This window comes from Liolophura sinensis, chromosome 6 (assembly GCF_032854445.1).
Source record: "Liolophura sinensis isolate JHLJ2023 chromosome 6, CUHK_Ljap_v2, whole genome shotgun sequence".
Classification (NCBI taxonomy): domain Eukaryota; kingdom Metazoa; phylum Mollusca; class Polyplacophora; order Chitonida; family Chitonidae; genus Liolophura; species Liolophura sinensis.
Window position 1 is genome coordinate 41,701,313 of NC_088300.1, and position 72,089 is coordinate 41,773,401.

Genomic DNA, 72,089 nt, shown 5'->3' on the forward strand with positions numbered 1-72,089 from the left:
AAATTCCTCCGCACTGCTTCGTGTGCTTGTGTAAGCAGAGAATCAAGACAAAACATTCGCACTGATTTGAGGCATAATTTTGTACTTTTTTTTCAATTTTCCTTTTATGGGATAACCGGTATCTCGAGCTCGTGACCCTGTAGTATCAAATTTATTAAACTCCAGTCAAAAATTTCTTTTGTTTTTCACCAGAGGTTCGAAACAAACGAAATTTTTAACTCTCGTTTTATACATTTCGTGCTACTCGTTGGAGATCCTCTATTTATCGTCTTAGACGAAATTAGTTTGTGTGTTGTCATTTCTGACGTTTTTTGACTGCTAAAAATCTTGTGAATTCTTTAAATAATCCTTTAGAGAGAGGATTGACAGATATCTATTGACTTCCCAGCTCCCGTTATTTGAACTGTCTGTTTTTGGTGTTATCTTATTTTAATCTGCTACGATGTCTTATGTCTGTATGTCTTAAATTCTAGTTCTCAACAGCTCGCCCATGACTTGAAACGATATTTCATAAAAGCTGCCATCAACGGCGCGTCGATAACGCGACATTTTGGTGTGGGGTTATTGAATGAATGAGTGAATGAATGAATCTGGCAATATTACATGATATCGTGGCAATGGAGTTACTGAAGTTAAGAATCTAATTATGATCGCAAGGTATGTCAATATATATGTTGAGAATGATATTAAACGTACACTTAACGTCGTTTAACCGGTATAGCTGCTCAGTTAAGAGTTCACAGCTATACCTTCATTTATAACTATGCAGCCAAACACTACAAAATTTCCTATGATATTCACTTTCATTTATTTCGATCCTGTTTAATCCCGAATAACTGTTCAATGAAATCATTGACCCCCCAGCGGGCCCTATGAATTATAGTCAAGTTGAGGAACATTGACATTTGTATTATACCAAAAATATTATTATAAAATAATTCGACTTGAATAGTTACCATGAATAGTTTTATCTTTCTGACACATTTTTGTCTATTATTACGATGGATTATGCGGAGACGTCCGGCTCTTTACTATTAGTTTTATTTTCTGGAGAACCTGTAGCCATTCCATCAACGCAGGTTTCATGATCTGTAGAGGAGTTCATTTATTCAATTAAACCAGTGGAGTCTTGTTCAGCTAAGGTCATTTAGGAATAAATAGCTGATTACTGTTTTCTACAAATACTGTAATGTCAGTAGTTGTCCATATTTTTATCGCAATCAGTTTTATTTACGTGGTTATTAAGACATCTGTCGTTGATCTCGGAGCTTCCACTGATTAAATTAAAACCTGCTTCTATGAATGGGATAGGCCTTGTCCAAAATTCTACCACATAACCACTAACCTCGAGGAGAGAGTGAACTGTCGTTATTGATATCAACATTCTGAATTTATTTGTAGAGTTCTGGTCAAATGTGAACGCTAGTGGTCCTGGGTTTCAATGCCAATGCCGTGACACTGTAAGAAAGCTGTAAATCATCAGCGACTGTTGGAAGGGCCTGTCCAATTTAGATCAGGTAGAGAACAGCATGTGGCAGAACTGTGATGTAGGTAAGATACTCCGAAAAACTGAGATGGTCCTGTTCATTAAAGAAAAATATTTTTTTTACATGGAAGAGGTCACTAAAACGTTAAGAGCTTGGTGTTCATTCCTTTATGTGGTTTCACTTACATGACGAAGGGCAGGTTTAACGTTGGAGAAAATCTGGCATGGCCGGAGTAAAACCACAGCCTCGCGGCAGGTATTAGGCCTCTACGTGGAAAACCCTCCGACATAAAGCTGTAGTTGTAGCATACAGAGACTAGAAGACTGAAACCTGCGATCTCATGGATTGAGAGCAAAACTTTAGCTGATTGAGGGAACAAACTATCCCCAATAGCTGTGTAAGAAATAAGGCAAGTGAAATGTACATGCTTTGTGCGATTTGTGTTCAGTATTGACTGAAAACAGGCATTTTCTTGCCAGCTGTAAATAACGCTGGAGGTCGTCAAATGTCAGTGTAATTTACAGCAATTGGCCTTGACACGAAAAGCGTGACAATACTGGACACCTGCAAATTAAGATACTGGACCAGTTACTATGGTAATTAAGGTGAACTGTGTTTCTTAAACTAAGACGATGGTAAATCTCTCTGTCTGACAGAAAGCATGTCTCTGTCTCCAAGGAAATAGGCTTCTGTTATCAGACTACTGAAGCTTCACTAAGGACAAGACAAGTCTGTATTCTTTATTCCACGACTGATGCGTCGTACCTTTCCCTGTAAAGATGTAACCATAAAACATATTGCAAATGATTTCTTTTATAAGCTGCACGTGACAGGGACTATTTCTTACTAAAATATCATGCGGTTTAAACTGTGAATTTTCCTGAACTGAGTAGTGATACTTTTCTGTCTGTAAATAACGTTGGAGGTCGTCAAATGTCATTGTAATTTACAGCGACTGGCTTGGCTAATAAACAGCATCTCTACTTTGAAAAGAATTCTCTAAATATACACGCGACTTGTAATAGGCCTTTAGTTGTCATGGCGGAGACTATAGATTAGGTTCCCTGATTATACATTGATCATGGGTTCCCGACTGTGCCAGAGGTGCCAAATTTTCCAGAACTGGTCAAGGCATGCAGTAAGCATACTCTACAGTCTGTTGAAATAAACATCATTTCTTCTATGAGAAGAATACTTCTCGCTCTGTATTTGGCTCAGCCCTAGACTATATATTGAGTTCGCATATTATACATTGATCATGGGTCCCCAATCTGTGCCAGAGTTGACAAAAACGCTGTGATACTTATCTGTCACTGGATACTGTCTGTGGCATTGTTTACAGACTTACATGTATATAGCATGGCCGCAGATAACTCTACCACAGAATCCAAAATCGTGTACCTATGGAGTGAGAGAGTGAGTGCTTGAGGTTTAACGTCGTATTTAACAATTTTTCAGTCATATGACGACGAAGGAGTTCTTGAGTGCCCGTACCTGCAATGTTCCTCCTTGTTGCAGGAAGGATTTCCACCGCTCTTTTATCTAGTGCTGCTTCACTGAGACGACTTACCAAAGGCAAGTAATCCGCTCGCCCACCCGAGCCCTCATACTGATACGGGTCAACCAGTCGTTGCACTACCCCCTTTACTGCTGAAGCTCAAATTACAAATTGCTCTTTTTTAAGATCTTAGGTGTGACCCGACACAGGATTGACCCTGGAACTACCGCCCCCGAAGCGGACGCTCTACCAATTGTGCTATCGGGACCGTGTGTACCCATAGAGATTTTCTTGACTTCTCCTGAATGACTGGGACAGATGTACATCACTTTTAGCTCGTGTTATCGAATTAGATACTGATTTGCTAGAAATCTGTTACAGCAGGCAAAAAGTCTGCCTAAGTCATCTCTTTTGATAGTGTATAGAATAAATTCAAGAAACTTCCACCTGATGCTTGCTGTACATGCCGCCAAGGTTTTCCTGGTTCTGTCAGCCCAGAATACAAGGCACAATAAGAGTTTGATGTATGGTCCAGAGGTAGCTATCAACTTAAATTATTGAATCTGATTATGTTTCTTAGATAATACTAGCCGAACTGTGCTTGTGTTTCAAATAACACGCATAAGGCAGTATAAACTGTCAAAAAAGTTTATTTTATCGTGCTAGCTACCGTGTAATCGGAAAGCTTATGGTTGTCAACAGAATTGGTACATTGAAGCTCTATATAACATTCAGAATTTGCACTGACAAGTTTGAGTAACGTATGATAGAAGCCAGGGCAGAAACATTTATCTAAGTGTAGAAGCAATAACATTCTTAGAACAGACTCTATCTGCAGGCAGAGATTTACTTCAGACATACTGATGCAGAGCGCTGGTACAATCCCAGGATCCCTGATCGGCGTCTGGATGCCGGAGTCACTGAGAATCCATACATGGATAAGCGGTATCGTCCGTGCTACTTCAGCCTGATCGATTCGGTATGTACAGGGAAGTCAAACATAGATACAGTAGTGATGCCAGACTGTGTCAGGAAGTTCCAGTGGTTGAAGCAGAGATAATTGTGCTAGAGCGCCTAGCCTTGTTGTGACTCCCTCTTCGGGATACTCGCTGGTCAAGTCGCATAATGATATGTCGAGGAAGACGACTAGTCGTTGGCCAAGGAGGTGGCTTGTTTGAATATACTGGTTCTGTGGCGGTTGTAAGATGCCAGGCATCTGCAAGGTGGAATTGTCTCTTGAGTATTGCGTGAGATAGCTGTCAAAAACTTAAAATATGACAAATTCCCTTTGCGTTATACCTGTAGATTGGGGATATATCCTTACATCTCTGCCGGCATTTATGAAAATCTATCATGATTTATAATTTAGCAGAGACTAGGACGAAACACGAAAAATAGTTTGTGTTCTCATGAAAAGATATTGAAAACTGAAGGTCCTCATACACTCCAGAGGACCAGGTGTGAGTTGAAAGCTGGTGTTATCCGGCAGGTTACAAGGTGGCTTTATGTAATGAGCTTTGTCAGGTATCTTGACTATAAGGGTATGTGCTTCTCTGGTCACCATCATGCGAGTGAATGTTTGCAAGACTGGCGTTGAATCTCAGTCACAAAAAAACTGTGGCACCTATGCCGAATCTGAAAGCCATGCAGAATTGCGGTTCTTGTGGTAAAGGTAACCATCTCTGTTAATCTTTGACTTTTGACTTTTGGTAAATGGATTGCAATTATTTACTTTGTAACAGTTGACGAAGTATTGATATTGCATTAAAATATGTTAGTCTGGACATAAAACCGCGATGACATAAAATACTGCATTTTTTATAAGTTTCTTCTATGATTATTTTATGATCGTTCAGGAATATCCTGTAATGGCTTTCAACTGATGAGAACTGTTGTGATTGGTGTCGTTCCGAATGTTTTTAGATTAGAAGAGAATGGAAGAAAAGAGAATGGAAGTAAAATATGTTGAAGAAGTGAGTGTGAGTTGACGAAATCGTGGTGAAAGATGGAGAGGAAGACTGACCTATGGTCACGGCAACTGTTTTCACTGGTGAGATTTTTCATCGTTCATATGCTCAAAATTGTCTACTGCCAAGACTTATCAAAAATAACGTGTGTACAGGCGAGGCACTCGCACTTGTTTTCAATCAAAATGCTTGCTTAAACACTTTACACTCAGTTCCGATCATCATTACCCATAAAATCAGCAAGCGATGAACATATAGTTCACGTGGTACTACTGTGGTGGGAGTTGTCGAGGTGTCAAATGCTTTTGGACGTAAACAAAAGGTATCCTTGGTGATGGTGGACAGCCAAATTCCTGATGGTGGAAAACTGTTGTTGAATTGTGACAGTGACTTTTAGGGAACCCTGATATGGGAAACAAATGCGTACCTCAAGTCATTCTGTTCAGAAATCCAGACAAGTACACGTAAGAACAGATCTTAGGTGATTATCCTCAAATATCCTGCCGGACACGTAAGAACAGATCTGAAGGTATTATCCTCAAGTTCACGTAAAGACAACCTCAGCCAAGTTGTAATAGCGAAGAGAAATCCAAATTATCTGGGTAGACTCGAGACACGGTACTTTAAAACCATCCTATAGGAATGAGTCTCCATCAGCAGACTGGCTTGTTTCTGGTGAACTTATTGTTGGTAACACGTTTAGGCAATAAGCACAGGTCGTTCTGTTGCAAAGGTAATTTCCATAGCCAAAATCCTTTATCACAATAAGTCTGTTCTCATGACGACATCCATTCGCTTAAGCGACCAAGGCCGTAATGGACTGCTGGGTCAATTCCAGGGGACATATACACCTACATCTTCACTAAAAGTTATCATCGGACATGTACACCTACACTATAAGTTATCATCGGACATGTGCACCTAACACTAAAAGTTATCATCGGACATGTACACCTACACACACACAATAAAACTTGCCATCGGGTATGCACACTAGAACTTATCATCGGACGTGTACACCTACATGTACACCTACACTGGAGAAGATCATCGCATTTGTTCTCATCTACACTAGACGGTACCATCGCTCGTGTTCACATACAATTACCATTGACTTTAAGACGTTAATGTCCTCGGCTAAAACTTATATAATTATAATCCTGAGACGGAAGTTTTATTGAGAACAAGACAAACCATTATTCTTTACCACCTCTGTCGCGTCACACCTGCCATCATCACTACAGTGAAGTCTGATCACACGATCTACTGCCCCAAACGTCAGAAAAGTGAAGGAATCAGCTGGGTCGTTTATACAGAAAGGGAATTTATACTTACTGTCTTGGAATACATGCAGATCGTAATAAATTTTACTCGATCAATGATGTCATCTTGAATTGGTGATATTTACATCAGACCATACAAAGGTAGGAAATTCTTTTGAATTTGCTAACATAAATTTACCGACAATAATTACTTACGAACAAATATATAATGCTTTACGAAGCCTCTGTTTCTGATCATTTTGAATGAAAAAATGATTACTGGTGAAACTGAAGTGATTATCTCTTGTTCGCTGAGCATGATTGGTAATATTCTCATTTGACCGATTAAGTGATGATGATCAGTGATTGGAAGGAGGCTTATATCCCTATTTGATTGGCCAAGTTATGATCGTTAAACATTGTAAGAAGACTAGTGATCTTTTCTGATTGGCCAAATAGTCAAACATTGTCGATTGTTCGCCGGAGACAATAATTGCTCATGGAGCCGTGTGCCCAATCTCACTTTCGTTGAAGATGGCCTATTTTCCGCTAATGTAATGTGGATATCTGTTCACAACACATTTGAAAATTTGTCTTGTAATTAATTTTCTTCCTCCTGTAAAACTGACCGACATCTTATTAATGAAAAAGAACCGCTTCGGTGGTCTAATGGTTAGAGCCTCCGCTTCGAAGTCGGGGACACAACCCCAGATCAAATCCAGGTCGAGTCATAAAGTCTTTATGACTTTTTGGCTTTTTAATCAAGATTTTAAAAATAGTGCTTGTCGCTGCCTCGCTTTGCACTGAGCGCTGAAGGGTTAGAACAAGGAAACAGGTCTGGTTGACTCAGTGTAAATATAATGTGACTTGGTGGAGTGTTATGTCTGATGTCTTCGGCATGATACTTCAGTGGCGGCTGCACTTCGGCTTCATGGACTCACCTTGGCACAAGAAGACACAATATATGTACACACATCTATTGACTCCTCGTAGTCGTATGACTGTAACATTGTTAAGTACGACGTTAAACCCTAAGCATGCATACATATAAATGGAAAGTAATAATCTTAAAAAAAAAATAAATATATAAATAAATATCTGGAATACATAAATGTTTTGCAGACGTATGTTATACAATACATTGTTTGCTCTTAGCTATCGTGATGTTCACACACTTTGTACTAGGATGATACGTTGTTGAGCTTCTGAAACAATGTTGGAAACACAAGTACGGATATGCTTGACTATGTAAACAGTGGGCGACTGCCAAAGACATGGTGTTTTATCATGTACTGTATGAATTCTATAAACCGTAAGTTACGTTTGTTCATTTTCTGGTGCCCGGATTAGAAGCCAAAGTAAGACTATGATATATTATTCAAGAGTAGCTATCAATATCGATTACAGAAACCGAATTTCTTTAATTTTGAGAATATTAGTAAAAGGAGCTTTTGTTCGACATGTTTCCTTGTAATTACACGCACAGTGTAATATACAAACTGACACAACAAATACACGTACGGTGATTTTCAAAAAGCTATCTTTTGCTATTCTTTTGTCTCGCCGGCCTAGCAAATAACGTTCACAAAATGACACCCGTTTCCAGGTTCTGTGGAATGGGAAAAAGCCTCAGAAAAAACCTGTAGCTGTGCGGTGATGAATGAAGCCCAGAGCTCTGGGTTCGCTCATTAAGCATGACTGGCGGAGGTGACATCCCCGAGTGGCATTTTAGCAGCTGAAAAAAGGAGGATATATCAATAAATCTCTGCCTGCATTGGGCATTTATGGAAATCTGTCATACTTTATAGTTTATCAGAGGCTATGAAAAAACATGAAAACTAATTGGCGCTCTCCTGAACAGATATCAAAAGACTGGCAAAATGATGACATGTCAAATGTCCTCATACACAAAAGACACTACCAGTGCGGTCGTTGCGAGTTCAAGTCCAGCCCATGCTGGCTTCCTCTCCGATCGTACGTATGAGTGAAATATTCTTGAGTACGGTGTGAAACAACAATCATATAAATAAATCACAACAGACATTCCAAGGTGTGATTTCAAAACGTAAGGTCCCGCTAGTTGGCAGGCGACTGGTTTGTAAGGTACCAAGACTGTTTCTGGAGGCTTTGGAGGGCGGGGGGGGGGGGGGGGGGGGGGGGGGGAGCTAGTTTCTAGTGAACTTCAAGTCAATGAACAATTGTGAAAACGGATTTAAACGTCAATCAAATAAATAAGTAAGTAAATCACAAAACTGGCGGCACATCTGCCCAAGCTAAAAACCAGTTTCGCGCGTTGGCAGAATAGATGCCGTAAAGGTAACCAGAGGATTTATTCTTTGATTTTTTACTTGTAGGTTGATAAGGCTAAGTTGTTCTGTGGGCGCTGAAAAATTTAAGCGGCAAACAATCCCTTTATGCTTTATTAAAAATGTCTTAAAGTCTGTCGAAAAAACCTCGATGACATAAACTGCTGCAGTTGTTAAAAATTTCTTCTGCTTTTACGTGATTGTTTAGAAAATTCCAGTAGTGGTTTTCCACTGGGATGAACTGTTTGGTTATCTTTGGTGTCATAGTGAACATTTTAGGATTAGAAGAGAGTGGAAATATTAAAAGTGAGATATGTTGAAGAAGTGCGTGTGAATTGAAGAAATCGTGGTGAAAGATGGAGAGGAAGGCTGGCCTTTGGTCAAGGTAACTTTTGTCACTGGTATTGCTTCCATGAAAGGTGATTATTCATCATGCTCGAAAATGCCAACTGCCGTAACTTATCAATGATAACGTGTATATAAACGAGGAACTCGTACCTTGCCCAGTAAGGTTTGTCTGGTGAGTAGTCATCGCTGTAAAGACGAGGGAATTGAACATTGACCACAGAGATAAATTATGCTCTCAAGGAAGACCCATCCTTAAAATGTTTTACATTCAACTCTCGATCAAACATCAAGAATAAGAGCAACAACTGATGAGCATATGATTCATGTGGTACAAGTGTGGTGCGAGTCGTGAAACAAAAGTATCCTTGGTGACGATGGACAATAAAATTTCAGATCCTAGAAGACTGCCGGTGGATTTTGCCAGTAACTGTTAGGGACCCATGATATCTGAAATTGATCTGGGCGTACCTCTGGTCATTCTTTTCAGGAATCCTGTCAAGAACAAGTAAGGGCAGATGTTAGGTGATTATCCTCAGATATCGTGTCGACATGTATAAGGTGAGGACCAAAGTGATTGTCCTCAAGTACACAACCTCAATCAAGTTGTAATCGCAAAGCGGTACCCAAGTTAGCTCGGTAGACTAGGGGCCCGGGATTTTAACACCATACCTGTAGGAATGAGTCTCCCTCTGTCAACTGGTGCGTTCCTGGTGAGCTTATTGTTGTTAGCATGTTTAGGCAAAGAGTATAGGTCGTTCTGGTGCAATGTTAATTTCCAATGCCAACCGTGTATCAATAAAGTCACCACTCACGTGGACAGCCATTCCGTCCGAGGAAGCTGGCTAAGCCCTCCCAGTCAGCTACGCCAGGTCTGGGTTACTGTTGTATATTTGGGATGCGGGTAAGTAGCGTCAGTCACTCTTTACACTCTTTCTCGGTGTAGCTGTTTCTATCGACATTGTGGATAATTTATAAGGAGTATTTTCCAACATATTCTGAGCTGTATTCAACCAAATAAAAATTTTGTTATATCATTTCTGAGATTTCCCTAGTACTAAATATCTGGTATGATTGATTTCAATTAAGGTTAAGACAGAGAAATGGCATAATTATCTTGCCCCCTCTGATGCTGTCGTTCGGTGTTTGAAACGCTCAAGACTTTTTATCTCAATTTGCTTCAATGATATGAACGGGTTGAGGATAACGCGTCTGTTTGATAATAACACCAGATTTGATTATAAATGTTTTACTATACAGGGATAGGGTTATTGCGTTATGATCTGAACTGTGATAAATATCATGACTTGACGCGTGCCTCTTCACAATCTGTCAATATCTGTGCTGGTCTTGGCGTTTAAGCACCTTTTCCGTACCTGTATAAATTCGCCAAGGCAGAGGTTCGGGAGTCTGGCTAGAGCATAGTGTCACAAGAGTGCCTTCCGTATTTAGCACAATTGCAGTTTCGCTCTCCAATGGTATTTACTTTCATTGTATTTTAATTCTATTTAATGCCGGGTGGGGGTTGAGTGTAGCCCCGTGAGTTATAGTCAAGTTGAGCAACATTGTTATTGCATTATATCATAAATATTAGTATAAAATAATTTGCTTTCTACCTGAATAGTTTAAATTGATGATTTTTTAAGGTATTTTTGTCGGTGAATATTACAGATGTTGTGGAGAGAGCTGAATGTACCCGTTTTTTTGTTAGAACGTTTTACCACTTTAAATGCAGGCTACCTGACCTCTAGAAGAATTTATGGTTCTGTTAGATACATGGGGCCTTGTTTACCTGATGTCGTTTAAATGTATGAGTAAAAACATGGTTAACGTTCTCTAAGAGTACCGCACGATGTCTGCAGTCGTTTCTACTCTCGGAAAACTTCCTGAAACCTGCTAAAAGATTTTGATTGTTTCGAAGCATACTTGGTTGTCACTAATGCATTTGCATAGTTATCAGGACGCCTGTCCTTCAACTCATATATTTACTATCTACGCAAATTAAATCAAAATCAAATTGAACTCGTTTCTATGAAACAGGCAACTCACAAGGGGAGTGAACTTCTGTTAGTGATATCAACAATCAAAGTTGATTAGGAAAGTTCAGTTATGTACTCTAGGTATTAGGTTGTCCCAAACACGTCCTGTGTCTTAAGGGAAATGGAAACTTCTCCGTCTCATGTAGACGAGAATGGTCCTGATTTTCAATGCCACTGTCTTGACACTGCAACAAAGCTGTAACTCACCAGCGATAGTCAGTAGAGGGAAATCCAATTTAAAGCTGGAATGAGAGAGAACAACAGAAGTGCGCCGTAGGCCATATTCACTGGCCACGAAAGTTGACGAAGACGTCAATCATTCGGTCAGATAGGCGACTTTTGGGAAAGTTTTCAGCACAAAGCAAATCCGATACACACGGGTTGGTCATCTTCATTAAACGGTCGTTATCAAAGACTAACAATATTCAATGAGTCATCTCCAAGGTGGTTATAATCTCACAAACACTCCTAAATAAAAACATTACATTGTTAATTGCCTCTAAAACGGATCTTCGCACATGTACACTTACAGTGGCACGATTCATCGCACATGTACACCTACACTAGCCCGGTTCATCGCACATGTACACCTACACCAACTCGGTTCATCGCACTTGTACACGTACACTAGCAAGGTTCATCGCACATGTACATCTACACTAGCCCGGTTCATCGCACATGTACACCTACACCAACTCGGTTCATCGCACTTGTACACGTACACTAGCAACGTTCATCTCACAGGTACATCTACACTAACACGTTTCATCGCACATGTACACCTACACTAGCCAGGTTCAACATACATGTCCAGTTCACTAGCATGTTTCATCGCACATGTACACTTACACTAGCATGGTTCATCCCACATGTACACCTACACTAGCACGGATCATCGCACATGTACACCTACACTAGAAAGGTTTATCGCACATGTACACCTACACTACCGCGGATCATCGCACATGTACACCTACTCTTGCACGGCTCATCGCACACATACACCTACACTAGCACGGTTCATCTTACACATACACCTACACTAGCAACGTTCACCGAACCTGTACACCTGCACTATCACGGTTAATCACACATATACACCTAAACTGGAAAAGATCATCGCACGTGTACACCTACACTAGCATGGTTCATCGCACACATACTCCTACACTAGCACGATTAATCGCACATGTACACCTAAACTGGAACAGATCACCGCTTATGTACACATAGACTAGCACGGTTCATTGCACAGGTACACGTGTACTAACACGATTCATCCCACATGTACACCTACACTAATATGACTCATTGCACATGTACACCTACATACACTAACACGGTTCATAGCACATGTACACGTGCACTAACACGGTTCATCGCACATGTAAACCGACACTAGCACGGTTCATTGCTCATGTACACGTACAGTAACACAGTTCAACGCATATGAACACGTACACTAACACGGTTCATCGCACATGTACACCGACACTAGCACGATTCATTGCTCATTTACAGGTACAGTAACACGGTTCAACGCACATGTACACTTACACTAACACGGTTCATCGCACATTTACACGTACACTAACACGGTTCATAACACGTGTTATTCTACACTAGAACAGATTTTCGCTCATGTACACCCACGTTAGAACAGATCATTGCACATGTACGCTTACACTAGATTGAACCACACATGTGTGCCGTATCGGTTATCTGCAACGAACCATTGCACATTTTGAATCATGAAAAATATATCGAAAGAAGAAGAGAAGATTTAGAAGAGAAGAAAGTCGAAGTTTAGAGGCCGTACAAACAGAAATCCCTCACGCATATTGATAATACTTTTTAACTTAGAAAAGGATACAAAAACGTTAGCTGTCTTGTGCTTATTTCTTGATGTGATTATCATTGAACTGTGTTGTTGTGAACATTACATTTTTGTGACGACGGACAGGTTTATGACTGAAGCCTCATCGGTGGAAAATGAAGCTTTAGCGGTTTGAGCGAGCGAGCTATCCCTATATCGGTGAAAGTTCAACCAAAAGGTACAAGGTGGGCGTGGTTTGTGTTGAGTAGTGAGTGAATACTGGCCACTTGGTAACACTGAAACCTTTCAAATGTCATTACAAGTTACGAGATCTCAACGATTGGTCTTGACACCAAGAGCATAACGATACTGGACATATTAAGATACGAGACCAGTTACTATGATAATTAAAGTCGACTATGTTTATTACACAAAGACGGTGACGGTAAACCTGTCTAATCAGGCACAGAAACCATATCTGTGTCTCTAAGGGAACAAGTTTTCCTTAACCACGACTGATACGTCACGCATCTCTTATAAAGATACAACTGTAAAAAAGTTGGAAATAAGCTATATTGTTGTAAGCTACATATACATTTTATTTATTTGCTTACTTCGTTGTTGTTTTACGGCGTACCTAAGAATATTGCACTCATACGACGGCGGGCAGCATTATGGTGGGAGGAAACTGTGCAGAAACCGGGTGAAATGCACGGCAGGTTGCTGACAGACCCTTCCACGTTCGGCGAGGAAGGCTGCATGAGCTAGACACAGCGTTGTTAGCTACAAGTACAATGATAATGTATATAAATGTAAATTGGCGGTTTATCGTGCACCGTACAATGGAGAACTGATCAGGACATTCAATAAGCAAACATTTCAGTCTCTTGTAATAGATAACATCTCTAATTTGAGGAGAATACCCTAAACATACAGGCGCAGTGTAGGTCTAATTAGCTTAGCGCAGACTATAAATTATGTTGACTCATTATACATTGACCATGCATACCAACTGTGCCAGAGATACCAAAACATTTAGAATACCTATTTGCCACAACTATTGTCTGTGGCATGTTTTTCAGATTTACATAAATCTAGCATGGACACGTGACCTATTATTCTATCGCAGAATCCAAAATCGTGTACATCTGGAGATCTCCCTAGGAATTTGTGCTAAATGGCTTGGACCAGATATGACTCACATTTAGCTCGTGTTATCGAATTAGATAGTGATTTGCTGGCAGTCTATTCCAGCAGGCACAAAGCGTGCTTAGGTCATCCTTTTATAATGTATAGAATAAATTCAAATGAGAAACCTACAGTTGTTGATTGCTGTGCATGTCGCCAAGGTTTTCCTCGTTCTGCCAGCTAAGAATACACAATAGGGCATTGGTATAGGGTCCAGCGGTAGCTATATACGAAGTACGATAATAGAAACCAAATATTTTTTCACTCAATATTACCCGAGCTGTGCTTCTGTTTCACATAAAAGGCAGTATAAATTGGCAAAAAAGTTTATTTTATCGTGCAAGCTACCTTGTAATCAGATTGCTTGTGGCGGTCAACGCAATGGGTACATGCAAGCTCTATGTGACATTTGTACTGACAAATATGAGTAAAGTATGTTAGAAGCCAGGCCAGAAGCATTTATCTAAGTGTGGAAGCAATAACATTCTTTGAACAGACTCGTCGTAAAAAGCTATCTGCAGGCAGAGATTAACTTCAGACATACTGATGCAGAGCGCTGGTACAATCCCAGGATCCCTGATCGGCGTCTGGAGGCCGGAGTCACTGGGAATCCATATATGGATAAGCGGTATCGTCCGTGCTACTTCAGCCTGATGGATTCGTTATGTACAGGGAAGTCAAACATAGATACAGTAGTGATGCCAGAATGTGTCAAGACGGTTCCAGTGGTTGAAGCAGAGATAATTGTGCTAGAGCTCTTCGCCTTGTTGTGAACCCTTTTCTCCCGGTCAAGCAGACTTTTGAGAGATCGTATGTTCGAATCTAACTTTTTACTGACCCCAAGGCGGCTTTAAGATTGAAGCTTGGTCAGGTATGTGCAATATGCGGTCATCTCCTGAGCAATGGAACATCTTACGAATAGATTTACTATAATATATTTAAGCTTATCTGACATATAGCTTGACAAAATACCAAGAAATATGAAAATAGAATTTCCTCATTTCACCGGCTGCATTAACTCTCTTTGATGAGCACTAAGAAAACATGTGCAATGATAGGAATCGATCTCGTGGTCTTTTTCGACAGAGGTATTTGTATTTCATATTCAAGTAAGTTGATGCACATCTCACCTGTGCATCGAAGTGGGATGATTTAATATCTAGTTGCAAGGGGTGCTTTTTGTGTTACACCCGTAGCTCTGTAAGTCTTTCCACATTGCCTGTGATCAGACGGATAGCCTTCTTATAGGTTCTAGTAAGTGGTAATACCAGTTTTTTGAAATAAATGAAGATGACGTCATATGAAACATAACCAAAGATTATTTCTGCAACAGACTGGATAACTAGTATGTGTATATTGTTTGCAAAGTGAGTCCAATGTTCCTTGGAAATTCACTTCACCTGTAAACAGTACGGAAATATTGTTGTGAGTGGTAATGGGAAATATTAATGGGACACGCCAACTCTTTGTTCTTTTCTCTAATACGTTACTCTGTTTCTGAACAATTGTGCACGTTAAGTAATAAGTAACTGGCAATGAATGCAAGCTTCCATGGTGTGTTTTTACTCACACTGATTTGTGTACGAGACATATGTTTCCGATTAAAGTTGTAACTCCAAGACTTTTATCAATCTGCCTAGTATGTAGAGTGAAGAAAAAAATTATGTTTTCTGAAGTCTCATGTGATATTCAACTAGCGTCAGACTGCGCAAACGATCGCATGTTGGAAGAAATTCTCTGATCATTGAATAAAAGGTTGCGTCAGGCGAAGATCTAATTTAGTTCCCTTGAGGGGGAGTTATGATGTACTGAATAAATTCTATAAAGCGCAAGCTGTTTTTGTTCGGTGTTATATCCTCAATGCGTTTTTTTGTTTGTTTGGTGCACTCGAATTAGAAGACATCATTAAACTGTCATGTGCTATTCAACAATCGCCATCAATTAAGATTACAGAAACCGATTATCTTTTATTGCCCGAATATTACTAGATCTGAGCTTGTGTTTCGATATCTTTCCATGTAATTACACGCTAACGATATTATAGGGAACTATAGGTGACACTAATTATACACTGAATGTTACAAAGCTATCTGATACTATCCTTTGTCTCACTGGCTTCGCGGACAGCGTCTCACAAAATGACACCCGTTTCCAGGTTCTGTGGATGGGAGAAAGTCTAAGGAAAACCTGTAGCTGTTCGATGATGAATGAAGACCAGAGCTCTGTGTTCGCCCATTAGGCATGACTGGCTGAGGTGACATCCCCGAGTGGCATTTTAGCAGCTGAAAAACAGGGGAAATATCAATAAATCTCTGCCTACATCGGACATTTATGGAAATCTATCATACTTTATAGTTATCAGAGACTTGGAAAGACTGGAAAGAAAACACGAAAAATAGTCAGTGCTCTCATGGAAAGATTTTTAAGACTAGCAAAATTATGATCGTTCAAAGGTCTTCAAACACTCCAGTCACCCAAAGGTCTGAGTTCAAAAAGTGAGGTCCATCTAGTTAGAAGCCAACTTTATGTAAGGAAGCTAGGTACCTAGACTGTGTGCTACTATGTTCCCCATCAAGCCACTGAATATTAAATCTCGGTCAACTAAATAAATATATTACAAAATGTACACAAGGTCTGTCGAAGCTACAAACCAGTTTCGTACAATGGCAGAATTCGTGTGGTAAAGGTAACCATCGAATTTTTACTCATGCTAATTTGATAATTTGATTACACTAATTTGTTTTGTAGATGCTGAACAATTTAAGCGGGGAGCGAAATCTTTATATTGCATTAAACGGTCTTCAGGTCTGGCACAAAACCACTATAGCATACACTGCTGCAGTTCTTAAAAATTTCTACTATTTTTTCTGGTGTCCTGCAGTGATTTTCCACTGATAAGAACTGTTTAGCGTCAGGGCGAATGTTTTGATATTAGAAGAGAGTGGAAATATTAAAAGTAAGATATGTTAAAGAGATGCATGTGGGTTGAAGAAATCGTGGTGAAAGATGGAGAGGAGTGAGTGAGTGCTTGGGGTTGAAAGATGGAGAGGAAGACTTTTATCAATAGTATTGACATCAGAGAATATACCTAGCACTGGATATATTCTCTGTCATTATCACAATTTTCCGGGTTCCGTGTGATTGTTCATCATTCACCGTGGTCTAAAATGTCTACTGCTGGGACTTCTCAATGATAACATGTGTATAGACGAGGAACTCGTACCTTGTCCAGTGAGGCACGCTGTATAGACGCGGTAATCGCACATTACATCAAGAGGCAAGCCTTGTTTTCAATCTAGACGTTTGCTTGAAATTCTTTACACTCATTTTAAACGAGAGTATCATTGTTGATGGCGAATGGTTAAATTTCAGATTGTGGAAATCTGCTGGTGGATTATGACAGTGACTTTTAAGGGCCTCAGTCTGAAACTCAGATTTCGAGAATTCATATGTCATTCCATTCAAGAATCCTGTCATGTACACGTAAGGACACGTGAGTAGAGTAGTCTTCTAACGTCCTGTCAGCGACACGTAAGGACACGTGAGTAGAGTAGTCTTCTAACGTCCTGTCAGCGACACGTAAGGACAAATCTTAGGTCATTCTCCTCTAACATACCGTCTGGTATACGTAAGGAGAGGTCTTAAGTGATTATCCTCGAGTAAGTAAGTATACGTAAGGACAGATCTTATTTTCTCGGCAAAGGTGTAATAGCGAACAGGTACCCAAATTAGCGCGCTAGATCCGAGGCACGACATTTTAAAATCATTCTTCTACAAATGGATGTTCTGGTGCAAAAGGCAATTTCCATGGCCAGCCCTGTATCACAATAAATCGGTTCTCATGTGGAGAGCCATTCGATGAAGCGACTACGGCCGTAATGAACTGGAGGCCAATTCCAGGGAGCTGGCTCCTTCTGTTACATTGTACCGCTAATCGGCCACAGGAGCGGATCTGCTATTGTAAGTATTTATGTTTTACTTAAAGGATACTTGAAACGCTTTGGTTTTATTTCTTAATATGCAGATTATCATGTGCAATAACAAATTAAGCTTGGGGGATAAAATTGGCTTCAAAGAACAGTTTTTTAAGGCTTCAGAAGGCATTATGGAACTTAAGCAGCTTGCAGCGGGGACGTCAACGATGATCACTGCTTAAAAAGAACTCTGTCAGGGACATATCGCAGGGGTCTGGCCGAGTGAGAGCGGGGGTGTGGGGAACAGGCTGAATGGGGCGGGCGTCCCTATGCGGAGGAGGCGCTAACCTGGCCCGAAGAAGCCATGCAGTATTTGTGTACATGTCATCTTGCCCACGACACGGTTCACCGGGCTCGAAGCACTTCGGTGGTGTTCACCGAGTTTGGAGTAAGATCAACGATAACGTAATTTTTGAAAAAAATCCGACCGTTGACGGAAAATATGCATAATATAGAGGGGGTAATTAGCAGGTCTAAAATTACCTGCAAAATGATTTTTTTTTTACAAAAATGCCGCGGCATAATTTTCTTCATTTGGCATAGAAACAATCTTTGTTTTATAGTTCATTTTCATATAACATTTTTAAAAAAACGTTTACCTAATCCGACTAGAAGTCCGCTAAGCTCTCCCATTCAGGGCCAGGGTTACCTCGTAAATTAGGGATTCGTGTAAGTAGAGTGAACCAATCCCCCTTTCTCGATCTTTTCCTATCGACGCAATCGTCAATTTATAAGGTGTATTTTCCAATTTTTGTCGCCTGACGAAATCAAATTTTATTTTGTCAATTTTGACATTTCTTTAGTAGTAAATATTTTGTACGAATCCTTTAAAGAGCTGTTAAGAGAGGGGACTGGCACAATTCTATTGCCTTTCATATCGTTGTCATTTACTATTTGAGACGCCCCTGACTTTTCATCTCAACAACTACGACTACTGAAGCGCCAACAACTTAAAGTTGAGATATCAACAGATCGGCCATGACAAGAATCAATGCAGCGATGAATGGGATGATGATTAGGCGTTTGTTTGCCGATAAAGCCAAATCTGATAATAAATGTTTTATTATACGGGGATAGGGTTATTGAGTTATCGATGACGTGTGCCTCTTCAGAATTTCTCAATATCTATGTTGGTAGTGGCATTGTCCCTTAATAAACCCTCTTTCTTACCTGTATAGGTTCGCCGAGGCAGAGGTTCTCAATACTCCACATGGTTTCACACAAGTGCACAGGAATGCCTTCAGTATTTAACAACATTCCTGCCAAATAGCAGACACTTTCCAACTTCTATTTATTTTAATCCTATTTAATCCCGGAGTGAAGCCGTGGATCTCCCAGTGGGCCCCGGGAATTATAGTTAAGTTAAGCAGCATTGCCATTTGTATTACAGAAGGTTAAAATCAGCCTTTTGAGTTTCTTTTATCTATGTCAAACTGTTATAATGTTTATTATTACAAAACACTTTGCTCTTGCACATTGCAGCTGGAAATGTATTTAACGTATTCTTTTTGTTAATATCATGAATTATGTGGAGGCATCTGATTATATTAGATTTTCGGTAGATACTTCTGTCACCCCATCACCTCTAGAGTAATCTGTTATTCTGTTAAATAAATGGGTTTTTGTTTAGCCGAGGTCACATAATGTATAAATAAGAATTTGATTAGCTGTCTGTAAGAGTTTTGCAGTGTTTGCAGACGTCCGTTTCCTTAGGTAGATTTCATAAAGCTTTCGCTAAGAACATTATTTAACTAGAACCTGCGATAGGATTTTTATTCTTTCGAAGCATGTTTGGTTGTCATCAGTGTATTTGCGTGGTGATCCAGGGGGTATATTCTTGAACTCGGGGCTTTCATTGACAAAATTTCGTTAAATCAAAATATTATATTATATCTAAAGGGTTAGACTTTTTCGTCATTTCCACCAAATAAGCTATGCGCACTGCACAAAGACATTGCACTTCTGTTACTGATATTAACGTTTAAAGTTCATTTGAAGAGTTCTAGCCAGTAATCCAGGTATCTGTCTCGACTTTGTTGTGCCATAGGGGTGATGTAAACGTTGTCTTGAAGATCTCCGTCTCCGGTTGTGATATAACTCTGTGTGGACGCGAATGGTCCTGATTTTCAATGCCACTGTCTTGACACTATAACAAAGCTATAACTCATCAGCGACTGTCAGTGGAGGGAAATCCAATTTAGATGAGGAATGACTGAGAAGCACATGTGGCAGCACTGCGCTGTAGGATATATTCAATGCCCACACGGGTTGACGAAGATGTCAGCCATTCGACCATGTAGACGACTTTTGGGAAAGCTTACAACACAAAGCTAGTCCGAAAGCTACACGGATTCATACAGTTTGAACAGCGTTTTTTTTTCTCGTTTGTACTCAAATAAACCTAAAAAAAATATTACAGTCAATCCTTAAATAAATGCACACATATGTAAATTCCAATGTTCAGGCATCTATAATCAAAGAGTCCAAACTCGCGGAAGTCATTATCGATGACCCCTCTATCCACCACGTGAAATCCCTGTTCAGTAGTTAATACATGTATGTCAAGTTTTATCGTATAGATCGGCCGCTTTGGGTAAAACATGCATATCGTAACAATGTGTTCTGTATGCAGTAGCCAAGTTTATCTGTGTTTGTGAATAATTTTGATAATGAAGATGAATCCTCGTGTTTTTTTGCCCCAAACGTTATTATTGCTTTCTTATCAGACAACCCATGTCACTCGTACATTGAATTGGTAATATCCCTACTGCACTGGGACTTCGATCATGGGGAGAGCGTATGCACTGACTTGTCTTTGGCTCAAAATCGCTATACTTGTAGATCCGAGACCACAGTTTCACTGAGAGGATACAGTTGGGACTCAATGTGTTCTTTCCGTGCATTCATAAAGGAACTGTTAATTATGTCGAAACGTGTGTCTTTGCGACTACGCCACCCAGTCTGCAGAACTGGTGAAGTCCCAGCTGGAACCATTATTGTCACATTGAGCCAAAGATGATGTGACTTTTCACTGACAGTATCAGTCTTTACACCCCAGGGTATAGGCCTACATTTTAAACAGCATCCAGTCACTACATTGGACAGTTTCAAGTGACAATCAGTTGATTCAGTTGATTTGTAAGGTAGTAAAACCTTCACCCAGTGTTCTATCATCGCAGAGGTACGCGGCTGGTTGACGCTCAGACTGCGAGACACTCATACTGAGTACATATTAACGTTACCCTCGTATTTTTGCAGCTGGATGTATAACTGTGGCGTTCTGGTTCAGTGAGACTGTCTAGCTGTGGGACGGAAGCAGACGGACACACCAAATCATGGAGCCTGCTGATAACTTGTATGAGTTGGGGTACGACAACCATACATGGAGCCTGCTCCAGGACGCGAACCCTTCATCCATGGTTAACCTGTCACACCCACAGACGACCCTGCCAACCGCCAGGGATACTCCACACCCACCTCTCTACATCCTCGTCATCACGACGGTGGTATGTGTCTTCGAATTCGTCATTGGGATTATCGGTAACTTGTTAGTGGCCGTGGTGATTTGGAAAAACAAAGACATGAGAAACTCGACAAATTTTTTTCTCCTGAACTTGAGTGTGGCGGATCTGCTGGTGATAGTCGTGTGTATGCCTTCTGCTGTCATGGAATTACATGCCCGTGATTACTGGTACCTCGGCGAATTTATGTGTAAGTAATCTCCTAATCTCATATGCCATATACCTTGAAACAGTCTGGTCCAGCTTTTCTGCATACATTAACAACTGTAATAGCGGAGAAAAATAAGTCTTCTGTCTGTGAGAAGAAACAAATTTCCTTTCTCTCTTTAACATGTAATAAGGAACGGATAAAACGTTCTATTTAAAACACGGTTTAGTATAAATCAACTATTTTTTTCATATCCAATCTTTCTGACCACATTCTGTACTTTTTATTGCATTTGTAAATTTTAAGGATAGTCTCGTAAACGAAACAGTATACCATACACCAAATAGGTCGTACGGTTTGGTTTCTCACAAGAGTAGTGCCTAAAGGCTGCAGTACATTTGTATATAACTAATTATAACCCTCATGACATGTACAAAATTGCTATTACTTTTTTTTTAAGACAACTACAATTTTACATCTTTTTCAAGTCACTTGATGTAAACTGCATTCACCCTAAATTGTCTTTTTTTCTTCATCATTTTTAATAGCTTTCTTAATTTCTGCATGTAAACTATTTGTTTCCTGTCGCGATACAAACTTTCTCACAATGCTGGACACCACTAAATGGATACTGGCACTATGGCAAACAGTTTTATAATAAACACTTCTGTTCTCAAGGAGAGTTCTTTACCGAATCGCGGTTGAGGTAGGAGTAAGGTATATTATATATCAAGCGATGGGGAAAGTGAATAATTGGATCTATTCATTTATTTATGGGGAACAGTTTTATGGGTTGTCTAAAGATACGACTGCATATGGAATCAGTGAATGTGACTTAACGTCAAAAAAGCACTTGCTGTAGAGAATTTAGTCTAGTGATTATTTGGACATATTACTTCCTTCGATCATTCCTCCGCCCCAGTCTCTTCAATCCTCTCATTATATACCCTCTTAGGGCTGTAATACGTCTCGCTTTATACTTGTCACGCAACCTACTCATTCCGAGGTGCGAGTTCTTTTATCCTAACCAGTTCGACACCTTTAGTAATGATGTCCAGTGTATCTCAAAACAGTCGATTTCAGGTCAAGCGAATTGTCTGAAATGGTTTTGGCAAGATGCGCTTTTTGTTTGGCTCTAATTCCACAGCGGCGTCTTTTGGTGAGACACAACACTACCTACAAATTACTCGAATCGCAGTGTGTGGTTCCAAGTGACTTCGAATTACATCCACAAAGAAGCCTACATGTGCTATCTCATCTGAGTACCAAAGGGTTTTATGTATGATAAGATTGTAGCTTGCAAGATTGCAAAAATGTACCCCTGATACCACGGCGAAAATTTGTTACAATATCTATCCAGCGATTTGACATCTTATCATTTAACACATGCCAAAGTTACTCAGTCGTTGTTGCCAAGTGTTAGGAACTCACCATAATTTGTATGATGAATGTTACCTCTTAAAGCGCTGAAAGAAATGTTGGATTATCTTGACGGCAACTCCCCTTCGGGTTCTATCAGCTGAACTTCAGATCTAACATGAACATTTTTCAGATGTCTCGCCCGAATGTTTATTCCATGCAGGGTATCTGAGCTCATTATAATGGCATTTAATCACTCTTTCGATTAAATTTTAAGTTGGGATTGTTTGATTAAATGTTTCGCGTCCAGCTTTTCGTGCTGAGAACGTTTCATGTTGCAGATTATCTTGACATGCGCTTAATTATTTACGGAAGTTGTGCCTGGAAAAGGGGCTTACAGTAACGTAGCTGTGATCTGGTGGGCTTATCTTGTGTGTGAAAAATGTATGGCTTTCTCTGTGTCCAGTTGTTTGCAGATAGCCCTATCGACTATCTACAAGACAAGTTGGGACGATGGACCACAACGCTTTATTGTCAAAATGAAATCAATGTGTAGGAGAGGATAGCCACCGGTTGTTGGTGTAATTTTAAATTTTATGTGATTTTTATAAATTATTATTCATCAGAGTGTGTTATACTTGTGAATAGCCTATAAATAGGAATAATGACATTATTCCGGTGGGAATTCCGGTTCTATCCCTAACAATTAAGTCTTACATTTCCCACTGACGTATGAAAAAAGCATAACATATTTCTTTCCAATAATGTTTAAATTCTTGTATGACGATATTAACGATGTGATTTTCATGTCGCATGAGAAACCGTTCATACACTCATGTCTCTTGATTAAAGCTGTCTGTACCGAAGAAAAAGTTAATTTTCAACAAAGAGAGATAGTCGTTCTGTGGAAGGAAGTTTGAACTGCTGTCGCTAATGTGTCCTCCAAAATGCGGCTTTTGTACACGGCTGTCCACTGTTACGTTTGTTTCACGTATTTCCATGTACTGTGATGTAAATTACGGATATTTATAGCCAGGAGGATTGGGAAAAAAGTTAACAATGACCTAGAAATAATCGTTTTCTGGGTGTTTATATCAATATGTAAATAAGTTTTCTAATCCGTGCCTTTTTTTTCCAAGAAAATTTTTTTTAAGCTGTTGTATATGTGTGGTGATGCGGGTGTGGTCTTGGAGGATGTACAAACTCCAGTCCACTGATATAACAAGCTAGGTCTTAATGTCTTACACTTGCTCATGTTTAAGTCAGATTCGATACTAGTGTCACAAAAAGGGCAACAATTATAAATATTTGCTGGTGGACTAAGCACACCGCCACCCACCCTTCCCGATTCCGGGGCCCTATGCATTGATTTCATATTATTGATTATTAAAAGTGATAGCAACGCAGCATTTTGAATAATTCTAGCTTACTGGTGTTTACCAAGTTGACAAGTTGAATTCACTGTATTTTTTCTACTGGCTCTGCTTAAGCCATGGTGCTAGTTGGCGCTTAGTTTGCTACTATTTAAGCATTTACCTGAACAGTTGGAACAAATCTCCAACTGGCTGAGGCTATATTTTACTGGTAACGTATAAACATTGACCAACTACCACACAATCCTCGCTGCTCTGGCTTTACTCTTTAAGCTTTAGTCTTTATATTACTTACCTTTGGCATCTTCATTACCTGGCGGCAGACAAGTGGTCATCAACGAACGTTCTGCTGCGCAAACAGTTACACGAGCATCGCAATCCGCTTACTGTCACCAATTGCGGATGTCCAAGGCCGAGAATGAACCCGTCCCTAGTTTAAACGCCATTTGCATTAGGTTACAGTACGTAGGAAGGTCTGTATGCAATCTGCGGATGGTCGTGGGTTTCCCCCGGGCTCTGCCCAGTTTCCTCTGGCCAAACAATTAAATCAAACAAATATTAGGCTACCAAAGGTCATTTTACCTTTCCACATTAGGGGACAATTTTATATATAAGCAGTGGCATTTGTATCATGTGACCTGAGCTATACAGTGAGTGGATCGTTATGCATTATTTTGGTGCAGATATGCATGCTGTAGGTAAAGGTACATTGTCACCACCGTATTGCTCGTGTGCATCTGTCCTGTTAGTATGTTGTCACCACCGCATTGATCCTGTTGATACATTGTCACCACCGAATTGCTCGTGCATATGTCCTGTTAGTATGTTGTCACCACCGTATTGCTCATGTGCATGTGTCCCGTTAGTATGTTGTTACCACCGTATGGCTTGGGCGCATCTGTCCTGTTGGTATATGGTCATCACCGTATGACACATCTATCCTGTTGATACATTGTCGCCATCGTATTGCTCGTGTGTATATGTCCTGCTGGTACATTGCTGGTGTGCATCTGTCCTGTTGGTACATTGTCACCACCGTATTGCTCATGTGCATGTGTCCCGTTAGTATGTTGTTACCACCGTATGGCTTGGACGCATCTGTCCTGTGGGTATATGGTCATCACCGGATGACACATCTATCCTGTTGATACATTGTCGCCATCGTATTGCTCGTGTGTATATGTCCTGCTGGTACATTGGGATATTATCGTCTTTGTATTGTTCATTTGCATCCATTTATCATAGTATCATGCCGCCACCGTATTGCTTTTTTGCATCTCAATATTCTGAAGGAATTATTTTAAAATGTTATTTCTTTCTCAAAGCAAGAAATTATCTGTACCTTTCTGCGATGATGCGGGTTTATTCTCTTTTACAAAATACAATTATTATGGAAAAAGTACTGTATGTGTACTGTCAACTGCATGTGGATTCATATGAACTCAAAACGTCTCATTGAAGAACTAAACGCTGAATTACACATAACGTATAAGGACTCTTCACTTGGGTTGTCAACTCTCTATAATATTATTCATCACAAAAACTTGGTTGATAATTGTTTATTTAACTGAATTTTATCATTAATTGTTTCCGTCATCGCTACATTAACGTTAAGACAATAAAGCCGTCTTCAGCGCCACTACACGCATTCATGGGATGTCTTTGTTCAATGGGTTGCATGAATTTCTCATCAGTGACATCTGTGTGAAAGGGGAAACCATATATCAAAAGAGTATTGGTATTCCAATCGGTACACTCCCAAAAACTCGCTTAGGCAAGTTAAAACTTTACCTGTTCTCGTAAGAATACGTCTATATGCGGATGTTGGTCAAGAATAATCTTTATGAAACTCGATCATTTTGCTTATCTGCCAGCTTTGAACAACATGTATATTGGAAACGCTTTTGGAGATACATAAACAACTTTGCTGGTGTTAAAAGAATCTCCAGATTCTCTAGACGTTTCCCTGTCACCCCGACTTTACGACTGAGGGATAGTTTCGATTTTGAGGATGTGAATTATGCTTATACTTAGATAACAGTAATGAAGGGTCTTGAATATATCTAGATTTACAGCATTTGTTAGATCCTGTTTTTGTGGGGGCGAATTCAATGTCACAATTCATTACTGCAGACACTAGTTTGAGAATATTCCATCAAACGCCTTCACTCTAGATCTCTTCAACTTTACAATGAGTACGGTTCTCTTGCTGGAAGTGTACCTGAAAACTATGAAATTTACAGTTGTATTTCTTGTTTAATAAATTACAAACGAGCATAGTCACGATCTGCATATGGGTTTAGTTCATTTAGCTAGACCATTCCTTGCGTCTTTCCATTATTGTTGAAAACTGCTGTCTGCTTCTCTTTGCATGAATCCGTCTTAATTTCTTACATTATACACTTTCCTAGTTACAGTCTTTTGGAATTGGTTAACGGCTCATATAAAAGTGTTTGTTTCGACTTCCCGGTTCTCGTCTGTTGACATATTCTGTCCGCCGTATTGCTTAGACGCGTTTGTTCTGTTCGTATATTGTCACCGTCTTTTTTTTTGGCGCATTTATCTTGTTTGTATATTGTCACCACCGTGACAATATGGCTTGGGCATATGGCCTGTTGGTATACTGTCACCACCGTATGGCTTGAGCGCATATGTCCTGTTGGTATACTATCACCACTGCATGGCTTGTGTCCTGTAGGGATACTGTTACCAGATACACATTTTATTATCGACGATTTGCACAAAAATGAGACGGCTACTACCACAGTACACAACTTGAATACGGATTTCAGTCATTTGCCTAAAACATACCTTGCGCTTTCACAACATCATTGAAATCTGTGGACTGCTTATCTTTGCACGATTCAGTCCTAATTTCGTACTTTATATACTTTATTAGTTCTTTGGATGTTTGTGATAGACCTCGATTTGGGAAATGGCGTTGAGATTATTGATCTGGAACGTCCATATTTGTTGGCGGCTGATATACGAATGTTTGCTTCCAAGCATAGATCCGTCAGACAGGTGACAAATGCTTTTCAAAAAGACTGACATTGTTTTGTCGTCATGAAAGCATAGACATAAATATTTCTTACGGAACTAACATTCGTCTTACTTTGTTAGAACGTATAAGAATATAAAGCCCATCCATCTTGATGGTCAACTGTAAATTTTTTGTGTTCTTCATCATACAGATGACATATACCCTTGCAGACAGAATGACAGTCTTCGCTAATCAATAAGATCAATGTTTAATAAAGAAATAATATTTATATTAATATTCTGATTTCTTCAGAAAGTGCAAAATGTCAGCCCAAGCTATCACAATTTTCCACTGTAATCATTTCTTCTAAGACTAAACCCAGCTGGCCTATCCTGAAGCCTCGGTTAGCACTTCTGAGCAACATAAGTCAATCTTCTTTCTAATGCCATATCTTTACCTCTGGTTGTACCCGACATCAAACGACTTTGACAAAAACAGTCTGCTGATATTAGCTAATTCGCTGATATTTTTAAGAGCTATTGAAAATGATAACCGCAAGCGCGAGGGGTGTTAAGAGGGAGGGGGCCATCTTAAAATATCCAAAAAAACATAGATGATCAATTAGATTTTGTGTTTGCCGATAAATTTATAGCCAGAAGTTGTCTCTCTATCATTGATCAGAAGAAGAAAGGATGATAACTTTGAAGTACGGCGTTAAACCCCAAGCAATCACAATCAATCGAACTTGAATAAAGACTTTAAGACACTTTAATGATTTTTCAGAATTTTGTAATTTTAGGATTTCTTTGTGATATATTCAGGCTGCAGGTGGTCGTGGGTTTCCCCCGGGCTCTGCCCGATTTCCTCCCATCGTAATGCTGGCTGCCATCGAATAAGTGAAAATGGCGTAAAAGACCAATCAAATCAATAAGTAATACATTCGGGCCTGGCAGATTCCCTTATAATAAACTGACGGCCAAAAGAAACTTTACGACTCCGTGAGCTAAAGAAGAAATTTAAATATCATTCAACTACCACTGAAAAGAGTATGCTTTTCCTTGCAGGTGCATGCCATAAAAAATTCTAATATGTACTTCAAATTGATAAATTATAATTGAAGTCAGGGCCAAAATCCGCTGTGGGCGACTCCATTTTGCCCAAGAACCTCTGTGTTAGGAGGAGAATTGCCGTCGGAAACCGCCGAAGTGCAGTTCGTACACCAGAACTCTTCTTCCCAGAAGGTAAGGAACAGTACGGTTGGTTTACCGCTTGACGATCGGGAAACCGGAATGTTGGACGTAGGTTCCGAGTTTACACGAACAAGCCGGCAGTTTTAACGACTCTCATTGGCTGAGAGGCAACACACCCCCAGCATAAATTACAGGGTATTAAGATGGAGGAGGCGATGGAGGAGGCGATTTATGCCAGCTTTGCCGTTTTTAGGCTTTACGTGTTTGGCGAGGAAAAATGGCAAAATTATGCAGCAGGCACCACCAGATACAAAAAGTGTGCTCATTTCAGTCTATAGTGTCATGTTTTTAGGTTTTTCTTCTCCTTTAAATTTAACCAGCCTTTTCAGCAAATTAATACCAAATTATTGCAGGAAAACATTGTGGAAACTTATTCCCATGTGCGACAAGTGTCATATACGTCCACACGAATTTGTTTTGAGACAACGAAGAAAGTTGAAAAATCACGTGACCCATGGATGGCCGCAACTGCACATGTAATAAGTGTACAAAAACCTTACACACAGTGTGTTGGACTTGCACACTGACTAAAAACCAAGTAGTGCCTCGATTGACTCTAGAACAATGCGAGAGGGCCCTGGGTATTGTATCAATGGGAGCCACCCATTCCCAAATTGCAAAGACCTGTTTAACTGTGTCAAACTTAACAGACAGACAGGGCAGACATCGGACAGGCCAAGAAAATGCAGGCCTTGGGTAACTACGCCCAGAGAAGACGGCTACCTGCGCACCTTAAACCCGAGGAACCGCTTCCTGACAGTGACGTCATCGTCAATCAATGCCTTAGGTCATCGGGTTAGTCGGCAGACCGTGTCCAGGAGACTCAGTGCTCACGGAATTAGGGCCTATCGACCATTCAGAGGGCAGTTGTTGACAATCGAACATCGTCCGCGAGAGGTTTCGATGGGCTCGAATTGTACGCCGTTGGCAGCGACGTGTTGTTTTCACGGATGACAGCCGCTTCTGCCTGTTCCGGTCCGATGGCAGACAGCGAGTTTACCGTCGAAGAGGCGAACGAACGGCTGCATCATGCGTCCAGGAGGTGGTTTGGTGGCGGCAGCGTGATGGTGTGGGATGGGATTTGTGGAGAGGAACGGACACCACTGGTCCTCATCTACGGGAACCTAACAGCTCAACGTTACGAGGATCAAATTCCACGTCCTGTTGTCCTGCCATTCCTTCAACAGCAGCCACGTGGTGTCCTGTACCAGCATGACAACGCCAGACCCCATACACCTCGAATTGTGCAGAACTTCCTGAACGCCAACGACGTCAACGTTTTCTCGTGGCCTGCACGTTCCCCAGATATGTCTCCCATAGAACACCTTTGGTATGTCATGGGTCATCGAGTAAGACAACGGCCACACCTTGCAGCCAACCGACAAGAACTGACGTTCGCTCTCCAAGATGAATGACAACGAATCCCACGTCATGTCATCAGACGACTGACTTTTTCTATGCGTCGGAGAGTTTTTGCATGCATTGAAGCAAGGTGTGGCCACACACGATATTGGTTGGTTTTGATATTGACTGATTTTAAAAATAATCAACCTTTTGTGTCACTCTGCCCAATGTTAACCAAGATGGAATGGCTATTTTCTACACCTTGTTCTGTTTGTTCACTTAAAAATGATTTGAGGGCTTATTTGTCTGTTCTTACTCAAGACTTTCAATATCTAAAGTCATTGGTCTTTTCAATATATTAAACTTCAGTCATCCTGTTTTTTGCTTTGGAAAAATAAATTGATTTGAAGTCTTTGTAAAGTTTCTTTTGGACGTCAGTTTAGTTCAGTACGTTGACGATCTGCATTTGACAGATGTCAAACTAGTACTGCTCTATTTGACTTGTGACATTTTAGATGAGTTATTTTAATTTGTGGTTTGTTTGACCTGTACAAAGGATGTAATCGAGCAAAATATAAACAGAATTTAAAGAAGATTTTTCTTTGTATACCTACCTTTATCTTGGTATTTGTGACCTTTTGAGCAAAACACGATTATTATATGAAAACGGATACGAAATAGTGATGTACCTTTTAAGAGAAGAAACTCCATTACTGCTATTGTTTTTAGGGCTTTGGTGGCAATAATGGGCCTACAGCTCTCATGTGAACCTTTGGGTCGTCTTACATGAAATTCGCTCTAAAATCGCTTGGCATCCGGAAATATATAATACACATTCAGCATGGTTTTCAGGTGAAAATCTGGTTCACATGTGTGAAACGTCGTCAGGTGTTTGCCAAATCCAGACAGTTTATTTCATTCATGAACCTAAACGTATAAGTGAAAATATTCTTAAAAAGGTGTTAAACCTCACCATTCAAGCCGTATATTATGCAAGGCTCAGAGAATTGGAACTTTCCAAGTTTTCGTGAACATTGAACGTCATTTAAATCTGACCAGATATGAAAACAAAATAATCCGCAATATAAAGTTTGACTCGCTCGAAATCATCCCCGCTCGCTCTCAAGTCCCCTGACTGTTTAAAGGTTTATTCTTATCCTCAAAAGGAACTATTCTTATCCTCAAAATATAATTCTTATCCTCAAAGGCAACTATTCTTATCCTCAAAAGCAACTATTCTTATCCTCAAAACATGAATTGCAAAATGATTCAGAAAATACTGGAACATGGATGATTATCACAAAACCCTAAACCATCATCCCCCAAGTGTGTCAATACTCACACGCATGAAGAACGTGTTTTTGTTCAAGGCCAGAAGTAGACTTCTGCACTGGGGGAATAGTTTTGGGGTATTTTCTTGAAGAAACTGGGTGACTCATCTAGAAGCCGGAAACAAACTGGATGTGAAAGTCCAGGTGTACTCAGCAATATTATACAATAACGAGCGAAGCCTGTTGATAAAATGTATGTAAATCTTTATTAATGTTATATTATAGGTTTTGGATTGCTGCCGAACAGTGCAGGTGTCCAACTGAAAGGCAGTCTTGTAGATTCCTACTCGTTCGCCGAAAGTAAGATTATTCAACCGAAAGAAAAAATAGGTGCAAGAGAAAAAACTTTGCATCATCTATCTTTTATTTTGAGGTTTTCGATTCATCACCCCAAATGCATGTTGGCGATTGTCACTTTAGCTGTCAGTGTTAACTGATGCACCAGATCTTACCCGACTGATGATCCCTTCTGAACAGACCTCGCCTGTGTAAAAAACAAAACAACAACTAGCTGGAGGTCTCGCAGTGAAATTAGCAGTTGTCCTCCATTCTTAATATGGGATGGTTGTTGCAATGCCGCGAGCCCACCGTCTTCTCTACAGGAGGCAGTGAAGGTTTTTAGGACTTGATTGTGATAAAAGAGCTTGTCATGGATGTCAATCGATTCAACAATTCAATGGAACGCCCCCCATTAGAAAAAAAATTCAAGACGATGCCACGTTGACCGATGTCATTTAACTCCATGAATGAGGTCCGATCTATCTTGGTATCTGGTACTGTTTTTGACGTTAGATTTACTCAAAGTATGAATTTACCTCTTGCATCGAGTAAAGACTGAATATCAGACATTTCGGTATAGACTGTAGCAATAAAACGAAGCAATGGAATTTGGTTCAGCTGTCATGTTACCCAAACCAATGCACGCAATACACAGAGTTGGGCGTGAAGGACAGGACTTTTCTTGAAGACATGTCCTGCTCATCCTGTTACTGTACACTTTAGCACTGTACTCTGTGGAACTGGTCTCTTCGAATGTACTGAATGGTACTGTAGTTAAACGTAACTAATGTAAGACATTAAGAATAGTTTCCAATAAATTACCTGAATTCAGACTTAGTGGCGAGGCTGGGTGAAGTTAACGTTTGTGATATTGCGTGTCAAACAACAGTTTGAAGCTCTGACAGAAATGCAAATAAATCCCATGGATTGTCACAATGTGGTAGATAATTTGGTTCAAGGTGTAAGTTTTCAGAAAGAAAGCGTGTTGATAACTGAAAGCAAGGAAAATGCTGCCATTTTTTACATCTAAAACTATTGTCTTTGATTCCAACTGACAGAGACAGTAACTTGAACGTATTTTACCGCCACCCTCAGTTTCTTTCAGATTGAGATCTATGGCGTGTAAGTGGAAATGAAGGCAAGGTGTTTGAAGTTGTAACTTCTCGGAATTCATCGTAAATCTGTCCAGTATCACCCGCTAGTGACAGTTATACAGTGTGATGTAACACCGAGGACATAAGGTCCTTGCCGGATTTGAGTTGTACTGTTGTCTAATCTGCTGACAAGCCTAACAGTTTTTTTGACCGTCTCACACAGCACCATATTTTTATCGTCCTCTCTGTCCAGTTAAATTTTTGTCAATGCTGTATTCAAAAATAGACAAACTTTGATTAGATGGTTAAGGTTAAGGCAAGGTTTTTAATTTAATTTGCCGTTGCCGACTAAACCTTAATGAAGCCTCGCACGTTGTTAATGACATTGTTTTCACGGCTGCAGATGTTAACAAGATTTTCGATGCTCTGTACTCATCGTTTGTCTTCATTAAGGTTCACTACCTTTTGCAGCCTTGGATGTAAATCTAATATTTTCCGATAGAAACTGTTGTGTTGACGTTGGCCATGATAGTGTGAATGCGGGAGTACCGGACACCTGCTACATGTATCTACCTTCCTTGAACACTTCGTACGCAAAAGTGGAGACCAGCAGACATGGTAGAGGGACTTCAAACCAAACAAAGAAATTCAGCTATACTCGCCTTTCACAGTCGATGTTCAGTTAACAAAAGCTTTCAACATTACTTTCTGACAATATTACCAAGGCATAGCCATTTAAAGATTCTAAAGCATGACGACCAAAATAATTTGTATGTAATTACGATATGGCACAGGATTTATTTTCTTATTTGATTGTTGTTGAACGCCACAATTATACCTAACAACTTAGGAGTGCATGTACATATCCAATAAATAGGGCTAAGGATGAGAATATAGGCACATGTTCACAGCGCGGGTCATTGAATGAATCCGTTACACTAAGATTCATTTCAATATATATGCCGAATTTATTTCATCAAATAAAACAGGAAATCTCTACCAAATCTTGAAATATTTAGCCAAACCGTGTGACAATTCTGATATCTATTATTTTCTATTTTCAAGTGTGGATTAAGGAGTGCCATTACTTGGCAAATCCAACACCTTTACCTCTTCACTGACAGGTAAAATTTGTGTTCATTCTTAATGCTCCTCTTCTAATTACAGTTATTTGATAACGTGCAAGAATTGTGGCCAACAGCATGTTCTACGTGTGAATTGGTCCAGAAAATCCATTGGACAGAAATATTTAGGCATTTTTTCAATCTCCAGCCATGATTGGGATCATTTCAGCATTTAGATGATAGAATTAGTATTTCATCTGAAAATGAAACAGAGGTGGATTTTGAACCTCAAAATTCGTGGCCGTGAACTATACTAGGTGGTGGTGCTGGGTTTAGTCTTTCCATATAATACTGTGATGGTAACATCAAGCCATCCACACAATTGCGGTACAACTAATCTATTAAAATGCCTTAAACACAGAACTCGTAACCACAGAAAGGGGAATTTAATAGACATAACTGTTAGCTACAATTGCCAACAATAGCCAACATAAAATATGCACTGCATTTGAAATTCCTGAAGCAAGCAGTTACAAACGTATCAAGTGACATTCCTAAATGAAATGCTCCACCCTGTGCTGTGCGTCTGTCTCACGATGTAGCATATCTTCGGCTGTATTGTCTTGTTAATACAATTGGAACCTAACCCGAGGCCTTGATTTAATTAGCCTACCAATTTTCAATGAACCAGAGTTTCGTAGCGCTGTACCCAATTATTTTAACATTCAACAGCCAGCATGCATATTCTATGAAAATATTAAACCTGTCCCTACAAAATTACTCCCATGCTATTAAGGAGGTCGATTCGCCCACATGTACTGCCGGTGGCTACAGTCGTGGATCATCGGTTTTTACGTATGACAAATGTAAACATGAATCATGACCTAAAGAATCTCTTTATGTGAGACCCTAAGCATAAAGAGCAGAGAATTGTTCTATATTGGATCGAACAAAAAATCGAAATTTCGGCGGTGCAAAGGGTACTTGTTAAGCTGCAGAGACAGTATGTCATTGTCCCATGTTCCCGAGGACAAAACTCCTGATATTGACAAAACTCTTGATATTGACATCCTCATCTGAAAGAACTATCACTTTTAAACTCTTGTACAGAGTTAAATATGTCTACAGCAACATCTGCGTATTCTGCTAGTATATACATTTTGGAAGAACTGTTTAGCAAAGTTATCTTAGGAATGACACTTAAATATTGTTTTTCGCCACACTGATATAGGACAGCTTTATTGTATTACTGAAATACACAATATATATAAGCGTCATGTACGACGGTTTCAAGAAGTTGTACAACCATTCGTTTGTTGACCACATTGCTTAGAGTTTTACAAAGAGCGTTGAGAATTAGTTCTATAATGCTATTACAAACAATTCCGGTGTCAACTGCATGTGTATCCAGGCGTCAACTCTACTTTAAAACTCAGCATCTCACTGAAGCACTAGACGCTCTAATACACGTGCCGTATAAGGACATACTTACTTGAGATTTCTCTATTCTCTATACTGCTATTCCTCACACGGATTTAATAGATAGAATTTCATCACAAATTGTTACGGTGTTTATTAAAACCGGTCACCGCTATATTAACGCCAAAGGCAACACAGCCTTCTTCAGTTTCACTACATACAGGGGTTCCCATTCATCGGATGTGTGGATGTTCATTGAATTGCTTGAATTTCTAATTACTAACATCTATGTGATATTCGAGGAAACCATACATTAGCAGTGTTTTGGTATTCCGATGGGTACAAACTGTGCTCCCCTTTTGGCGGATCTGTACCTGTTCTTATATAAATACGACTATATGCAGAAACTATTAAGGAGTAATCCTCACCAGGCCCGATTTTTCTCATTCATTAAACGATATATTGATGATCTGCTAGCTTTAAACAATCCATATATAGCAAAAGCTGTGAAAGATATTTACCCAGCTTCGCTGGACTGAAAGGAAACCATGGACTCTTCAAATGGCGCATCTTATCCGGACCTGTATTTATAAACATACTAAAACGGTTTCCTCTCCCCCGGACTTTACAAGACGGATGGTTTCAATTTTGGCGTTGTAAATTATAAAAGCTTGGACAGTAATACACCGAATAACGTCACATGTTATTACTGTAAAAACCAAGTGTGTCAAGGGTATTTCATCAAACGGCTTCACTTAAAGTTTCTTAATTTTTACAATGAGTATAATTTTCTTGTAATTAGATGTGGACAGGGCGTCCAGAACCTCTGGCGCTCTGCTTGATGACAGTGTCTTATCCCGCTAGGGGCTGCATAAGCATGCATGATTTTCACTTTGATTGTGCATTTATTAGCAGTTGTAAGCAAAGCCCGACTGTAATACCTTTATTTGTATTCGACTTGGATTATCCACGGAGTACCAGTTGAAATTTGAATTCAAATGAAATGCCTACAGAATAACGGTTGTCTTCCATGGATCACTGATCGCTTATCTGTAACAAGTTACCAGCTTTATTGGTTGTTTATATATTATTCCTTACATATTCGTCCAGGAAATGGTGTTTTGTTTGGAAAGGAGCCTGGCGATTATCAACTAGGAACGCTCATTTAGGGTTTGCGGAATTTGACGCTTAGACACTCAAAAATTGAATCCACTTATGTCATGGCGGTCTGTTGCATGCCTTGCCAGAGGTCAACCATCGACTTTTGACAAGTAACTGATGAGTTTTCCCTCATACTGGCAAATGATCCAATAACGACGTGGACCCTTTATTGTCACCAAGGCCCCTGAGAAAATAGAGTAGGAAAGTCAGAGATACTGCAGGACTGACACGTTCCATTGCAATTAAGTGACATCTGTTATCTGAAAGTGACAGAATTCTTTACAACCAGGTTGCATGGTCTGTTTACATTGTTTTTATTTAATTTATTTATAAATGTGATGACAACACATGAATTTCATTGCATTTCTTAATCATAAGCTAGAGTGCTAAGTGTCATGTAGGCTGCTGCTTGATGGCACATATTCTTTTTCCTTGAAATTGCAGATCTCTTCTTAAAAAATCTTTTTAAGAAAGGTAGTCTTGCACATTTCCTAGAAAACAGTCGTGTTTTGTTAACCTGTGATAATCTGGCTAGACATGTGCTTGCCACTTGCACTCGCTATCTGCAATGATTGACGCTGACAACTGAAAACGGTCATCGTGACATTCACTACTTAACAGATGAGGACTACCAGCCGGCTGTTTACGATGATGGGGATGCATTTAGAGTCAGTATTTCTTTTACAGTGTTCTATTCTGAATAAGCGGCGCAAAGGTTCACGAGAACCACACCACTGCGTGTTCAAGTTCAGCTCATGCTGGCTTCCTTTCTTGCCGTTTGCGGAAGGTCTGTCAACAACCTGCGTATGGTCGTAGTTTTAGCTCGGGCTCTGCCCGGTTTTCTACCACCATAATGCTGGCCGCTGTCGTGTAAGTGAAATATTCTTGAGTATGGCGTATAACATTTATTAAATAAATAAATTAATAAATAAACAACTAACTAACTAAATAAATAAATATATTGACTAATATAGTATTTACTTTGATAGCAATAACCGATAGACGACAAAGCAGACATTCGTATTCCAGCCGTCAGCCAATATGCACTTTTCTGGTCAATAATCGCAGGGCCATTTTCCACAACAACGTTCAACACAAACCACCAAAAAAACCACAAAAGTTTATAAAGTAGGAAATTTAGGGCGGCGTCATGCAAAGAAAAACTTCTAACAGTTTCATTGATATGGACACAACGAATTTCTTGCAGAATGAAATAAATCCTTATCCAAATCGTGTACGATGTCAGCTTATATTAAAAATATGTACCTCTGTGCCAAATTTATGGCAACTATTCATATATCCAACGTGGCGATCTAGTTTAACACGATGAATATACATCCCCGAGCCGGCCAAAGTTTCCGCATGTGGAATGTGCACAGTTGTAAATGCAGCATTTGTTAGACCCTACTTATTCTGTGTGACGATTTGAATTCACACGCTATAACTAAAAAACTAGTGTGTCAAGGATTTTCCATAAAACACGTTTCAACCCTTCAATTATTGTGAGTAAGTCTGAACAATGTCCAGAATCTCTGGCGCTCTGTTTCATATATGGCTTATAATTTGGATACTGATTACAAATAGGAGCCTAGAATATTCCTTGTGTCTCCCTGAATTTTGAAGACCGGTGATTGCTTGTTTTTAGTACACAATGAGTCCTAATTTGTTACTTTATGTACGTTTTTAGTTGTTTGGTAGTTTGCGTTCGAGGTTGTTTGGGAAATTATCCTTACGATGATTAGATGGAACGGCATTACCACTCACCATTGGTATGCCAATGTCAATAACAACGCCTAGATATAATGAATCTTAAGCAAAATGGCTCATTATTCTCTGCTTGTGATATATATTATAGGGTAAACTTAATCTGCTCTATAGGATGAGCTTTGTATAGTTCTCAAATCAAAGGCAGGAATACAGATTCATGCCTCAGCCACACGCTCTCTTGCACGTTCCGACTCAATTTGTCAGTAAACTTTGGCGATTGCTGATGGTATGAGGAAGAATATGGGTACGTGTGCGTTTGTGTCATTATGTGTGTGACTACACACGTTTCTGATACAGTTCGACCTGAGAATTGGGAAATAGGGGGCTGTTTCTTAACATAGTAATAACGTTTCCCAAGATTTAAATATAACAGCTACGATCACCTTAATTTGGCCAGGGACTTTTGCCACTTTTAGATACAGCTTCCTTGGACAAATTTGATTTGTTCTCATCAGCTAGTTTCTGGCTGATTGACGTACATGTACATAATAACCACTGGCCCAAGGAGGACAACTGATGACGTTGTTCTCGAGTTATCTAAAAGTTTTAAAACGTGGAAAAACCAATGTTCGATAATTTGAATGTTCGATAATTTTAATAATGTTTTTTGATTGTCGTAGTATTGTTAGTCCTTTTACTTGGTGTTTCCTTGTGGAAGACATCTTGGAGATTTTGTTACACAAATTTGAGTTTCCCTTGTTCTCGGAAACTAAGGGAATGGATTTATGAGGTGTAAACCGAATACTCAGACAGACACCATTTCATACATATACACGAAAAGCAATCGATCGCTTCGCAGGCTTGATACTACGACTGCTGACTACTAGCTCTCGGGCAATGTTTTCGAGTACATTTCAAAGGCAGTGGGCATTTGTGCATACATATAACAATTCTTGTGTAACTCATTCAACATTAAAATTGCGAGAATTATCACATTTTGGTGTGATTAAGTCGGATGAAGGGGCTTAAAAGTAATGAAAACTATTCTGATAGGTAACAAGGCCTTCTTCTGCTTATGTGTATTTATAATAGCATTTTCTTGTCATTTCAGTTAAAAATCCCGAGGTTGGGAATATCTCGGAGCATTTCGTTATACCACCGTTGCTCTTGGATTCAGATTATCAAAGCAATATGTGGCCTGTTAATACATATTGACCTGATTGACCTTTTCGTGTGTCTATCGATTGGCAAAGATCAGGGAATCCCTAACCACAAACATGTCTGACATAAGGGGCCGTTACTCTAAGGCGGTTTGCTTAAGGTTTACTGCTATCCACGTGCTGTCTTGTCGCCTTTAAAGAGATTTCCTAAAATTTTTAATATGACAGTAACCATAATTGCATCTGGAATTGCATAATTACATCGAATAATTAATGTCTAATTGCGCATAAACCGTAGCTATACTTATCGTGTTGAACAAGATCGCCACGTTGGGCATATGAACAGTTGTTACCAATGAAATACATATTTTCATTAACGATATGATTTTAACTAGCATGGTATTCGGTTCGGATACTGGTCATTTTTCCGTCATCATTGAAAATTGTTGACTGCTTCTTGTGTAAATCCGTCCTAATTGTTTTTTACTGTCTATGCTTTCTTATTTCTTTTGGTGGTTTGTGTTGAACGTCGATAAGTCTGATATTCCAATACTCAAATACAACAAATTGTACGATTTTGCAGCGCAAAAGTATTCACAAGGCGAGCAACTCACTTTGTAGGTTTACTGTTGTGGGTGAAACGTCGGCAGACGAAATGAGGCCAGTGAGAAAATTGAATTTCTTATTTAAACCTGATATGGTTGACAGCCGTTTTGAATTCATATTCATTTTTTTTTTACAGAGGTACGTTTTTTTCCAAAAAATTCATACTCCACAAAACTTTATTTTAATAAAATACTGGTAGTGGAAGCTTACATGTAATATAGTTAACCAAAACAGGACTTCATCGTCAAGAGATTACGCCTCAGCTGAGAATACTGCTTGTGGCGTATACTTTGTATAGGCGTATGTCATCATTCAGATAGATGAATGAAACTCCGAATCAAGTAAATCCACTGCTTGGTTAGGGATTCCGTCCTAATTTCGTGCTTTTTGGTGTTATTAACTATTCGGTATTATGTGTTAAACGTCTTTTTGGGAATTGACCATGCGATTATTGACTCGTAACGTCTATTTCGGTTGAAGGCTAGTATATGAATGTCAGTTTGGACGCATAGACTTAATCGTGAAACCCACTGTATACAGTAGATAGGCTTTGCTAAGTACTCGGGGGATGCCTCTCTATACAATTGGTCAGGGTACTTATTCACAACGCATAAATGACGCTCTACCAAAGACATAAATGAGTGGTCTCACGATGTCCTGCGGCCTATTTGTATATGTATATAGCAGGACCTGATGAACCTAGTCAGTAAATGTGTCCATCAATAACCGACCTTCTCCATCCGGGCTGACCTATTCGCATCAGAGACAAGTAAGCCAAGTCGTTGCCACAGTCTATTGTCTGTCCTAATCCATCCTGATTCCCCAATGGCATTTCCAAGTGGCCACCATTCATCTATAAACCCCTGAAAGTCGGGCCGCCTGGAGGAGACAGCTTCATAAACACCCAGTATGGGTTAAATCGGGTCAGGGCTAATGTTGCTTAACGCTGTACCAGAGTAAGTTCCTAGAACTTACAGACTTATCTAGCGTCGCTTGTAATTGGTTAGCGGAATTAGTTTTTTCTTGCTCGATTGGTGCTTTTGTCTTAGCACAAGTGCTGGCCGGTTAAATTACTCTCTTTGGCCCCGTATGATATTATCGGTTAACCTCGTAGCTTGGAACAACTGATGAACATGTCACATGGCAAAAGTCATTACAATGTTCGCTAAAATGCATTTGAAATATTAAAGTGAGTTCCAAATTCCCTGTCTGTAGTAAACGCTTTTAGGGTATGCTCAAACCATAGCGTCGTGTTGATTGCTGGTAATTGGTGCATAATGAGCTTTACTGTCCCTGAAGTATACATAGTGCCACAGAAACAAAAAGTTCCGAAGAAAACATAAGAGCTGCTGGTAGATTCTACACTGTTTGGCAGGATGGCAAGCTGATAAAAAACAGTTAACCATAATTATTTACCTCTTACTCGGCGCCAGGCCAATTTAAAAATCATGTATGCTTGGAAATAGAAATGACTTAATAACACAAAATTACTTTTGGTCATTTTTTCTCTGTTTTTTCCTTTTTTTTTGTTTTTGTTTTTTCTTGGTTTGCAAGAATGTCTGTGTTTGGTTTCCTGTTTGACAAAAGCTGTCTTACCATATCGCGTGACTTGAACATTAAGCTCCAAGTCGACTCGAGGTCATCTTGCAAAATTTAGACTCTAAGTGGGTATACGTATTTGGGTACAGCAAAGCATTAAGACAGAAAGCCATTTCCTTTTGAAAAGATAATAGTGTAATTTCATCTAGAGGCAGATTGTTAATGAGACTTTCTAAGTGCCACGCCGGACTGGACTGACCGGATGAGGGAATACACGGCGACACTGGATCAGATAGCTCTGGTAGTCGCCACGGCTTATCGCCAATCTCTTTTGTTCTCCCTTTCCTCCCATGTCGGAACTGGTAACCAATCTTTTACATTTGTTACGACTAATTTTACACAAAAGAGAGGATATGACTGAAAACCAAATTGGGCCACAAACATGAAGATTACAAATTTGCTCGTGTTTCCGACTTCAGGGGAACGTGAGAATTCCGGATTAGTACAGTCACTCGAGCGATTTGATTCCAATGCTGTTCAGACATGCCGGCACCCCAAAACATGTCACGGTAAAGAAACCCACTAACAGTAAAAGTTATCCCGTGGGCCAACTACCAGTTAGCAATTCATATTCATTAGTTGATGTATTGAGGCTTCGCGTTGCTTTGATAAGGTTTTGGCTAATCTTGGATCAACAGACAGGACGATCCATCTACGAACAGCTTTCAACTGTTAATGATACAACTAGACAGTAGTCTTTATTAACCAGACGGATTTTATTGACTGATTTTACTAATACCCTTCATTGGGGCGTATTGTTGCCATATGCCCAATACACAGTTTCTCCATCAGACCACATCTCGCTTTATGCTACTGTATGTTGCTTCTAATACATATCTCTGTTGTTTGGAAATATACGATAGTACCTTCTCATGTGCCTGCTTGGGAAGTTTGGCAAGATCCTTTAAGTATATTTTATGTACCTCTGTTGAAACCTCTGTCACCGATCTAGAAGAACGATACATTTATTTCGCCAGTCAACCAGATGTACCCAATCAATGTATTCTTTTACATGTGTATATTTATTGTATATTTAACTTTGATCTCAAGAATGTTTCACTAATATGACGCAGTCGAACAAACCAATCAGAGCCGGAAAGATACCAAGATATGTCAATAGCTATCCTCAGAACCCCCCACATTGCTGAGCAGGGGGAATGGGTTCGACCTCACGACCTCATCAGTGAAGATCTAGTTGACTGTAGCAAATGGAATTTTTCACCGCACAACATCATTAGTGAAGATCTAGTGTAACTACTCTTATTTTTCAACATATCACCTCATCATTGAAGATGTGAGTTCAACTCCAGCTCATGCTGGCTTCCTCTCCGGCTGTACGTGGGAAGGTCTGCCAGCAACCTGCTGATGGTCGTGGGTTTCTCCCGGACTCTGCCCGGTTTGCTCCCACAATAATGCTGGCCAACGTCATGTAAGTGAAATATTCTTGAGTACGGCGAAGAACACCAATCAAATAAATAAATAAATAAATCAACACACGACCTCATTCTTGAAGATCTACCTGGCTGTAGATACTCAGATTTTTCAACAAGCGACCTCAATGGTGAAGATCTGGTTGTTCTGTAGCTATTAAGACGCCAGGAACACTCAGCCAAAGATATACCTTTTTTCCAAATATGAAATATAGTCCAATGATTGTATGTAGTTTAATGTGCCATCGGCTTGATACAGACAAGAACTGCGTGTTTAGTTCAGAACAAGATGACAAGTTGAACACCTTTACTTAATTGTTATTTCTCAGTACATAACGTGTAGGTATTTTATGGCTTTGAGGTGACCATCCAACTGGTAGTGTCGTAAATAGGTCTATGGCCTAATGTAATAACAGTCGTTCGCTCTAGGAGTGGCAAAAATCGCATGTTAATAAAACCTATTACAAGAAGCCCATTGAAAGCAAACACAAATAAATACATAATTCTTCCAGTTTAGAACTTACATAGATCTTCCATTTTCATCAGAAAAGGTTTTTTTCTTGTTATTAGTACATTAAAATTTGTGTGAGGTGATGCTTTCTGACATAGAGTACAGGCATTGAACCAATACATCACAGACCAGATGCGACTTACAAATATATACATCAGAGCCATTACATTATATGCAGCAAATACAAAAGTTTTTATAGTTTGTGGTAACGGTTGGACAATTCGGTGTTATTCAGCCTGGAGGCTTTGTGCATATTTTGTTAGGCTTGTGAGACTGTGTTCGGGCTGGGCATGGATGGAAAGATACGTGTGACCAGGACACAAAACTGCACTCAGCCTTTAGCCACTTGCTTTAGAATGTCAGTACCAACACAAATTGAATAATTTCGAGGACTTGGTAAACATATTAAATGACATCTAGTGGTGTAAACTTGTTGTGTAAAAGTCGTAAACTTGGTCACCCCAATGTCCGAATTAAAATGGCGAACGATTGCTTCAAGTTCGCTAAAAAGGTAAAATGAAATACATGCCGCTCGGAACTTAAACCAATGTTGTTATCGTGTTCTATACCCTATTATTTTGTGAGATGAATAGAGAGCCAAGAACACAACACATTAAAAAGACCGCTTCGCCTTTTAAAAGGTGTATATGTCTTGCAGCCTTGTTGTTGTTTGTTGAGGAAGGATTGCATCATCTAGTTAGGTGTTGCAAGACAATTGCATATTAATTTTTTTAATGAAGTTTTAAGTGAATTGAGCATCTGGTGTCATTCAGTCTTTATTGAGAAGAATAATACCGGGCTTAAGTTTTGAACTGTATTTTGAACTGTCTTACGTACAGTTTGCTATTCTACAGAAAAATGCCCATTCTAATAATCGCTGTAAAATAACATTATCATCAGGGATTTAAGCTGTATATGTATTTATACACATTAACTAGTCTCAGAATTTCTCAGAATTATTGGTCAATTAATCTCACTGGAGTTACCTCCCATTCCCTTGCCAGAGGTCACGTTTCCATTTCCGCTCAATACGATTCTTATTTATTTTCTCATGATTATGTCCACTTATCATACTTTGTAATTATGATTTTTCAGGTAAACTGGTGCCTTTCTTGGAACATTCCGTGGCACACGCTTCCGCCTTGACAATCCTGGTGATCAGCTACGAGCGCTACTTCGCCATTTGTCAGCCTCTGAAGGCCCAGTACATCTGCACGGTATCCCGGACTCTGAAGCTGATTGCCGCAGTCTGGCTCATCTCACTGAGCGCCTCCGTGCCCTTCTTCACAATTGCTCTGTTCAAGGATTCTCAGTACATGAATGGCACCCCAATTAAGGTCTGTCGGCAGCCCCTTCAAACCCCTATTCGCCGGGCTTTCATCCTTATTCTGATGGTCATCTTCTTCATCATTCCCGTCGTCGTTCTGGCCGCCCTCTATGCGCTTATCAGCAAGAAGCTATTCCGGGAAGCGATCTGCCCCGAGATGCGGATGGATAAGCGGGCCATGGCCACCCTGATGGGTCGTCGTCAGGTCGTCGTCTTGCTCCTCACCGTCGTAGTACTCTTCCTCATATGTTCCCTTCCGTGGAGAGTGCTTACCACCTGGCTCGCCTTCGCCCAAAACTCCGACGTCGAAAAGCTTGGCTTCGAGGGCTACCTGGCTTTAGTGTATTTTGCCCGTGTCATGTTTTACTTTAATAGTTGTGTGAATCCTATCATCTACAACATGGTATCCACCAAGTTTAGGCGAGCCTTTAAGATGGTCCTCATGTGCCAAAAGAGAACATTACAACGTCAGGACACAGTTACCTTCTCTACTGTGACGTCATTGTCACGTCATCATTCCAGTATCCACAGCAGCTTCAGCAATTCGTCGCTGAGAACTCAAGAGGTACACGACTCGGTGAACATGTATTATGAGGTTCCTGTGCGTGTGACTTCAGGCACGAACAGCCACACAACGCAGAGAAGGGTTGATAGTGACACGGACTTCCCTGTCACACGAACACTCATGGCCATTCCGGATGAAATCGAAACGTCTTAGACAGGTGGCTATGTGAAATTCTTTCATCATACCTATTTAGACTCGTGTTTCAAGATGAAATGTACACTGTAGCTGAGTATATTTTCACATTTATTACAAAAGCTGTACACAAGCTGTACATAATGGTAATACATGCCAAATTCCAAGCCACTTCCTTCGAAACTCTGTGTCAAAGCTTGACTCATAATAGTATAGTGAATTAAATAATGAATATTACTGTATCAGTCCTTTAAGCCATGAAGATACAAAGGTGATCATCCATTATTTTCAAATATTCTTTTTCAGTTCAATTTCAGTATGGTGTATTCATGAAGCTGCTTTCCTTCCTGTGGCGAAATATTCAGCTGCGTTACATAAGTCAATCTGCTTTGCGCGTACTATATTGATTGGTAACAATGTTATAGTCTCTTTGTTTCAACTTGTCGCCTAATTTCAGCTATCTATGAAATCTATAAAATCCGTCATACTGGCTACCAAAGTTGTCTTTCGTCAGTGATATGTAACACCACCTTTCCAAATGATGACTTCATTGCCAAGGATGAAGTCATAATTATTCACAAGCAAGCCGCAAAATGGGCCAGTTTTATATCCGCATCCCAAGCGGTTGGACCAAACTCCACGCAGTAACGATGCCTACACTGTAGTCTCGCGTAATAGAGTATTCTTTTTTTTTATATAGCCGAATGTCCCAACTACCGTGAGATTATGTAGCTGAAAGAGGTAAAATAAATTTCATTTACTAAGGTTGTATTATACTAAATCTCGAAGATGATTTCACAAATGGCCGTGTCAGAAACAGGGTTTAAATTTAAGTCGATCAGAGGTTAGGTACAAGTAACTGGTGTCGCTTCTCTTCAAAGCATACTGGACTCCACAAACTGTCCAGCATGCCTTCGTTTTTTCCATAATTATGGCGTCACTGGAGGCAATGAGTTCTTTGGAGTCGAAACCAAGCGTATGAGAGCATGTGTATAGAAAACCATTCCATTTCTTCTCCTGTTTTTTTGACTGTAAGAAATTTGTTTATTTTGACTGTAAGAAATTTATTTTATTATGGTCGTCAGAAATAATGTTCCTGCTATGGGTGTCTAGTGGCAGTTTTATAGTCAATAAAGTGGACTAGATTAAAAAATTTCAGGTCTCAGTCTACGCCTTCAACCTAATATAATGACTATTTCTATTTATGTAATCGAACGAGCCTGTTGCACGCACACCAAAGGGAGTAAAACATGAGATTTATAGTCTTTGGTCGTCTTCTTTATATGTAATACCAAAACGGTGGAGGGTTATAGAATCACCGATTTATCTTCCCAGTAACGCGAACATACAACAACGCCATTGGTCATGTTCTAAAAACAGTCGTCAGTGTATTTCGTCAAATGTGAAGAATATATTTTATCCTGTGTGACATACACGTAACGTTTCCAGATTCCACTCGCCATTTTTTGGCTAAAATATTGCTTGTGTAGTGTTAAACCAGTCACTGATTCTCAGAAGGCAATTGATATACGAGTTCTCACTTTTCGCCTAGATTCCCATGTCTACTTAAGGTCAGACCCCTCTAACTTTAAACAACCAATCTCAACGCAACCTTTGTCAGAAGCATTCCTGTGGGTGCCATTACAAGGCATAGAACGACATTCGTTGGCTGGAAAGAAAATCAATTACCACATTTGAATAAACCAGTACCCAACCGTCTATGCGCTGATTGTCTCTTTCAGTTACTGGGAGGCATTATTCTGAAAGATAACTAAAACTACTGGCAAAAATTCCGGACATTATGACATTAATCACTGAAAACACTGTAGTGGTTGGCTTATGTTGTCTCAAAGCTGATAGCTGAAAACGTGTTTCCCGCTTTCAGAGAGGGTCAATAATGGTAGCAATATAATGTCTCTTTTCAAACAGAGCAAAAGAACGAAGTCCAATGCTTTCATGTCTTCACGCTAAACAGTGTAAGATTGTCCTGGGCAAACATTACAAACAAGTAAGATCATTTGTTTGGTGGACTTGGCAATTTGTAAACAGATACATTTGTGAAGTTAACTCAAAACTGTGCTAATTTCTATGCCACAATTATTTGATTTCTTTGTCAACTCTCTTACAAATGTCCTAAATTATATTATAAACTTTTTATTATGGCTTAACGCTAGTCAATAAAAAGAAAAGGTTGACTAATAACACCATACCAGGTATAAAAGAAAGGTGGCTATAAAAGTAAGGCAAGTTCTACCGTTTTCCCCAGCAGTGGAAAAGCAAACTTGATCCCATGTGTTCTCGAAGGGTCAAGGTAACATTTACATCCATACTAGTAAGCTTTCAATGTTTGATAAATAGAATTTAAATACAATTTTATAATAGTCAAAGTAATCTATTTAAGTGTACATAAAATACCGTGCAACGCTTTAAAACATGATAACCTTACATGAAGGGAAATTCAATTCCAGATAGTAACAATTACCTCCTGCTATGATTAATGCACGATTAGTGCATTTCTTGGATTTGCTCAGGCCTTAAACTGGCGAAATCTGCCTTTGCCTTGACGTTTGCCGATAAGAGAAAAAACACGACACTCCAATTTTTCACCGAACTCTTATATAGTAATTGTACATTAGAACACTACTATATATGTACCTGTGCTGTATATATACAGCACATTACATGGTCGGGAACAAAGTTTTACCGATTTTAGAGATAAAGAAGTTATTGACGGAGAAATGCTTTATTTCTAAAACCGGTGAAACTTTTGAACGATACAAGTGCACTTGCCATCGGGAGACGATTTCAATCTAGTTGCTAGGTGTCCTTTGTATTGCATGATATAACCAACTATGGATTTTTATGGTAGCTACATTGTTTTGTGGTGTATACGACAAGGTTTCAGTTCATGGTTTGAGCTTACCAAATAGCGACATTATGATGTGAACCTGGTTGATAATTGACTTGAATCATGATAATTTAGGTGGGAAAGGCTTATTGTTGCCAAGACCCGACCACACAGTTGGGGGTGTGTTGGGGATGGCGGAGTTAGGGGGAGGGTGTTATTGTCGCCAAGGTCCCACAGTGTAGTGAGGTGGGGGGGGGGATACCTTCCAAGGCCCGGTTTGAACCCTTACTGATGTGATTGAAAGGTAAGCACCTTTAACCACTAGACCAAGGCCCTCTCCCAGCGGACCGAAACATGTAATATAACCGACAAGCATTGGTACAAATATATACTGCCGTCCTTGAAAATATGACGCTAGCTTGGAAGGTTGTCAGAAACTCAGTCTGGAACAAATTTAAGGGTCATTTGAGAGAGACTAGCTAGACGTAATAAAATCACTTGTCTAACAGATTCGACTACCGAGCTACCCGGGTAAGATCCGGTAACAAACTCAACTCTGGTCTCACTCAGGTAATTTACTGCAGGTCACATTTCTCAACGTTCATTAACTATTCTTTTGCTCATCCAGCTGTCATTCCCACGTGAGCACTCCCATTTGGACGAAGAAAGGGCACTATATGTGACAACGTGAGAATTGCCAGACACGTTAAGTCATAAATACTGGTACTCTGGCACTCTGCATCACATGGTCTGGGGACCCTGGGCGTTGTAGGAAGGCATTTAGGAAGTATGACAGAGATATGTATATCATAAATAGGTATCAGTGACATAATCTGTGGAAACAAAGGCAGTAGTGGAATATCTCATTTGGTCTAGATCAATGGAGCTTACTGGGAATCCAGGACCGACCCAGACTGTATGTTGTTTACACTGGTTTTCCATTTCCCGAGAATATTTCAGTGGCATATATATCAGCGGATAAGGTCGAATGATAAAAAAAAACTGACGTTCCACCTATGCACAGTTGATGACCATTGTACATTTGGGAGCATTGGAGCTAGGTGTATAGAGCATTATTTATTTTTTTGATTGGTGTTTTACGCCGTACTTAAGAATATTTCACTTACACGACGTCGGTCAACATTAGGGTGGGAAGCAATCAGGTTAATTATCTCAGTCATGCAAGCTATATACACCACACCCTTGCGAAGGAGTATTAATTCGCGTACTACAGCTAACTAAGACGAACACACAGGCATGGGACATTACTCATCAACGCTTAAGTCATTATATTCCGTGGGATTGTACACAGGTTTAGGCAAGTCGACGAGACATTATATCGTACAAGCATTCAATGCACGTGTGAAGACACGTGGACGTAAACAAGCGTTTAATATGCCGGGGAAAAGTTTTCTCGGGAGACTGATGCCATTTCGCTCACGTGCACGTAGCATGACTTTCATGCATTGTCTGTGTGCTCGTCACGTACACTCTTCCGCTGTTGTTTCTTTTTTTTATTGATACTGGAAGTTGCATATGAACTCAATGAATAGTCTGCGAATATCCGCCAGGGGAAAATGTGGCCACGGTTTCTTACATCGGCCGTTGCATTAGGGTTGTTAGGATATGCACAATGTGGATTCTTTGTCATTTTGTTGTAAGATCAGTTAGCTTAGCGTCTGTAGCTAACGCCAAATCACTCTTCTTATTCCACTTAAAGAAATATACGATTTGCTATAAATTGTCTCTGATGTGTCCGTTAGGTCATATCTAGACGGGACATTTTTTTGTACTTCATTTGATTAGGAGATGAGTCAATCATCAGCCTTAAACACATAGATGACAGAGCACGACGTGAGACTTTGGCAAACCACATTCCATGTCGAATAACAAGACAAAATCGCACGCAAAAGTGACAAAAATAGTGCCGCCAGCGAAGGGAGGTGGCGTGCAGGAAGAATGTTGTCCGTAGGTTTCTATCAGATTCCAACATGGGACAAAGGCCATGTTTTATTCTTAGTGTCCTTCGTCAATTAAAAATGAGATACAAACGTATGCTTCATTAGGTTATTTTTGAAGTGTGCATACCTTTAAACTCGTGTTATAACACGTGTTGTATGTACAACGTGAGGCTTACAAAATAAAGACCCTAGTTTCATTAATTCTGATCATATATATTGTCATATGGTTATATACTTATGTTCGGTTTTCATGTTTGCTAAACAAGGTTGGTGCTTGTTGCAAGTTTTTAAAAATAAAAGTTCAGCGTACTTCGTAAACAAGTATTTTAAGTGCTCTCTTCTTAAAGTGCTTTGTACGTAAATTTTTTTCATGTTCCAAAATATAATTTACCATACTAATATGACAGATGATTACCACGGTAAGTTGACAATATGGCTGTCAGTGGGGTAGCAGAATCACACTGTCGTCGCTGCTCTACTTTGCTGTATTCTTTAATCATATATCCTTGCATAAACCAGGATTCTGATGGCAGACTAAGAGTTGCGAGGCCTAATTGAAACCTACGGACAAGCTATTGCATTGTTTGCATGTTATTGTTTGTTAATGTGCCAAGGACTCAGCATTTTGAATAATTCTAAACCAGTGACGTCTAATAAGTCATCAACGACGTAAAAGGGTAACTGAAATGTAAGGCAGATCAACTGTAGCAGGGAACTCAGTGATGGACTGCAGTGTTTAAACCGCTAGATTTAAAACATGCAATGGCAGTTCCATTGTATGAAGAAAAAATTGACCTACTCGGTCTACAAAAGATTAGGTTAGATTATAATGCCCGACGACATAAAAACGGGAACGTAAACGTTTTACGAATATGATAGTTAATACGCTAATCATAGCAATTAATAATCTCTAGGGATATAAAACATCCTGCAAATGAAATGTTGCATCAAATTTTAGATAGCATTAGATTTGCTTTTCTATTTACGTCAGACATGATTGTTTCTTTTTCGCAATGAACTTATTTCCCTGAATTGTTTGCCTCTATTATTGACCGACATTTCTAGTGCTAACTGATTATAGCGTAAACGGTGTAACAATAATAAGTATTTAATACGGACGTTAAGGACAGGACATTTGTAGAGGTTCAAATCGGAAATCGGGAGTGTTGAAAGAAAAAGTATTCTTCAGAACATAATCTGTTGACACACGCTCTCAACTTCAAAGGGTCTAGATCGAAAGTTAACGACTTTACATGATTAAGGCAAGGCGTCTAATTTAGTGTCTCCTTATCATTAGTCTCATTCCAATGATCGAATATTTCCATTTATCGAACGATCGCGAACTTGTCAAGATATAAGTTTCCATAGAAACCTGATTGTTATCCTACTTTTTGATTTGATGAGGACTGCTCAAGGAGATGGAAAGGTGATATAAAAAGGGCCGCACCCGAGAATTTTCCAGGAAGTGTACTCGCGGGAACCTTATACCTCATACAGAACACACCATGAGGAACATGGGCATTCTGGTGAGGATACTTTTTCTTTTCTGTTTGCATGGGATTGTTTTATCGGAAACCAATTCTACCCACGAAAAAACGACTCAAACAACAACTATGGACAAGCACAGGTCATTTTCTGAGCCTTTTTCAACTGATCCGGGGCCAACACAGACGGCTACAGGTCCACAGGAACCCTCTTCTAACTATGCAGACACCGCAACAGACAGTTCTCTATGTTTCGAAGAAGAAGACACTGTGATAGAGTTTGGGCATCAATTACAAGATGAATTTAAAAGTTTGTCTGCCTTGAAAGCTTCACTGCTCTGCTTTTCAGCAAACATACTGTCTCTGAGAATGGCTTTGGAAAGCACATTGCAATGCTGTTTGAACGGAAATGAACAAATTTCGGAGTGGAAAGACACAGATTCCATTTGCACGGTTTCAGAAAAAGCAGAAGAAACCGCCAAGAAAGGCAGATCCTGCTGGGACATCCTGGACGTTGCTGAAGACAGCGTGATACCTATACCCTCGGGTATGTCCTCGATCTGTAATAATTCAACAGCTGCCGATGGGAATAACGACGACCCTGTCGCTATCCTGTTGGAGGCGATTAATTCTCGACTACAAAGCGGACTGGAGCTTCAGTCCAACATAAGCCAGGCTCCGACGATCCAACGGACGTCCTCCTGTCTCCAAACTGTAACACTTCAGCGGGCTGTAAGGGAAATGATCCGTATCAACAAAGCGATCCATGATGTGACGCGTGTATATCTTAGCTGGGGAGCAAAGACCTCCGACACCAAAGGTAATTAATATATTCATTAAATTAAATTAAAAAAAGGGTTGACTTTTTGATAAAATAACACCGAAGCCAATGCTGTATTGACTGCAGGACGTATTAAGTTGGTGTGGTGTGTAGGTTGTTGGACAAGGCCAAACCAAAGTTTTGCTTAGTTTTCAATTTATTCTATTTGTGCCAAGGTGAGTATAACTTGATACTATGTAAGCATTTGCAGCGCAGTAAGAATAAAACCCTAACTGAGGTAATTAGACAAAAGCCCGGATTTCACTAGGATTTTAAGTGTGACCATTTGCCAACTACCACATTCTCGTTGTTGCCCTCGTTTTACTCTCTCTGCCGTAAGTATGGGGCGGTCTAATCGTCGCGTCGATTTAGATTTAGATCTCTACGTTGGACATAAGAACAGAGACACAGACTTGGATTACTGACAACATGTATGCTAGCAAGTGACACGATTTGGATACTGACTACATTCATTCGCACAGAACCTTCCTTATCATTAAAAACTTTTGACTGCTGCTTTTTGCACAATTCTGTCCTCATGTTGTACTTTACATACTTTCTCTAGTTCTTTGTTGATTTGTGTTGAGAGTTCTTTTGGGAAATGACCTTGCTATCGACTCGAAACGTCCATTTTGGTTAACAGATGGTATGTTTCAACGCATTTATTATATCATTTATTAAATTTAATATTATATTTAGTCTTTTCTTTTTAACAGGACTTGTCTGTGCTGACAGTCTTATTTCATTGAGCGGGCCAGGTTTATGGGTGGACATGGTGTGGGGGTGGCTGTGGTTGTAGGGTAAATTTTACATGTTCCAAGACGCTTAAAACAACGCATAAATGAAAACGCAATTATTCTGCATTTAACTTTATGTGCGATTTCCTTAGGGAAAGAATATAGAAATGAATTTAGACTTGGGTTTTCATGGCAACTGCTCATTGTGGCCACATTGGAAAACCACGGGCTCAAACCCGGATCGCGTCATACCAAAGACTTAAAAAATGGTACTTGTTGCTGCTTCACTTGGCGCTCAGCACTGAGAGGTTAGAGCAAGGAAACAGGGCTGTTTGGCCCGGTATCAGTATAATGTAACTGCATAAGGTGTCATGTCTGGTGTCTTCGGCTTGATACTTCAGTGGCGGCAGCACATTGGCGGCATGGACGCAATAAAACACAGTATACATGTATACACACATCTGATGCCTACTCTTCGTCATGTGACTGAAAAATTGTTCGGTACTACGTTGAACCCCAAGCATACATACGGACATGGTGGCTAGATGAGAACCAACGCGAAATCCCCATTTAGTATGAATTGCAGTGAAAATCAAAGTCTGTAATCATCTGAGTATGGATTACTCTGCGCGTTACATCACTAGATGCCTATTAAGGTAATAACTGCAGCGTAGATGAGCCTTCGTAAGAGTTAAAGACCAGGTAGTTGACCTGGGCGAAGATTTAGCTCGCCCAGCTCGGCCGATGATCAGCCCAAATCGAGGTTCGTTGTAAGCTCTGATGAGATAATTGTCACTTCTTATGACTTGCTCTAGAGACAAGGTTCTTCCGTGCAACTTACACTCGCACTGATTATAACATTGATCTTCATTAAATCGGTAAATTAATCAATAATGTTATGCCTTTAATCAGTGAAGCGGGTATAATTAAAATCCCAGCCATACGCACAGCAACTTTTCTGTCAATACCGCCGATAAAAATCAGAACAGCGGCGCTGCGGTTGTCTTCCACGGTTCTTTTATGTTGGGCGTTTCTGTACAAACCGACCAGCCATTACTAGAGATATCATCGCCTATGCTTATCGAGTTATATACAGCTTCCACCACTACTGATATTCCACCACTACTGATTTTCCATCAGTCTCGTTAAACTATTCAGTAATCTATTCATAACCACACCACAAAGCAAAACAATAAATAGACAGTGGTATAATGAAGGCGTTGGACTAGATTTCCTTTAAGAGGAATTATTACCGAAAACAGAAGTCTGATATTTCTTTGCTTCAGCCGCAACCAAAAGTAACAATTTACTGGTAGAAAGTATATCAGTCCACCGCTAGCCATCTGTAGTACTTAGCACTTTTCTATAACCTATACCCCTTTTTGTAGCTTTTACCGCGTCTGTTGTTCCGGTCCTGTCGTTCAGTTTTATCCCATTTGGGCCTCTTAATGCATACGACTTTTATTGATCTCTATAAGAAAGATATACTTGCATGTCTATAGAGGGTACATGGCGACCTTTGTCAGTTGGTATTTGTTAGACTGTTTGTCTTACCATCAGCATTAGTCCTGTATCCACACTAAACTGTTTGTGCGGTGTCGTCAGTCAATATCTCCCAGTATGACTTCAGTGCTTCTCCCTCACAGTTTTGCGTTCTTCTTCCTCATTATTAAAAGTTTTTATATTAGTGAAATATAACAGTGTGCTCTACAGACTGAGGAGATTTACCCTGTGTAACGGAAACTTTTGCTTCCAAGGCCTTGGTCGTCATAGAATGTATGATCAGAAAACATCCGTCGATATTTCCTTACCCCAAGCAAGCAACATTACAAGAATTCGATATGTTTGAATCGCAGAAAGGGTATAAAAAATCATATTGTTCAATCAGTCACTGGATTAACTCCAGGCTAGCGAAGCACCTTTCTTTTGCCAGGGATTTTTGGGGAGAATGTTTCATGATAACTGGAGCTGACTGGGGCTAGGGGCAGTAAAGGCAGCCATGCTCATTACATCTGAATGAGGCCTTTATGAACAGTTGCAATCAAAGCGCGACTGAGATGCCTTTTTTAATTGTTATTTGACCTGGAACTCATTCATGAACTACGAATTTGAACTTTGATATGGAATTCATGCCTGGAATATCCACTGTCTGCCCGGCATCATTGATAACTGATGACCGCTTCTCTCCTGTGTGTTACCGGCTTTATTTCCTATTTGTATAATTTCTTACATACCTTTGTCTTTGGGAGTTAGTGTTAAGCGTTGTTTTGAGAATGGACCTTGCGATTATCGACTTGGGACGCCCTTTACGGACTACGAATGGTATACTAATGTCGGACACGACGCTTATATTTCAAATTCTCCGTGTGGTGAATAAGGCCTTCGTCAGTTTATGAGAACACTCATAAATCGATACAACATGTTTGCTAAATGTTCTCTTCTTTGACGAGAGGGCACTCGTACCTTCATTGATCATCACTTTATCGTCACATCTCGTATGCAGACAACGTATTTGACAATTGTTTTTCCTCATTATCTATATATAGGTGAGATATCAGCATTGCTAGAATCTTCGGTCTTTGTCTTGATTTCCATACAAGGAAAATCTTATTTAGGTCATTCACACTGGCAAAAAACACAACCTGTTTTAATTCTGTCTTTAACCATCATCCTCTTTTCTAGTCACAGTTGTTATTTATTTGTGTTGTAAATGAGGGTTTATGATTGCCTTACCGTAAGACATCTTTACAACCCTTCGTCAATATATTCACATTCGCAATAAGGCGCTTGATTTGCTGCTACCACTTTCACAAAAATTCCTAAGTCACATTTCTGATAACTTTTTTCGTAAAAGACGTTGTCTAGGTTATAGCCGACGTCATTAACGTGGAAAGTTACGAAAAACTGAATCACGAAGTTTTGTGAAAGTGGCTTTTGACAAACGAAAAGCATGGCAAAAAACATTCCTGTTAAGTACAGTGACTAGTACATAGATTTGACACACAGTGAGGAAGGACACAAAGAAAGGCTGAATTAACTATTTGATTAAATTGAATCATAGGTTTGCAACTGCGAATTGTGACTTGAAGACAGACATTGGACAGAATTCAAAGCTCTGTCGAAAATCAGTATTATTAATTTTTTTAAGCTAAACACCTAGGGGTGGAAGAGGCTAAAATAACTTCAGACAGTGTGATCTAGATGTTCTAGGTGTGTTGTATTTCTTCTATCAAATAGAGATAGATGTGAGTAACTTCGTCCCTGAGACCGTCACCTTGTCGCAGGTACAGACAACAGAGTTTCAGTTTCGAGGCAGCGGTTTTCTAACCAGAGACAACATCAACTGTGTCTTTTCAGGTGAGCCTTTTATAAAGCATATTACTCGAGTCTTTATCAAACTGCCGAAGGGCAAAACTCGTTCTGAAAATCTATATCACAGTGAAATTGTTTAAATTTCAATGTTTTATTACTAATTTGGAGATTGGAGGGTTTTTTAGCTGTTTTTCATAGCCAAAAAATGTATCTTTGGGAGTAACCATTCCTCGTATGTTTGCAACAGGCAGTTGTTTCTCAGAGAAAGAATCGGAAGTTGTGACCGTGGCTGAGATTCGGTCCGACTCTCTGTTGACTTGTGTCCTCGACACACCCTCTGCGTCCTGTCACCTGTCAGTGTCCTTGTCAGCTGGTAGGAGGGGAATCGCCCTAAATGAGGCTCTAAGCCACGCCTACAACAGCACGGTGTACGCCCCGGCACCAAAACCTACCATAAGATTTTCTAATACAGGTTGGTAGAAGAGATAAATTCAAACGCCTTTAAAAGTTGTTGCTAATATTTCGGACTTTGGCTTGAGTATTGTTTCCGTAAACATGAATAGAACTTTGCTTCCCATAGTAGAAATCGAATCTAAATAGCAAGTGTTTTCTAATTTTAGCAAGTAAACAGTAAAGATGATAGTTACAAAGTGGCAAAATATACACGATGTACCAACCTGCAAAATACTATATAATTCACGAATTTAGGATTTCAGTTGATGGTCACGTTTGACAGAGATGTAAAGGATTGCTACCTACCCAGCTGTGAAGATATATTCCAAAATGCAGAAATCCTTGGCCGATCTCCAAAGTGCACCTGGCAGAGTCTTTCATTCCTGGAGGTGCTCTTAGGAAAGGGGGACAATCTTGCTAAACCAGGTAACAATTCAGCAGTTCAAAAGCCAGGTATATACTGGAAATTTGATTGCTATTGAACAAAAACTCACATGCAAGTGTTTGATTAATCTTGTATTTTGGTGGCCAAAAGGTTACTTTTCTGGATGACACTGTTGGGATCGTATCATTCATATCACACCGAAGATGGGCAAGCTGTCATTTCAAGTTGAATGGATCTTTTTGTACCTCTCTATCCCATAGCAAGCATTTTTTGATCTTACACCACTCAGTGCACCTACGTCTATATTTTTTCACCAATATGTCTTGGGTACTGATACATTTATGAGTGTCAACCCTTTTTCAACCCACACTCTTACTTTGAATTTACTTTAATTGCTAGCTGCAACAAACAGCTCTATAAGTCGGTCGTTATATCTGTCTGTCAGTAGGTCGAGGTGGTTAGCACGTTAGCGCGGCGCAATGACCCAAGGGGTCTCCCACCAATGTGGTCGTTGTGACTTCTAGTCCAGCTCATTCCTGCTTCCTTTCCGGCCGTACGTGGGAAGGTCTGGCAGCAACCTGCCATAATGTTAGCTGCCGTCGTATAAGTGAAATGTTCTTGCGTACGGCGTAAAACACTAATCTAATAAATAAATCTAACTGAGTGCCTGAGTGCAAGACGACATGGAAATCCTATACGGAAAATGTCGCAGCCATTTCCAATTCGCGTCAACCCAGATCTGTTATAAATATATATAAAACATATGAACTTCTGTACCGACTTCAAGACCCTCGTTAACTTCATCACTACCTACATGTTGCTTTCTTCACAAATAAATGATGCTGACCTCATTCCGGGTACGTTGAATGTTAAGGTGCGCGGGGAAAACAAAGTGCAGAATTTCTAAATTCGCTAGTTCTCACTGTTCGTAATGACACATGATGGCGCTCGTGGGGCAGTTTTCGGAGGTATACGTTCGTTGAAGAAATTTTTTTCACTCTAATCACATGCGACCATGGACGTCACGTATTGGAAAGTTCATCAGTTTACCCCGAAAACTGGCCTACATCCTATAAGTGGATAATTCTTCAATAGGGCTCGAAACAACAATCAGATTAAAATATTTCAATAAGTTTACCTCTTTTGAGATGTATATATATATATATATATATATATATATATATATATATTACAAATATGCTGAACATGCTATGATACAAAGGTTGGAATTCTCTTGTCCCAGGTGACAAGTTGACCTTCGCAGATGGCGCAGTAAGAGCTAAAGGTGAAAACTTCTGGCTCCCGATTACCGGAGAGCACCTCATAGAGCCGCCTGTCTCCGCCAGTCACGTGACCGCGGTGATCACTGGGGCCAGGGACGTCTCCGTCTGTGGGAAGGCTCACTTGTCAGGGGAGAGAAGTGTGGGTGGGGCTGGACGGTCATTGAGATACCAGTGGTCATGTCAACCCAGTCTCGGACAAGTATTTGCTGGTAGGTTCTTTTTTTTTTTGTTCCTTTGTGATACAGATGTGTTCATAAATCTACAGGCACAAATGAAAAAATCCAGCCTTGTGTAAGAATGTGTGTACGTTCAGATAAAATGGACATTTTACTGCTATAAATGTTTCATATCAGGATATCGGCGTGACTATCTTTAGTGTTAATCTTATATATCTTCAGGCGATTTACCGGAAGTGGAAATCGACGCAGAAGTCTTACAACCAGGCCGCATCTACACCTTTTTTCTGGACGTTAAAAACTTTTTGGGCGATAAGAACACAACAAACTTCCAAGTTGTTCGCCATAGTAACGATCTTCCCATGGTGACGATTCACAGTAACCTCGATGTGAAACAGCGAACTACCACCTGCTCAAAGTACGCCCTTGGAAACGACATTATAATAAAATTATTTCAGAATTAATTGCATTAAACCAACATTTTATTAATGTAATCTATGTAAATCGAATGACTTACACAACAACAAAATTCATAACTCACTGTATGTGAAGATACTTTCACTGAATGAGCAACGGAAATATCAAGAGAAAAGGCACCACAGTAGGATCAGCTATCTGGTACAGAAAAAAACATGTATATGCGCTCATCTGTGTAATATGTTTTCACATGCGTAATGTGCAGAATAACATCTAAACACATTTATGCCATCAGTCTCTTTGTGATCAACTTTTAAGCACAAGAATGGATCCAAACCTTTGAATTTGTAATTACTAATTGTTTGATGATTTGACCTGTTTCGATTTCAGAGTGGTACTTACTGCCGAAGTGACCTTGAGTCCATGCTCAGGTGACCATGAGGTTCTCTACGAGTGGTCCACAACCGATCCGGATGTCCAGATGAAAACTGAGTTGATCAGCCAACCGAGATATGTCATTGACAAATACACCTTACCACGTAAGAGCCTTTCATGTTAAGCTCTCCCATAGAATCAATGACTAAAAGTGAACTGAATTTCATAATGCTTTTAGACTTTCTCTCAAACAATTAAAAGATAACAATTACGGAAAAACAAACTGAGAGCCACTTTTTTCACTTTTGCAGCTGGCAAGGAAGTGACATTTATGGTAACTGTCAGATACAGGGACAATGTAGACCAGTCAAGTAGCGCTCATATAATCATCAAGGTCGCGAGGCAGTCTCTCAAGGTCATCATAAAAGGTACGTTCAGTATGAAATTGACGTTGAGACGAGAAAAGATATAGGCCTACATGTGTCCAAGACATTTAACAATGATATGACCAAAATATATGTACAACAAACTTCCAAGTATGTCGTTGGTGTTTACTTGGCACTCCACAATGTATAATTACTTTTCTCCTTCTGCATTTAAAGCAATAAGCGATCCCGTGAAGATTTACTGGAAGACGCATGTTCTTTGCATGAAGGCCAACAGAGCAAACATTTTGCTTTCCTATGTATAAACATAAACTATAAGCACAAGTATCTGTTCTTCAAAGAAATTTCGCATAATTTTAAACAAATCTGTGTTACAGATGGAAGTGAGCGGGCTGTTTCCAGAGGAAACCCTGATCTCTTATTTGATGGATCTTTGTCTTACGATCCTGACCGCTCAGCTGGTCAGTTGACCTACACATGGACATGTGAACAGGTAACTGTCTGACCAATCTGATTACATCACTACTTGTGACCGTCTAAGGAGATGGAACTTAAAGGACTTGGCTACTTTAATCTTAGTTGTGTGGATCTCCGAACGTTAAAACATATGTCATAATATCATGTTTTTCACATTTTTCTATTTAGGATGATAAGAAACCTTGCTACTCAGTCAAGGACGGAGCTCAAGGCCAAATCTTCCCGTTTGGTTCAGCAGACGATGGCCCAAAACTTGTGGTTTGCGGGAAACACTTCGAGGAAGGAAGGCGATATAACATCAGCTTGACAGTGTCCAAGGGCAGCAGAGTTTCCACATCTAGTGTGGACATTACTGTCAAAGATGGAAATGTGCCAGAGGTAAGAGAAAAACCCTGAAGTACCTGATGCAAATGTACATTATTTACTGACCATGTTCTTACATTACGTTTTAAAGTAAAAGTAATTAGACTGGTTAGGTAAAGTAATGGAAAAATATGGGATTTTTGACGTAATTTTGTATATATTTCCATGCAGGTTTCCATAGAGCCTTTGCCACCGACAGAAATTAATGAGTTTGGGGACATTATCTCTCTTAAAGCTTACGTGAGGTCCGAAATGGAATTTGTAGCGTCATGGACGATTGAAAATGAGTTTGGTAAGATGTTAAGAATTCATAACAACTTGTTCACATTTGGGTCTTTGGGTCTTCGAACAATTGTGTAATCAGCAGTGTTCTCCAAGTTATCGATGGTATAAATGACCCATACATCAAATACATGAATCGTTTTAACTGTTTGTATCTGGTAACTTATTTGAATGCAAATAACATTCTTACCTTCTTGCATTTAGACAATTTTGAAGTAATAATATACTGACCATTAGTGAAAGAATTTAAGATCAATCTATTGTTTGCTGTAATATTTCTTTCATTTACATCTTATTTGTAGGCAGAGAACTGGATCTCTCTGAGGCTAGAGTTGTGTCATTACCCACTGGTCAGAACGACACCTATGTGTCAGTGCTGAACTTCAACAAAGGTAAATCTTATGTCTTATTAACAGTTCTGATGGTCCTATTATATTATCCTTGGTATTTACATACGATTACAAAAGGATACTGACACAAACACTATGGTTATATATATGTGGCCTAATGCTAAGAGCGTCCGCCTCGAAGTCGGAAATTCCGGGTGGGGTCATATCAAAGACTTTACAAATGGTACCAGCTGCTGCTTCGCTTGACGCTCAGCAGTGAAACTCTAAAGCGGGGAAACATGACTGGTTGACCCAGTGTCAGTATAATGTGACTGGGAAGGGTGTCGTGTCTGGTGTTATTGGCATTATAATTCAGGGGCACTTTGGCGGCGTGGACTCGCCCTGCTGCAAGAAGGACTCTACACACACCTAATAACTCCTCGTTGTCATATGACCAGGAAATTGTAAATTATAGTATTTGACGTAAATTAAAACCAAAGCATACGTACGTGCATGTACATATCATTTATACTAGCAGTATGATATATATCTGGGGGCCCATTTGAGAGTGAGACTCCTCTTTTCGGGTGACGTTAAACCCCAAGCATATATACATACATGCTACGATTATGTTACAGTGGCGTTGGCGGGAGGACTCATATACCACGTTGTTGTTGTAACTATCGACGCTCTGAACCGGACAGCTGAGGCACGACTGTCAGGCGTTTTGCTTAGTGCCCGAATCACAGGCTGTGTGTTACAGGTGTCTGATTACACCGCATATCAAATGGTAAGGCTTGATTTAGATATATATACAACACATTCACCATAAGGATAGCATACCATTTTTGAGCATACAAAAGTGGAAAGATTTTCCATTGAAACGGTTTACATAATAATTTAAGAGAATAAGCAATACTTATATTCATTTAATTAATTTATTGATACTTGCCGCTTTTCAATCGGAGGATAAAAGTTAAGTTTATAAGCCCAAAAACTCATTGTTAATCTCGCATTACTTCGATTAGGCAGCCACGACTGCATGTTAATTACGAATTTTGGCATTTTGTTGCATGTGATACTTTTCACAACAATCAGATAACCCTGCGGACGAGCCAGTGTCAGTTTTCCCCGAGTTCTTTACCTCTCACTTATGAGTACAGAATTAGACAAGGTGGAGAGTCTGAGAGACATCTGTCCGAAAAAATACACCAACCTAGTATAAGAGTTATCGGCCCTGCTCCAAATATCGGCCAACAGACCGTCAGGTTCTCTGTTCAGGTGAGTTGAAAGAAAAAATCCTTTTATCATATAATGTACTTAGAAAAGATTCAGATGTGTTTGAGTTGCTATTTCATTCATTTAGGACAGGTTCTCAACAATGGTGGGCATTTCGTGATTAGATGGACAGATTAACATAATTGGTCTATTATAAATTCAGATACATTTGACTTTCTCAAGGTGTGCTCGGATGATGACGTATGTGGAACTTTCTTTAGTGATCCTGTACATGTTGCCATGGTGAATGAAAGACAGCTGGAGGAGGCCACAGATGCAGTTTTAAATCAGGTGTCACTCAGTGAGAGAAAAGGTAAGATGCGTCATGATTTACGTGACAGCTGAGGTCATTCTTTTGTAAGTAAATTTGCAGTTATCCTGAAAAGAACTTTTATACATCCATGCAAGCGTACGATGAAAAGGACGAATTGATTCACCACAGGTACATTTGTATCGGCATTGGTTCACCTGACCAGTTTACTCCAGACGGTTCAAGATATGCGAAAGGATGACCTTGACATCGAACCAGGCCTAGTTATGAGTTTGGCGAACAGGACCTTGACCTCTCAACCTTCAGAGTCGGCTCTCTCAGTCCTGGTTGATCAGCTCGACGTTCTCAAGCCTGACGAACTCGGTTCTCCTGAGGACAATCTTGATGTTTATACACAGGTAATTATTTCCAACTAAATCACATTTTAAAACTAATGTAAACTAACGTTTAGTTTTATTCTGCAGAATGCAACAGGACCAATTGGTCCGTTGTTTGACAATATTTAATCATTCCGGCAATAATGAAAGTAACAGACCTTACCCTTTCACAATTTCAGTTGCTCAACTGGTACAGAGATAACGGCGTTTCTCTGTCCCCTGACGTGTACACGAAGATCAACAAGAGACTAGAACAGATCAAACCTGGTTTGTCTGAGTCGGAACACGCGACCATCTGTCAGACATTGTTGCAGACGACAGCTGTTGGCCCCATGAGACCGGGGCAGGCAGTAGATCTGACAGTGGCCGGGTTGGCCCACATCAGGGCTCTTCATACACCCCTTGGCACTAACTTGTCAACTTCTGATGACTCTGGTGTTACGGTCGACCTCGGACCACAGCTTGAATTCAGGTAAGTACAGCATAGCGGAACATGGGGCCAACAAGTCAAGTCGTACTTCAAGTATAATACCAACTGTAATTGTTAACAGTATGTTGTACGAGTCACTACATTTTCTGTCAACGGTATTTCTATGCAGCTAGTGCATTTCTAGTCTGCATCAGTGCGAGAGATTTGTCTCCATTTCTGTTTGTTCATTTTTATAGTTACAGGGACTGGGACTGTGGAGACAAAACTAACTGTAATGGCGTCGTCGTTCGTTTTGTTCAATACAATCAAACTCAGGATCCATTCTCCGGATCAGATTCACACGGCTATTCAAGGATCTCCGGCATTGTCGATGTCCAACTGCGTAATCCACACACAGGTATGGACGTAAAGTATGTAAATCTCCTATATATAGCGAATTATAAATGCTTGATTGAACTATTAACATACTTGTAGATAAATGAATTTACCTGTATCAGTTTCATGATTGATACGAACCACAATCAGTGAGTGTCCTATCTGTCTTTCAGAAACGACGATTTAATAACTTTTTTGGAGTTTTTCTTTAAAGAATTGAATGTCCTTTCGACTTTGCCTTTGATACTGACAACCGACTGAAAATGTGTCTGCAACAGCCGATGTCTTGATGTCAGGCGTCGATGTCGATTTGCTAACACAAGTCATTTTATGAAATATTTCTGATTCTTTAGAAAATGTTTCATTCACTGTTCTTTGAGGTTTCTTTGTTCTGTCAACAATGATTAAAATGTAGTAGATTCCCCATTTTTAAAATATCCAGATTAAACCAGTTTCCTCTATCGAGCCCTATCAACATTTGGCATAGAATTGTTAATGCTGATAAATAGTTTCTGGCAACAGAAATCCCACATTGGAGAGTTTCATGTTATATTTCCAGGATCCATTCTGGAAGTGAAGAATCTCGATGAACCCGTCATGATGAGATTTTCTATAACGTCACGTGTCCAGTCTAAGGTGACGTGTCGTTACTGGACAGGTTCAGTCTGGTCCGACGTCGGAGTGATGACGTCAAAGACAGACGACTCGACCGTTCAGTGCTTGTCCTCCCACTTGACAGCATTTGCCGTGTTTGAAGATCAGATATCAACTTCTGAAGGTCAGACGTGGGAGGGTTCTCTCTGCATTGTGACTCGTCTGATGCCATGTATCTATTTTCAAATGCATCACACGGTTGACCGAACTGACTCAGGTTTATGCATGAATTTCCCATAGTTGGATGCTAACTTTTGCTAAATAGGCCACGGCTTTATACCTAAATGTTCTCATATAGTGAAAATATCTCAAGTATGACGTCATGAAACCCTCGTACATAAATATAGTAAATGAAAATAATTTCTTGTCATTCAAGACTGGTCAAATTATACAACTATAAAGAGGAAAATCTCTGCGTTTTTATGCTTTAAAAGTTTATTTATCATTCCTGCACATAACGCTATTCGTCTTGGTTTTCTCTCAGTCTCCCATCAGGCAGAGATAGATGTGTCTGACTTCGCCCCGGAGATGGTTATCCTGTCAAAGGATGAGAAGATAAAGTTTGAGTTCCGGGGTAGGGGTTTCCAGTCTAGGGAAGCAATCCTCTGTGTCTTTTCCGGTGAGACTTTATCTTGTAAAAATGTGCTCTGTATATTCTTTTAGGATGAATCAGCTGTAGTTTCTAACTTTATACACGATGTTAGTTCCTGTGTGGTTTGTGTTAAACGTTGTTTTTGAAACTGGGTGTTACGGTAATTGATCATGAACGTTCATTAGAGATAACGTCTGGAATTCTATTTTCTCTGTGGATGCCGAGATCTAAATATATGCTGAGGAATTACCTAGTTTTTGTATTGATATCTTGTTGAGACCAGTCACTGATGAGATCTGCCAATGTACTGTAGATTTCACTGCATATTTCATGCGTATTTACACAAGAATATCTTGACTAAATTGATTGTCCTTTGCCATTCTTCATGCAATCTTAACCCTAACACCAGAAACGGTCGCTTATTTCAGTTGAGGGCTGTTTCTTGGACCGACTGGATAAAGCAGTGACGGTTGCCGCTGTCATTAGGTCCGATACTGAGCTCACGTGTGTTCTCGACTCACCTGCTGTGTCATGTCAACTATCTGTGGCATTATCAACTGATGAGAGACGAACCGGCCTCGGTTATACTCTCAGCCCAATCCACAACATCACAGTGTACGCCCCGGCTCCCCGGCCGTCTATACGATTCTCAGACTCGGGTTAGCTTGCTAAATAATTTATTTACTAGGAATCTTAGAAATTTCCCCAAGGTGGAAAGCATCCCTAATAAGTTGCGAGAAATGTTAATACAAACTACATTTGTTGAAATCCTGAGGCAGGTCAAAATCTGCACAGTTGATTTTTTCTCTAACTGTAACTTAACTCCATATTCATTTATCTTTTTTTACGATTCTTCTACAAAGGTTAGCTTAACAAGAACTTCATTACACTTTCCTGTTTTAGGAATTTCTAAGCCTACATACAGATTGCCTTAGCAAATTTTTGATTGAATCCGAAGCCAGCTTATGTATGGGAGAATATAAAATCTGCAAACTTGATTTTTTTCTAATTGTTGCTGAACGCAAAATGTATTTCTTTTTTTTCACTTTATGGTGGCCAATATATTTTAGGTGGTGGAAACCGGGGAGTCCTGAGTAAACCGCAGACAGTGTGATATATGTGATATTGGTAGTGGACAACTTATGTTCACCGAATTCAGTGCAAGACTACATGACAGAGCCGTTTACCATTTTCTGTCACTAAGGCCCCGAGAAACATGGGAGCGAAAAAATCTTGGAAATTACGTGTCCAAGAATAGTATTGAACCCAAATCTTATGACACCTACCATAATCTTGGCTTTTTTTTCTTGCTTGATACTTATCATATATAAGCAGATATGGCAAGTACTGGTTGGTTCGGTATCTCTATAACGTGACAGAGTTTGGCGTCATGACTGGTTGTAATCTGTCGCTCGAATATTAAAATATTCCTCAGCAGAATGTTCAGACCTCAGAAAGTTTACATCTGGTTGTTTTAAATGGTTTTTATAGGTTTTCAGTTGATGATGACGTTTGACAGAGATGTAAAGGACTGCTATCTACCCAGCTGTGAAGATATATTCCAAAATGCAGCAATCCTTGGTCAATCTTCTAAGTGTACATGGCACACTTTTTCATTGCTGGAGATTCGCTTTGGGAATGGAGACAATCTAGCTAAACCAGGTAAATGATTCTGGTTTTTGATACACAGCAACACTTACGTTGTAGATCTGGTTACGGGTTTGCAAAATGTAAATGATCCTTTTCCAGGCCATGACGCAAATGATTGATACTTTCCTGTTCCAGGTGACAAGTTGAGCTTCACCGATGGTGCAGTGAGAGCTAAAGGTGAAAAGTTTTGGCTTCCGATTACCGGAGAGTACCTGATCGAACCCCCTGTCTCCGTCGGTCACGTGATCTCGGTGATCACTGGGGTCAGGGACGTCTCCGTCTGTGGGAATGTTCACTTGTCAGGGGAGAGAAGTGTGGGTGGGGCTGGACGGTCATTGAGATACCAGTGGTCATGTCAACCCAGTCTGGGACGGGAGTTTGGCGGTACGTTTTTATCCGTGAATCCCGGGCTGTGTTCATCTGTGTGCTCAACTGTATTCTTGCGAATGCTCTCCAACAAAAAAAATTTTAAAAGCGTATGCCACGAGAAAATATTTTACATCTAGAGAACGTTGCTAGCTTTGTGATTATTCGTCTATAATATTTTTCTTCCAAATTTTCAGATAACTCGACGGAAGTAGAAATCGCCGCAGCCCTCTTACAACCAGGCCGTATCTACAACTTTTCACTGGAAGTTGAAAATTTCCTTGGTCAAAAGGGCACAGCAAGTTTCCAAGTTGTGCGCCGTAGTGACAATGTTCCCATGGTGACGATCCATAGCAACCTCGATGTGTTACAACGAACTACCACATGTTCAGAGTAGGTCTTTAATAAGTGAAATAGCGGTTTGGAGTTTGACCGGTATTTCTTCATTGCAGGGCAAAGCAAACCCGTCTAGCCCTTGTAACCCTCGGCAGGATCCAATTTTGCGCATTTTATGTCACCTAACATTGGAGTTAAATGTAGAAAAATGAGAAAAATTCACGTAACAAGAACTGAGTCACATCCTGGGCCTTTGCAAAAGTTCGTAATGTTGTGGTATTGTTGTGTGGTAGTGTAGTAATACATGGGCGTGAATGACCATTGTTTTTGCCTATCCCACGTATGCGCATTGGTGTACCACTGGAAAACTATCTGGGCTATTCACGAACATATGTCTGTAATGGAATTAATTGGGGATACATATAGCTTGACTAGAGCGTGCAATCGTTTGCACACACCCTCAATATTTTTGTAACATCAAGTTCAATTTAATTTCAGAGTGATACTGGTTGCTGAAGTTACTTTGAACCCATGTTCCGGTGACGATGAGGTTCTCTACGAGTGGTCCACGACCGATCCGGATGTCCAGATGAAATCTGAGATGATCAGCCAACCAAGATACGTCATTGACAAATACACCTTACCACGTAAGAGCCATTCATGTCCCAACAAAATTCAGTAATAAAGATGTGAATTTCCTGTCTCTTAGGCAGAGTATTGTTTCGTTTTCTGGTTTCGTTAACTTGGGGTAATTAACTGTTGTCATAGACATATGTCAGATATTTTATCTTTTGCCATTGTTTCAGCTGCAAAAGATGTTACATTTATGGTGACTGTCAGATACAGGGACAATGTAGACCGATCCAGTGACGCCCAGATAACCCTCAAAGTCGCGAGGCAGTCTCTCAAGTCCATCTTCAAAGGTAGGTCAATTGCAATGTATTAGGAATTAGCATTAGAATTACTTAGTATTAGAATAAAAAAAATACGGGATAGAGAACAAAACCAGATCATTGCCGATAGTGTGATAGCTGCCAAATAGTCACAGTCCGGCTTCTCTTGTTAATTTACCTCAGAGTTTTATTCTCACTCAAAAAGTAGCAACGTCCACCCACCCTCGCTAGCGTCGTGGGTTGAACAGAATTAGGACAGAACCAGAATGGGACAAGTTCAGTGAGTGGGGGCCTTATTAAGCCTGCAAAAGAATTAGGACAGAACCAGAATGGGACAAGTTCAGTGAGTGGGGGCCTTATTAAGCCTGCAAAAGAATTAGGACAGAACCAGAATGGGACAAGTTCAGTGAGTGGGGGCCTTATTAAGCCTGCAAAAGAATTAGGACAGAACCAGAATGGGACAAGTTCAGTGAGTGGGGGCCTTATTAAGCCTGCAAAAGAATTAGGACAGAACCAGAATGGGACAAGGTCAGTGAGTGGGGGCCTTATTAAGCCTGCAAAAGAATTAGGACAGAACCAGAATGGGACAAGTTCAGTGAGTGGGGGCCTTATTAAGCCTGCAAAAGAATTAGGACAGAACCAGAATGGGACAAGTTCAGTGAGTGGGGACCTTATTAAGCCTGCAAAAGAATTAGGACAGAACCAGAATGGGACAAGTTCAGTGAGTGGGGGCCTTATTAAGCCTGCAAAAGAATTAGGACAGAACCAGAATGGGACAAGTTCAGTGAGTGGGGGCCTTATTAAGCCTGCAAAAGAATTATGGCATGAGAATACAGGACATCTGAGGTGCCCAAAAGAAACATCTTTACCTACTCATGACTTAAGTCCTAGACAAGGATCGCGGGTTGTATTCGACTTCATTAACGGCACATCGGGATAAACTGTTCTACTTCATTTCGTCTTTTCCTTAATGGTTTGTCCATCAAGACGGAGGGTTATTGAACCACACTCGCAACCATTTTCCAAAACAATTACAAGAAATAGAGAACAGGCAGATAAGCAATGTTTTGTCGTCTTCCAGTCACTTCTGTATTATCCTTGGAACTATTGTATGACAAATTACTCTGTGTTACAGGTGGAAGTGAGCGGGTCGTGACCAGAGGAAACCCTGATCTCTTATTTGATGGATCTTTGTCTTACGATCCTGACCGCTCAGCTGGTCGGTTGACCTACACATGGACATGTGAACAGGTAACTAGTTCACCAGTCTCATTACCCCCACTATACTTGTGGATGGCGAGGAAGATAACATTTCAACTTTTAACTGTCTGCATGTGCGTTTCTCTGTATTCTCTGGATCTCCGACAGACAAATCCTTCTTTACACTATCTACCGACTTCTCTTTATAGGATGATAAGAAACCTTGCTACTCAGTCAAGGACGGAGCTCAAGGTCAAATCTTCCCGTTTGGTTCAGCAGACGATGGCCCAAAACTAGTGGTTTGTGGGAAACATTTCGAGGCAAAAAGGAGATATAAGATCAGCTTGACAGTGTCCAAGGATGTTCGAACCACCACGTCAACTGTTGCCCTTTTTGTGAAAGATGGGAATGTCCCCGAGGCAAGGAAACATATTTCTGGAGTGATAATGTCGCTATTTATTTTCTTTTCTTAATAATTCGTTGATACAATATTGAATTTCCCGTAACATGTATATTGTTAATATTTGTTCGATTTTACCTCCAGGTTGTTATCGATCCCTTTCCCAAAGCTGACATCAGTGAGGTCAGCGAAAGAATCTCTTTAAAAGCTTACGTGATTTCAGAGCAAGATTTTCAGGCGGAATGGACGATTCAAGATGAGTTTGGTAATTAAGCTGTGAATAATAGGTGACCAGCATCACTTGTATACATTAAAGGCAAAGAAAGCACTAAAGTAAAGAATATGTCGGATGAAAGACCATTAAACACTATCCATAAAAAAATGATTCAGTTTATTTTTTTTTAAATTTTTTAACCTAGTAAAATGCATTTGAAATTTTGGATTCTACCGTGGCCTTTTCTGACAGTATTGGGACCAGTGACGTCGTTTTTGCAACTTACCTTACATTTCATCATTCTAAATACTTGTGCATATAGATTTATGAATACATTCTTTAATGGACCTTGAAACGAGCTATTTTAAGCACAAAATAAGAATGTGACGTCACTGATACCCTCTGGTTGACTACAGACCACAGTAGAAAATGACGTTTTTAAGACATTTAACTCCTGTGGAAAACTTCTGAAAAAAAAACGAATCGAACTATTTTCTTGAAAACTTTTTAGTAGTCTTTCATCTGATACATGCTTAATTTCAGTGTTTTCTTTGCTTTTGACATACCATTCCCCGTCAACGCTAAAGAATAAATGAATTATTATGGCTTAAAATATAATAAAGGAAATGAGTGCTGAATGTGATGGGGTGGGGGACACAATAAATGAAGTGAAACACTTGATAACCTGAAAGCAAATGCCCAAAAAATGTCCCATCTGGCGAGCCTTGGGCTTGTTGTGGAGGTAGACTGTAATGTAACAGCCGCCTTCTAGTAAACATTGCACACCACAACTTTTACCTCCTACTGTGTTCTAGCAGATATTTCGCATTTCATCATCAGTCATTCTTGTCAAACTCCGTTCACTTGTCAACACTACAATTCTGGTACTATACATCTTTCTGTCGTATTAGTTTTATACTGCTGGGAAATCACAGACTCTTCCATTTCCGGCTGGGAGCAACGCAGAAACCAGCATGGTATTAACACCTGAAATGACATTTTTGGTCCGGTCGGCATGACTGGGTGTAGAAATGCTCATTAATATTGCAAGTGTTTTAAATCTAATTTAACTATGTTTATTGCGAATAACAACAATAGCATGCTAAGACAGTAGTATAGTGATAGAATGATATAAAGCCCATGAAAAATAAATAAAACGTCTGACATTAATGAAAAACGAGCTTTAAGAGAATCTACATTTCCTTAAGTCATGCTTGTCTCTCTTGTCACAGGCAAACAACTGGATCTCTCAGAGGCTAGTGTTGTGTCATTTCCCACTGGTCAGAACAACACCCACGTGTCACTGTTGAACATCAACAAAGGTAAATCTCAGTTCTGATTAATGATTCTAACCCACCTGATATATTAACTACATATATGAGAGTGAGATATTGTGTAAGAAGGGTTAACTCACGGCCAAACCCTTGTCCATTGAGGCCACGTGTTCGAATCTAGCTCTCAACAGTTGGTAGGAAGCGGGGAGGCAAGGGGAGCCGGTACTCCCGCACATTAAAAAGAGGGTGGGCCAACATAAAATAAATGTATTTGTTTATTTGATATGTGCGTTACGCTGTTCTCAAGAATATTTCACGTATAGGACGTCGGCCAGCATTATGGTGGGGAGGAAACAGAGCAGAAGAGCGAGATAAACCACGACCATCCGCATGTTGCTGAGAGACCCTTTCCCGACCACACTGGGGCGATGCTTCTGGCGCCGCGT

The 72,089-nt window shown here is 39.9% G+C and overlaps 1 protein-coding gene across 1 annotated transcript; it reads left to right on the forward strand.

The window, feature by feature from the left end:
• The first annotated feature begins 21,217 nt into the window (after window positions 1-21,217).
• Window positions 21,218-45,266, forward strand: LOC135467217 (gastrin/cholecystokinin type B receptor-like). Its single transcript, XM_064744980.1, has 3 exons — window positions 21,218-21,593; window positions 31,417-31,491; window positions 44,317-45,266. The coding sequence occupies exons 1-3, from the start codon at window positions 21,218-21,220 to the stop codon at window positions 45,264-45,266; spliced, it is 1,401 nt and encodes a 466-aa protein (XP_064601050.1).
• Window positions 45,267-72,089: the final 26,823 nt, after the last annotated feature.

Excerpts from the sequence above, each read along its gene's own strand:
- LOC135467217 (XM_064744980.1), top strand. The coding sequence starts at position 21,218 with ATGGAGCCTGCTGATAACTTGTATGAGTTGGGGTACGACAACCATACA. Across the intron at positions 21,594-31,416 it reads GTACCTCGGCGAATTTATGT|GTTTTGGATTGCTGCCGAAC; the intron begins GTAAGTAATCTC and ends GTTATATTATAG. Across the intron at positions 31,492-44,316 it reads TTCCTACTCGTTCGCCGAAA|GTAAACTGGTGCCTTTCTTG; the intron begins GTAAGATTATTC and ends ATGATTTTTCAG.